Source organism: Ursus maritimus, unplaced genomic scaffold (genome assembly GCF_017311325.1).
Source record: "Ursus maritimus isolate PB19 unplaced genomic scaffold, ASM1731132v1 scaffold_18, whole genome shotgun sequence".
Taxonomy (NCBI): Eukaryota; Metazoa; Chordata; class Mammalia; order Carnivora; family Ursidae; genus Ursus; species Ursus maritimus.
The window spans coordinates 25,611,487-25,682,270 of NW_024424230.1; the positions used below are offsets into that span (position 1 = coordinate 25,611,487).

The 70,784-nt window shown below is 50.5% G+C and overlaps 1 protein-coding gene and 1 long non-coding RNA gene across 2 annotated transcripts; one reads left to right on the forward strand and one right to left on the reverse strand.

Annotated features, from left to right (window-relative positions):
- Nucleotides 1-11,815: 11,815 nt before the first annotated feature.
- Nucleotides 11,816-47,591, reverse strand: LOC103665195. The gene is made up of 7 exons (XM_040632375.1): nt 47,581-47,591; nt 43,244-43,336; nt 38,238-38,395; nt 29,857-29,908; nt 25,736-25,882; nt 18,704-18,871; nt 11,816-12,366 (listed from the first exon to the last, which is right to left on the reverse strand). The coding sequence occupies exons 1-7, from the start codon at nt 47,589-47,591 to the stop codon at nt 11,961-11,963; spliced, it is 1,035 nt and encodes a 344-aa protein (XP_040488309.1). The 3' UTR covers nt 11,816-11,960.
- Nucleotides 18,888-25,129, forward strand: LOC103663927. The gene is made up of 3 exons (XR_568881.2): nt 18,888-20,616; nt 23,462-23,567; nt 24,198-25,129. It is a non-coding gene; the product is annotated as an uncharacterized LOC103663927 (long non-coding RNA).
- Nucleotides 47,592-70,784: the final 23,193 nt, after the last annotated feature.

The following is a 70,784-nucleotide window of genomic DNA, read 5'->3' on the forward strand; positions in this document are numbered from 1 at the left end:
AGAGATATATTTGATATCCTTGGAATTAGGTGAAAGCCTGTCCCGGAAAAAACACTCCTGTCTCCCTGCCAAGTGACTGTTATTCCCATAATTAGTCATTCTTGTTAGTGGCTCCCGAAGTCTCTGGTACACATGCAAATATTTATGGGCCAGGGTAGGATTCATCCACTGACTTCTCAGTTTAATATTAGAGTAAGAATGAATAGAATCGGGAGCATCAAACTAGCATGGGGTCTAGAGACCTGGGTCCCATTCTAGGAGTCTGAGAGGACAGTGGTGGTAGAGGAGGGGGTGCCCTAGCACCTGTGCTCAGTGGATCGGAAAGGAGCAGCTTGAAAAGCCTGCTCCTTACGCTTCTCACCCAGGGCAGTGACGAAACAAACACCCCACTACCAAGGCAAGGTGGCGTTGTTATTAATTAGATCAGTTAGCAAAAAGGACTCACAGTAATGGGAACATAGGAAGGGCAATTTTTGAGCCTGATGGGTGGAAAAGGGTGTAGGGGAGTGTATGAGAGAGAGGCTAGGGGTCTAACGGGTCACCCTGGAAGGTCCTATGGGTGGAGACACTGTGGTTGTGGTCCTTGAGAGAGCTTAGTGCTGTGTGTGAGTGCAGGTGTGTGTGTGTGTGTGTGTGCACATATGTGTAGGGGGCTCTCAGAGAAGGAAGGGTGGGATCATTGAATTTCACAGCAGGGGTGGGAAGCAGGCAAGAAGGAAGGCTAAAGAGAGAAAAGACCCTGGAGGTCATGAAACCTATGCTTCCACCCCCTGTGGATTAACAGTGGGGCCGGTGGAAAGGTGAAGTCCTGGAGAGTGGGAAAGGAGGCAGGCGTGATTTGGTTTCAAGACTATACTAACTAGAAATGATTTGGCACTGGGTTGGAACCCAGGATACCTAAGGTCTCATACCCACTTGTCACCAATAGCTATTTGGGCTTGGCAAGACCCTTCTCTTCTCTGGGCCCAACAAAGCCATTTTTACTGGGCTGGTTTCTTCTTCAGACACGTTCTTGAGAGAAAGTAGCACACAGAGGTTCTGGAGCAAAGGGGTTCAAATGGCCATGGAGGACACACTACTTTTCATATTGCCACCCAGGCTCGGCCACCACCAGCTCTCTGCCAAAATACATAACCTGAATCTAATCATGACAAACAGTTGTAAAACCTCAAATTTGGAAACATCTTAGGAACTACTTATCAGCAAGAAGGTAGAAGAGTAAGATAAACACAGAGAGGTAACAATGAGCCTTGTAGACAATCCTAAGGTCTTTGTGGGGTTGTTTTTAAGGTAAATAAGCCTGAGAGCCATTAATGGGTTTCGAGCTGAGAGTGGCATATCTGTATGGAAGCAAGGATAGAAGCCATACAAAATCATCCAGGGAGGGGGTGGTGAGGACTTAGACCAGGGTGGTAATGAGAGAGGTAGTGAGAGGCGGTTTGATTATATATATGATATTTTGAACCTTTATACAATAGAATAGAATAACAAGTAACCATATACCCATCAACCAGCTGTAACAATTACCATCTCGTGGCTGATTCTGTTTCATTTATATTCCCACCCCCTTTCCCTTTCCCTTTTATTTTTATGCAAATCTCAGATGTTTTATTTCATTCTGGATATGCATTTAAAAATTTGTTGATGGTTTGGCTGTGGAATGTGAGGAAAAAAGAGGAGCATGGATGTCTCCAAAGTTTGCTGTGAAGGATGGAGTTACCATTTACTGAGATGGGGAAGACTGTAGATGGAGTCATTTTGTGAGGGAAATGATCAAGGATTACTTATGTTCATGTATAGTTTGAAATTCCTATTTGACATTATAGAAGCTGTTGAATATACAAGTCTGGATATCAAGGGTATAGATATAAATTTGAGAGTTGTCAGATAATAGCTGGTATCTAAAGCCAAGAGATGGAACCTCCAGCCTCTGGTAATCACAGAGTCGCTTGTAGCAGACTAACTCTTGTGCTGATGATAATGATCACTCTGGAGGCATGGGAGAGTGACCTAACGCAAACAGCTACTGGAGGAGATTCAATCCTTGAGAGAAGGGAAACACGTTGAATGAGGCCCACATTTATACAAGTGTTTTGCTGAAGGTACTGACTGGCCCACACAATGCACAGTGAAAGAACAGAAGCAGAGATAAGGATTTACTGAGCTAAGTCTTTTAGAGAAGCTGGAAATTGAGGAGGAAAGGGGGAGTCATAGGGCAGGGAGCCCTATAATCCATATATAAACTCTTCTCAAATCCTTGCCTGACTCCTTAACTGTGTTTGTGGGTCTCAAAACTCCAAGGTGACTCAGGGAAATCAACAACTGGAAGGCTGAAAGGACTGAGGAGAAATGTCAGCTTCCCGTTCACTCAAGTTAGTGGGGCTTTGGTTTCAGACTTTCCGTGGAAACTCCAGAAAGTCCACACTTCAGAAGTAAAGCTATATCCCAGGACTAAGGGATCCACTCTACAACTAAGGACAAAACTGAAATAAACCCACCATAAGAGATCCTAAAATTAAGCCATCTCAGAATTAAGATGATCTGCCAGTAATTTAACAGCTTGTTAGAATAGCACAGAACACTCTTCAGAGGAAGATAACTGAATCTAGAGCCTTACAATAAATCATTCATAATGTCCAACATCCAATCCAGAATTACAAGGAATTTTTAAAAGTAGAAAGATGTAACCCATAGTCAAAGAAAAATCAGTCAACAGAAGCAGACACAGATATAACACAGATGCTGGAATCAGCAGGCGAGGACTCTAAAATAAATGTGGTTTTTGAAGAACCAACAGGAATAATGGATTAATTGGTAAAGAGAAGGGAAATTTCAGGAGAAATACGAAAACTCTTAAAAAGAACCAAATGGAAATCCTGGAACTGTATTATACAACATATGCAATCAAAATTTAGAAGATTGGATTCAACCATGTACTTGAAGACCAGTCAATATACAAAGGAGGCCCCCAGAGAAAAAGATATTGAAAAAAATGAATAGAGCCTCAATGACCTGTATCAAAAAGTGTGCCTTTCAAGTAGCTAGAATTCCAGAAGGAGAAGAGAGATTAGGGCAGAAAGATATTTGAAGAAATAGTAGCCAACATTTTCCAAGTTTCCTCAAAAGAAGCAACCCACAAATCTATGAATATCAATGAATCCTAAACCAGATAAATATTTTTAAAACACACTAGATACACATGTTAAACTGCTAAGCGAGCATACGAAAGATGAGGGGCAAAAATCTTAAAAGCAGCAAGAGAAAAAAAGACACATCACAGTAGGAATGATGACTGACTCCTCATCAGAAAAATAAGTTATTAGACAATGAATAAATCTTGACAGTCCTGAAAGAAAAAACCCTGTCAACCTAGAAGTCTATATCCTGCAAAAATATATCTTGAAAATGAATATGAAATAAAGGCATTTTCCAATAAACAAAAGCTGAGAGAATTTGTTGCCAGCAAGACCCACACAAGGAAAGATAGTCAAGGAAGTACCTCAGGCTGAGAGGAAATGATACCAGAATGGAAATGATACCATGTAGAAAGAGAGGAAGAACACCAGATGGGTAAGTATGCAGGTGTCTTCATGGGGCTGCCATAACAAAATACTTTATAGTTTGGGTGGCTTAAACAACAGAAATTTATTTCTCACAGTTCTGGAGGCTGTGAAGTCCAAAAATCAAGGTGTCCACAGGGTTAGGTTCTGGTAAGAGCTCTCATCCTGGCTTGCAGATGGCCACCTTCTTGTCATATACTCACGTGGCAGAAAGAGAGAGGGCCATGGTCTCTTCCTCTTCTTATAGAGGCATTAATCCCATCATGAAGGCACCACACTCATTAGCTAATCACCTCCCAAAGGCCCCCCTCTCCAGATAGCACCACACTGGGGATGCAAGCTTCAGCATATGGACTTGGGTGGTGGGGAGGGACACACACATTGTCTATAATAGAAGATAAATATGAAGTCATAGAATGGATGAGATCTTCAAGGAAGTGGTATGAATACTGAGAGAGGAGATACAAGACTGAGCTTCTGGGTACTCCTCTTTCCAAAGGTTGGGAAAATGAGGAGGAACCAGCAAAGGACACTGGTAGGGCACTGCCCAAAAGGAAACAGGAAGAGCAGATGAATGTGGTGTTGGGGGAAGCGAATGGTCAACCTGTCAAATACTGCTGATGCTATGAGGTCAAGTTAGATGAGGACTGAGAAGGCATCACTGGGTTTAGCATCCTGGAGGCCACTGAAAAATGCAACAGAAGTTTATTTGGTGGAGTGATGGGGGTAAAGGCCTGATCAGAGTGAGTTTAAGAGAATTTTAACAAGAGAGAAAAGAAGGATAGTGTCAGGAGATAACCCATACTCTATGCCCCCTTCCAGGTGAAGATCAAATAGTAAAATGCATATAGGATGCTTGGCCCATAGGGATGGCCTACTACTACCTGGTTCTTTCTCCATCTCTCTCCAGAAGAAGAGTGACACTGATCTGTCCTTGCAGTAGAATGGACCAGGGCTGAGGGGGCTGCTCTGTGGGGGAAGAACCAGAGTTCTAGTGTGAACTTTTCTCTCTCCAAGCTCCTTACCCATGACTCTGGATGACTGTGGGGTTTTGTGGTGCCCTGTTAGCATAGTGCTGGAATTGGAGGCATGGTCCCACCATATTAGATGTGAAGCTGGGGGAGAGGCCCCTAAAACCATATCCGAAGTGGCAGCTCCCTGACCCCACGCTGCCATGGATGGCCTTCCACTCGGCTTGGCTGCTGGCAGGATTCTCCTGCCTGGGTCCTGTGAACTCTTGCTCCCTGTGCAGTGGCCTATATGGCAGTGATTCAGTGAGGATGCTAGTGGCTGAAGAGAACGGAAACCCCACTCAGAATGGCCTAAGTAGTAAAGAAGCTTAATGTCTTACAAAATAGAAGTCTCAAAATAGCCTAGGCCCTGAGTGGCAAGGGAGGGAGTTACTTCCTGTCTCTGTGCTCTGCCATCTTCCCCACGGATTCATTCACACATTCATTTATTCAACAAATATTTATTGGGGGCCCACTCCATGCCAAGCACTGCTCTAGGGGCTGGAACTACATCAATGAACAGAACAAATAAAATCTCTTCTTTTGGCATTTACATTCTATTTTGGGGAGAGAGATGAGAGACCCCCCCAAAAAAAGAAAAAGCACATGTGATAAATGATATGAAAATAAATCAAGCCGGGCAGGGGACTATAAAGTGACAGAAGTTGTGAGGAGCCTATTTTATATGGGGTGATCAGGGGAGACCTCTGTGATAGAGAGGCATCTGAGTAGGGACGCGTGGGAGCAAGCCAAGGGGGTATCTGGGGGAGGAACATTCTAGGCTGAGAGAAAAGCAGGTGCAGAGGCCTCATGTGGGAGTTGCTTAGCGAGTTTGGGGACTAGGGGATGGCTGAGGTGCAGGCCTGGAGGTACAGAGAGGTCGGAGCAATGGGCCAGATCACACAGGCCTTTGTTATTCATGATGGGTGCACTGGGTTTTACTCTGCGGTGATAGCCTTGGGGGATTTTAAGAAGAGGACGATTTGCTTTAACTTAGACTTAAAGAATCACTCCCTCCTGGAGGAGGACGAGGACAGCAGCAGGGAGCACAGTAACAGGATGTGGAGTCAAGGAATGCTTGTCGTTTTTGACCCAAATAACTTGAAGAATGGAGCTGCCAAGAACTGAGACAACCGTCAAGTCAACAACAGTCAATTGGGAACAGCGGGTTTAGGGTTCAAATCAAGAGTTTGGTTTTGGACATGTCTACTTGTGTCCAAATGGAGCTGTTGATCAGGTAGTTACACTGATGAATCTGTTCAGGGCCGATGATGGGGCCGGGAGGCAGTGTAGACCTGATCAGGGTGCAGGTGGTGATCTATGCCGTGTGTGTGAGCCCAACGAGGAAGCGGGTGTGGATGGAGAGGAGGTATGAGGATTAAGCCCTGGATTCTCTGAAGTTTAAGGGTCAGAAGGATGAATTGCAGCTAGGAAGGAGGTCAAGTGAAGTGACCAGTGGAATTGGACAACAAAGGGATAGCATTGTCCCTGAGAGCAAGGTCCAGGGAGGACAGAAGGACCGTCTGTGTCAAATTCTGCTGGTGGCTGAGAAAAGGGAGGACAAACTGGCCATCGGATTAACCATATGGAGTGGGCTGGCGGCCCAGGAAGACCCGTTTCTGTGGGTGGTGGCGCGGGCCCAGAGAGAAGGGCCGCTGAGCAACTGGAGACAGAGCAGAGCAACATTTTGTAGGAAGTTTGCCAGAAAAAGAAGCAGATGCGAGGTGGGAGCTGGAGAGGGAGGTGGGGTCAAGAGAGTGTTTTTAGATGGAGGTGAAGCAGCATGTTTGAGTCTAAGAAGAATGATGCAGCAGAGAAGGGACCATGGCGGGTGTCAGGGAGACAGGGGTGTTCAGGAGGAGCTGAGGGGGATGGAGTCTCGTACTCAGGTAGAAGAGGATCTGGATAGGAGCACAGAGAGGTCAGGACGACAGGGGAGAGGAGGCGGGAGTGCACGCTTGGGCTTTAAGTTGGTTGCTTTGGTGCTGAAAGCATTGAAAGGTTTCTTCTGGTTGCCTCTGTCTCTTCTGTGATTTAAGGACAGTCATCAGCTAGAGTGGAATTGGTGGGGGGGCTTGAGCATGTGAGAAGGCTGCGGAAGACGTCAAATAGAGACTTAGGGGTGTAGGGGACGAATGGACAGGGCCGATGGAGGCCCGTTGGAGGCACCAGAGCCCCTTCGAGGTGAGTGGCATGCCTTGCAAGTGAGACCGTACTCCCACCGTTGGCTAGACTGTACTATTCTGCAAAAGTAGTCACAAGCCCTCTCTGGGGGAGAACGCTATTTTCCTGCCCTAATGACATCAGGCTTGGCCAGGGGACTTGGACTCATCAGGGAACTATGAGGGGAAGCGCTGCGTGTCCCTCGGAAGCAGAAGCTCTGCGACATCAGGTGTGGTCACCATGTTCTCTTTTCTCTCTAACTCAAGCCTGCCCCTATCCCAGACAGAGGCCGCCCAACGACCCAGATGCCAGAGCGAGGATGTCGGGGAGGAGTCGCCCCCGGTGCACCTGTTCTCTCTGAGTGAAGAATGAGCCTTTGCAGTGGCAAGGCCCTGAGGTCTGGGGGTTGTTTGTTACCGCAGCGTGACCGACACTGAAGGATACAGCCTGCTTGCGTGCTTCTCTCCAGCTCTGTTCCCTAAGTGCAGGAGCGGAGAGGATGGATGCCGGACTTACCCAGCCCTGGGACTTTGCTAGAGAGGCATGACAGAGGGGGCAGGAGACAAGGACAACACACACCGGGTGTGTTTCATGAGGCTGGGGCTGGGTGAGGAGGGAAGGAAGGGGGATGCCAGGATCATCCTGAGGTTCCTCACCATACTTATAGTTGCCGGAGGGCTGCCAGAGACAATCGGGAGGAAATCTGTCCTTCTCGTGTCCCTGAGATGTGTCCCCGTGCCCAGCTGTCACTTCTGGCAACCCTGAGAGTCCTCAAGCTTTCTCTTCGCATTTTAATTTTCTCTCCAGCAGAGCCTCTGCTGCAGCCATTTCTGCTACTCACTTTTGTCCTTTCAGCTTGCAGATTGGACAGACAGGGGGAGAGAGAGAGAGAGGGAAGCGAGCACATGCTTCCTCCCCATTTCCCCCACATGTTTGCTCCTGCTAAGCCCTGCGGCTTTGCACTTGGGTGAGGGTGGTCCTGCGTGCTCGGCTCGTCCCTCCACGTCCTGGTCGCTGGCGGTCCAAGCACACGTTTTGGAAGCTGGGCAGGCAGGAACCCAGTCTGGCCGACTCCAAGCCCATTTTTTTTTTTCCTGTGCATAGTAGCAGCAAGGGGTTAGAAGGCTCCACATCCTCGTGACCCCCTTGCCCTGATTTGAGAAGTCGGTTGAGCCTGCAGCCATGGGCCCTGCCGGCAGACACATCTGCACGTTCTGGCGCCAGCCTTCGGGCCCTCTGCCCAGCCAGCCCCGGGGAGCAGCGGCCGTCCTGCCTGGCTCCCTCCCCCAGCCACCCACCCTTCTGGCCAAGGACACTGGACAAGAGCCCGCATGTTCCACGCTCCTCCTCGGCCTCCGCTTGGGCACCAGCCCTTAAAAGAGGCTACAGGACGAAGGATAGGAGTGTGCAGACAGGCCCCATTTCCCAGGATCGCAGGGTGCATGCCTCGGCGAGGCCAAGCCACCCCCTTGGCCAGGCATTTCTTCTGCAGGAATCTGGTCTCACTCCAGACAGACTCTGTGGGCCTGCCTGGCACCCTTAGCCGCCCTTGGCCAAGCTCCCACTGAAGGCAAGGGCCTGGAGGCGATGACCCCGCAGCTGGGCGGTGGGGAAGGGCAGGCATGAAGAGCAAGGATGTGTGTTCCAGCGGGAAAGCTGGCCCTCGGGCAGGGAACACAAGCCCAAGGTCACCTGGCTGGTTGGTGGCAAACCAGCCCATGGCCTCATGACTCCGGGACCAGTGCTCCTTTCACTATCTCTCAGTCCCAGGGAGAGGGTCACCGTGTACCCAGCATGGTGCTGGCTAGCCGCCTCGGCCAGGCCGCCCTGGATCTTCAGGCCCTTCCCTGTGACACCTGCCTCAGTGGGCTTGTGCAGGGCGCCCCAGGCTCCAGACTCTTGGAAAGGAGGGAGCCTTCTTTTGTATTTTATAAAAGGCAAGTGTGTTATTGGCTCGAGGACCCCAAATTTCACCTCAGGTCCCTTTGAACAAACTGTGTTCGTGGGTGAATCACTTCTCTTGTGTGTCCTTATGGCTTTTGCCTTTGGGGGTCAGCCACCGTGATTCCGCGTGGACAGGCCCCCCTGGTTCACAGGGAACCCATGCTGCCACGGGGAGGAGTGCCAGCGGGCCGACTGGCTGGGTGGAGAGTGTCGGTGGTTGGAGCTGACAGCAGAGCCTACCAGAGGCACTGACTCACAGCCCTGGGGCTCCGGGCCAGGCGGGCAAGCCAGCCTCAGTTTTCCCAGGTATAAAATGGGTGTCAGGCCATTTTCTTCTGTGGGAGGGCCTGCAGGGCTATAATTATGGTAGGGTGTGAAAAGCCCTGGGAGCCCAGGACGGGCATCCTGAGGAAGCTGGCAGGATGGCCACGGGTTTTAACTGGCTGGGGGAATTGAGAAATTCCTTTAGAAGCGAGGCCTATGGGTGTGGGGGGAGGGTGGGGGAGGGAGGGTGAATGGCAACCCAGGGAGACGAGTCTGGTGCCCTTGGGAAGCCATCTTAGCACACACCAAAACCCTCTCTCAGAATGCAATCAAGTTGTTGCTTCTGTTCATACCAAAAGGGCCTTTTTAAAATACAATTAGGCTCTGTTTTATTATGTGTGACAGACGAGGCCATTAACCATTCCGACTATTAAATCAGACTTCATTAAAAAAAATGGAAGTAACTGTAAATTGCCTTGGGTCACGATCGTTTAGAGCCGAGACATTGCGAAGAAAAACATTAGGGAGCTCTCTACCATCAAGAAGTTCATCAATCTGACACCCCTCGGTGGGGCGTGCGCACCCGAGGAAGAGCTGCTCGCTCGCCTCTCCCCGGAGCCAGGCTCCTGGGGCTGGGAGCGGGGGCCCGACCCCTCGACTCGCCAGAGGAGAGCCAGGAAGGCGCCGAGAATAACCTGGCAATTTGGGGGAGAAGGGAATTTCTCCTTCCCAGAGAGGTGTTGTTGGTTTTCTTTTCTGAAAAATTATCTAAATATATCAAATGTGATATCAAGTCATACATAATACATTTTTTATGTTTTTGCACCAAAAAGTGACTTTAGAGCTATAAGGAGCAGTGCTATATATAAGATTATGTGTCTCCCCTACTCCCCAAAGTTGGGTGGGGTGACGTCTGAGGACTTGCTCATTGTCAGCGTTTGTGTCGCGCTGCAAGGCCTCCAGAGCCTGATGTTGGCTGTGGGTGGGTCTTGCGGGGGAGGCGCCTGTGTTGGGGTGCATCTTGCCCCCCTCTCCTGTGTGGGGGTGGGAAGGAGGGGATGGAGAAAGCAGTATGGCCAAGGGGCTACAAAAGACATGAGGAGACCCAGCCCCCGTGCCTCCTCTCCCCCCAGCCTCTGCTTAGCCTGGAGAGACCCAAAACCCAGCACCGTCCTCATGGCGGGGGGAGCAGGGCCTGGCCTGGCACAGAGCCAAGGAGGGCCCTGGGAGCCGGGTGGATGGCTGAGTTGTGTCTGGGGCGAGTCTCCGGCCTTGAGATGGCACCAGGCAAGGGGGGCGGTGGGCAGAGGAGACTCAAGGCCAGCCCAGGCAGAAGGGAGGGGGAGGCTTGCTGGGGGTGTGGGCCTGTCGACACAGGGGTTTCCTGGCAAGAATGAGCCCTCTTGGCGGTGCGGGGCGAGTGTGCCCATCTAGGAGGCCGTCAGCTGCTGAGAGCTTGCCCTGGTGCCTTCCTTCCAGCCCTTTCGTCCTTCCTCTTACCCTGCCGATCGAGTGGCAGCGGGATCCACCAGATCCAGAGCTCACCTGCCTTCTGGTGTGGTCTGGGGGCCTCCAGAGGCCTGCATAGAGCGTGTCTCCTCCACGAAGCCTCCCAGGCTCTGCGTGGGCTACATCCGTGTGCTGGGGACCCTCTGGCCCCCTGAATTTCCTCCCGCTCTGCTGGCATTGCCCGACAGCTGCTAAATCAACAAGCCCCCTCCCGGGTTGCATCTCTCCGTTCCAGCCCACCCCGCCCTTCCTTGTCTTCTGCTTAGCCACTCTAGACAATTCCCTCTAGCCCGAGGACACGGCGCTGACCCTCAGGACTCTTCAGGAGCTGGGCCATCCATGTCTGTGGCCTCCTCTCCTGTAGCTCTGCTCCAAGCTCTTACCACTTGGGCTATGGCTCCTTCCAGTCTACTTAACTCTGTAGGAGCCCTTCCCTTTGCCTGATGACCTGTCCTCTCTTCTCCACCCGGGAAAATCCTACTGCTCTAAGACCTGGCCCTAGGCCACCTCGTCCTGGAAGCCCTTCTCAGATCTGAAGAGTCACGGCACCTGCCCGCCTTCCCTGCCCCCCTCCTCCTTTCTAACAAGTAGGCACTGTCCAGCTCCAAGGTGAGCAGTACATGTCTCTTCCTTCATGGAACTGGTGTTCTCTGGGCAAGATGATCAATCAGTGTGAGCCCAGGAGGTGGTAATATGTGCCTTGAAGAAACATAAAGCAGGCTCAGGGGACAGGACTGGGGCGATAGGGCATGGTCAGGGAAGGTCTCCAGCACAGAGGATTGGAGCAGCCCCTGAAGGAAGTGGGGGAGCAGGTACCCCAGCAGCATGGGAAACGTGGGGTGTTCCCATAGCACAACCCAGGGACTGGGACAGCACTGGGGCCTGTTTTGCATCGTGTCACAGAGCGATAGTTGTTCAAGGCTTCCTCTGGCCTCAGGAACCACTCACGGGCAAGGACCGTCTCCTTGCTCTCTGGATCTATGCCGGAGCCCACCCCGGCATCGGGCACCAGAGGGCACCCTGCATCTGCCCGCGGGGGCAGAAGGAATGGCTGCGCGAACGCAGGAAGAGGGGAGCGCCTTTCTGGACTTGTGCCAGGCACCGCGGCATCTGTCTCCCTGCGTCCACTCATGTTCTCGTGCCCCAGGAAAGGTGACGGAGTACTCCCTCCCAGGAGCTCCATCCTGGAACTTTCCTGTCTCGGCTGAGAAGCTGCCCACCCAGAGCATCTCGGGAGCCCCACACAGCTGGCCTTGCCCTCCTCTCTCCTGCCCTGCCAACACTGAGAGCCGACACAGATGTGTCTCCGAGGGTCTGGGACGGGGGTGCCAAGGCTCTGGCAATAAGGGAGCGTGACTTTGAAGGTCTGCATGGTTTCCTTGTTTTATTTTTACTTCATGTGTTATTCTTTGCAAAGATGCGGTTTGAGACATAGAAGAATCAGGACTCAGGCTTTTCTTTTGGGAAGAAATCCAAAATGAAAGTCCTTAGAAATGTTAGCAAGTGAAATCTAAATGATTCTGTCCACAGGTGGTGACACAGATGGGATCAGCAAATCACCCCTGACCAGGCGATCCCACGATCTTGTGTCTGCAGAAGCACACAGGACCCTTTGGGTCTGTCCTTGCCCCGCCACCAAGCTAGAGGAGGTGTCCCGGCATGGCCAGGAAAGCTGGCTCCCTGTGCAGCCGAGGCCCTCACCGCCCTTCCCTCGGCCACTCACCAGGCACCCGCACACCCTGGAGATAGCACTCTTGCCAGCTATGGTGATCTCAGTCCTTCTGTTTTTCCTTCCTGGAGACCAGGACCTTCCTGAGGTCTGTCCATACGGAGTTCCTCCCATGCACTCCTCAGGCCGTTTCCTCCACAGACTGCTCCCTGGGGAGGAGTGAGTCACTGGATCCGTCACTGTCTCTCTGCAGAGGGGTAGGCTGTGGTAAGAGGCTGGGGGCAGGGGCTGGGCTTCCAGAGCTGGGGGTCCCTCTAGTGTTTTCTTTGGCCCTTTCCTCATGGCTCAAGAAAAGCAGAGTTCTGTTCTAACTTGGAGCATGTCTAAGCGATGGCCCAAGCCTGGCAGGCCTCTGGTTTTCTCTGGCAGGGAAGGAGCTGTTCACAGCTTTTGGCCCTGGGAGGGCCCCATCTTTGAGGACAGGAAGTCTTCCTGCTCAAACCCCTGTGATGGGTTAACCATGGGACACCAGGAGAGGGCGCCCGAGCACCGACCAGAGCTCTCATCCTGGGGTCCCTCCTGCCACCCAGCCCCCGGCCCCCCAGCCTCTCCAGCCCTCGGACCCCAACCCTTGACTCCTGGAGCCCTGACCAGGGAGCCGGATGATAGGCTCGACGGTAAACTGCCTTTACCAAGCCAGGTAGTCATCGCAAATCATGTCTCCGCCCGGATCCCCACGTTCTTCACCTGGCAAGTGGAGATTAAACAGAAAAGTGAAAAGAGCCACCCTCCTGTCTTGCCAACCGCATGGAGCATGAGCCTGGTTGAAGCTCCGGCCAGCCGAGGCTGACGACATAGCCTAGAAAGTGCAGGGCCTTACGTGCCTACGGGCTTGTGGCTACTTTCATTGTTTAATACACGCACTGCCGGCTGGGGGGAGACAGCCAGTTGGGGGGGGGTGTATCAGCCTTTAAAAGGGGGAGGTAATGAAAAATAGTTAAGATCAATTTTCTAAAGCAATAAAGAAAAACCAAGAGAGAAGTGCTAGTCGTTAGCCAGAAACTCTCACCCATCTCTGTTCCTTCTGCCCGATTATAAATACACAGTTTATGGAAAAAGAGAAAAGGTAAAAATGTTTTATTGTGAAATATGGAATCAAGCCAATCATTGCGGCTACTTTGCTCTTTGATATCCCCAGTTCGGAGTTACGGTGTTTTCACACATCATTGCCAAGCGTGGGGACAGCCGTCGCTCCTGGGACCTTGTCTTGAGTCAGACCTGACCCTGTCTCTTGTTCACAGGTGGCCTCTAGCTCCGAGGGCACGGGTCCACTCTCTTCGGTGTCACAATGACTTCCAACCCGAGTGCGGTGATGTGTTCCTTCCCGGCTCCCTCGTCCCGGTCCTCCGGCAGCATCGGTGAGCAGTTTGTAACAAGAATTAGAATCCACATTCACAAAGCGGTGACTGGGGAGGGGACAGTCTGACGGGGTTCCTGTGACAGGCCCACGGCTCATTCTCCACGACCGTCTCAAGCAGACCGCACTCTCCCCGACTGTCCTATGTGCGCTTCCATCCTGCGCATCGGGGGACCCAATGTCCTGCTCCAGGAAGACGGAAGAGCAGCCACCAGCTGGGCACTGGCCTGCGAGCCTTCCTGCCGGGCTCTTTCAGAACGGGCTTCTCCCCTTCCCTCCCGTAACAAGAGGCTAGGGCTCCCTTGGAGCCCCGTGCCTTGATTTCTCCTTCTCTCTTGGATCAAAATGTCTGTCTCCCCCGTTGCAAAAGAAGACCTTACTCCCAGCTGCCTGCCTTCTGCTCGCGTCCCCAGTCAGGCTTGTCAAAGAGCTTTCCACACATGTTCCTGCCCTCTCTCACGTCTCCTGACCTTAGCTCACTCCAGGTGGACGCCTGACCCTAAACCTGCTTTCTCGGCACTGCCTTTGCTGGGGTCACCAGTGGCCTCCATATTGTTAAACCCAGCAGCCACAACTAAACATCTGTCCGACTTGCCCCCTGAGTCCCTAATAGGCCGGTTGCCATCTTGTTCCTTCTTTGGTCCCTCCTTCTTGTTAACTTCAGGGACCCCATTCTACTGGTTGGCTTTCTTCCTCTGTTTCCTTTGCGGGCTTTTCCACGTTCCCTCATCGGACTGCCAAATGCCGGAGGTCTTCGCGGCTCTATGTTACATCCTTGTTTTTCTTTCAATCTTTTCAGTATAGAAAATTTCCCACATAGATAAAAATAGAAAGAATTGTATAATGAACCCTTTATGTACTCATCACCCATCTTCAACAATTACCAGCTTAAGGCCTACATGTTCATAATGGTCATTCTTCCCCTGGTTTACTTCGAGGTAAATCCCATACTACCCATTATTTCGCATGTAAACATTTGGTATATTTGTCTAAAAGATAAGGACTCTTAAAAACAGCCTTCATATCATTAACACACTTCGAGGTTATTTAACAGGTCCTTGGGTTTTCTCCTTAGGAATCTCATTGACGTCCACGGTCTTAAGCAGCTTTCATAAGCCAGTGACTCCAGGCTTACATCTTCAATCCAGATCTTTCTTTCAGCTCCAAAACTCTATTTCCAGTTCTCTATGTGACATTTCCACATGCTGGGCTTGGAGGCACCTCGGATGTAACATGTCCCAGTCAGAGCTCCTGATTTTCACCCTCACTCTGCTCCTCGTCTGGGCACCAACCCCGTCTTGGCCAATGTACCAGAACCCTAGGCGTTGTCCTTCACGACCTCCTTCATTCACCTTTACCCCCGCCTCCAATCCATCACCAGGTCCTGTAAATTCTTCCACCAAAATATATCCTGACAAGCCATTCATTTCTCTGTCTGTCTCTCCACAGTCACACCAAGCCACCGCCCTCCCTCCCCTGCACAGCAGAAGCCTCTAAGTGGCTTCATTTCTCTCACACCCTCTGCCGAGCCTCGGCTGCACACATAGCAAGTCCATGCTGGGTAGTAACATGTCAGAAGAGCCAACCGTCCTGCCAGTTAGTAAATGATCACTGCCCCGAGCCACTCCCCAGCCCAGGGCTCCACCCCTGTCCCCACCACCAACCTCCCTCCCTCTGGGAGGCCGCAGCATGGGACCTCAGCCACCTTGCTATGCTTGGAGGCTATATGCTCAAATAGTTCAACATTCCTATGGTTTATGATGACCTAAGACTTCAGGTAACTTCCCTAGTGAGGTTTAAGGGAAGATCCAGAGAACATAGTTCTCCTACCCTCCAATAGCCAGAATAATCTATTACAAAGTGTAAAGGTAGCCCTACCTTGGAGGGGAGAGGGAATAGTGAGGGAGCTTGTAGGGGAGACGAGAGGAAATTTCGGGGTGCTGGTGATATTCTTTTCTAGAGCAGGGTGGTGATTACACAAATACATTCACTCTATGAAAATTGATTGGGCTGAGCACTTAAAACTGTGTACTTTTCGATCGGTCTGTTACATTTCCCTAGAGTTTACTTAGAGCATATCACCCAGAATTTCCCTGTGGTTTCTGCTCAAGAGGGGAGCAGTCTCTTGATCTTACTGTTTCTCTTGTTTATATTCTCTCCAGAAGGTTCCTGTGCTGTCATGGGCTCCTGCGCCATCCCCGAGGAGCTCCACAGTGGTCTGCCCTCCCACGCCGTGGGTCAACACCCGGAGTGCTGCTCTGAGTCCCAGCCTCCGTGAATGGATGGGGTGGAACAGGCCTCTTCTCCTCTCTCACTTCCCCTTCAGCCTCCGCAAGATCAACGACTCCAGGCTGTTCAGGCAACGGGGAATATCTTACCTCGGGGCTAGGAGAGTGTCTGGAGTTATGAGAGCCCTGACAAAGACTTAAATTCAGGCTATTCTGCACTTCCCCCTGAATCTCACGGGGTGGGGGGGACACCTAAAGATTCGGGGCCTTACAGTAAAACCACGAAAAGCCACTCAATCTCACTGCTAATAAAGGGAAATGCAAATTGAAATCCCGGTGAGTCACCATTTCATGTCCATGAGCTTGGTAAAAATGTAAAAGTCTGATAATACTAAGTGTAGGCAAGGATGGGGTGAGTTCAAACGTTTACAAGTGGGAGTATAAATTGGCGAAATACTTTTCCGAGCAGTTTGGCAATAGTTAGAAGGGCTGAAGCTGCCCCTGCCTCATTGCCCCAGGCGTCCCCACTTCTTGGTCTATGCCACAGCGGAGCACGGGAGCCTTGGCAGTAGAGGAATCTTCTTCTAAGATCATTTGTGACATTAAAAAAAAAAATGGGAAACAACCCGAAAATAAAATTTTGACATTGTGGCCTGTTTATTTAACAGTGACAATGAAGGAACCACAGCCACGTGTATCAACATGGTTACAAAGCCATAAGACTGAGTGGAAAAAACAAGCCATGCAAGGAACGGCTGGTATGATGCCACGGGGGCCAAGCTTGAGAACCTACAGATCAGCACTACAAAATGCACGCGGATACGTAAGTGTGCACTGGAATTATGCAAATGTTCATGCGGATGGTGAACCCTGCATGATAGCCGCTTCTTCTGGGAGGAGAAGGATGGCGGAGTAGTCCACAGGACACCTGAGCTCAGCTTTTGTTCCGTTTCTTAGAAGTGAAAATCTGAAGTAAATATGGTTTAGTGTTCCATTTGATAAAGCCAGATAGTGGCAGGATTTTTATGGTTTGTGCTTGTCTATATGCTTGATGTTTCCCGTAAAATCAATCAATTCATGCAAAAAGCTACTTAGACCTCTCCAAGAGGAGGGGGCTCCCCCCCGCCGCCCCACTCCAAATGGCTCACCTGTCCCAGGTTCGGTCTTTCCTCCCCAGGACTTGCCCCCTCTTCTTCAAGGCACTTAGTTGGAAAAATCTAAAGCACGAAGTGGGAATGTCCACACTTCTCCCAGGCTAAGCCTCTCCGTGGAGTCCTTTCCTTAACACCACCTCGTACCCCGAGGACCTTTGGTCTGCGTGGGGGGCTCCGTGTCAGCGTGAGGCAAGTGTGCTGTTTGGGATCCACACTGGCTGGGTCTGAATGCTGGCTCTGCCACTTGTCTGCGGGACCCGGGACAAGTTGCTCCAACCTCCTGTGTCCCAGGAGGGAGGGAGCGCAGGCAGAGAGGGTGGCCCAGGCGGCTGGAGAGGGGAGCCGGGGCAGCTCCGGGGGCAGGTGACCCTCAACCTCTGCTGAACTGGGCTACTTGGCACAGACAGACCACATCCTATTTCTGTGTGGCGGCAGGAAAGGGCAACCCTCTGGCCACACAGGGGATTGAGTTATTTTAGCAGCAGTCCTTTCTGTTTCAGTCCTAACGCGTGTGCATGCTCACTGGAGGCACAGAGAGTCCGTTTAAAGCAAATTTGCTGTAGGTCGCAGCAGACCCTTGGCTGAGGCAGGAAAGAAAGCAAAGGCTCCCCAGCCAGTTGCAGACCAACCGACAGGCCCTGCCTCTGAAAACACTTTTTACACCAAGACTTTCAGGGGATCATGGGCACGCTGTCCCCAAACCCCTACCAGGGCTCTCTGCCGAGGGCTCCAGAATAACCATGAACCCCTGGCACCCCAAGGCTCCGGCCTCTTGGAGGTGCTATGATCACATCCCTGGGGCCCCCATGGCCTGAAGAGACCCCATGGTCTCATCCATCCTGTCTGCTTTATCTACCCCTGCATACTTTCATGTGCATGGCCTTCTGTGATGCTTGTAGGCCTTGCAGAGATGGGGGGGGGAGGGGAATAGTTATGGGTTGAATTGGGTCCCCCCCAATTCGTATGTTAAAGTCCTAACCCCCAGAACCTCAGAACGTGACCCGATTTGGGAATGGAATCATTGCTGATGGAACAGTTAAGACGGGTGGGCCCTTCTCCAAGATGATCGAGTCCTTATAAGAAGGGGAGACATGGAGACAGGTGCACACACAGAAAGGGCCCTGTGAAGATGAAGTTGGAGGTCGGAGTGATGTGTTTACAAGCCAAGGAAGGCCCAAGACCACGCTGGACACTACGGCAGGGTCATGGACAGATGCCCCCACCGTCCCCGGGGGAACCAGCCCTGTGGACACCCGGCTCTTGGACTTCCGGTACCCAGCACTGGGAGACAGTATGCTTCTGCTGCTGAACTCCCCGGTCTGCGGGACTTCTTTCTGACAGCCGCAGCAAACTAATCCGGGGACTAATATTACCCCTCTATGATGGAGGAGCTGGGGACCCCGAGAGCTGTGGCTTGCTCAAGGTCACACAGCTGCTAAGAAAACCGAGCTCACGCTTGATTTCCCCAACACTGTCACGGGATGTTTGACGCTTTACATGAAGGAATCAGGGATTTCTTCAGGGGCCGGGAGGAAAAACATATTGCAATTTATTCTTCTATTAAGCATGACCGGCGACAACTGCTTTCTGGGTGGTCTGCTCTGAGCTGGATCTAGATGGTATTTGGGGAAAAAAATACTTTCACTTATCACCTGTACAAGATCATATAACAAGCCAAATTAATGTCATGGGACTCGTCATAAAGACCGCAGCCTTCAGACATGCTGTCAGCATGCTGGGTAATTAGAACAAGTCTGGCACGTTTGGCGGCTTAATTTACGGCACCTTCGGCATTTTGGCGCGGCCTTGGCCTTCTGATCCAGGCGTCCTTTCTGCTTTATATCCTTGGGTGGGGATGAGTCTTGACTTCTTGCCTTGGGAGCAACCCCCCTGCTCCTGCGACTCTGCCGGCATTGGTTCCCACGCTGTGCTGTCGGACTGTCGGCTGGACACCTGGAGCGTGTAGGGGTGGGAAGGACGGGGCCACCAGTTAGGTCCGCAACCACATATTCCAACGCCAGCTGTCCAGCCAGAGCTGTGCGGCCTTGGCCAAGCCATTTCCCCGTCTGGGTCCTGGTTTTCCCACCAGTAAATCGAGGGGCTTGGACAGGAAGATTATTAGCTCTTTCCCAACTGGGAGGGGGGTGGGAGATCTGCAAAGAAGGTAAAAGAGGCCAAGAGCTGCGCTGGCCGACCAGCTGTTTTTTGGTGTTTAAAACTCTCATATGAAGTGGTGGGTTTTTCTCCATGATGAGCCTGAGCAGGACACCCACCTGTCAGGCACCCGTCAGCCCACCTTGGTCCCGTGATTTTGTCCGTGCTCACCTGACCCTCTTAGGTGAAAAGGGCAGGAAACATGAATTAATTCTGATTTGTACGATTTAATTGGCAAGCAACTCTTCAAATAGAAGTCTTTTGGGGTGGTCTTATTAAAAGGCATCTTTGATTCTCAAGAGATGGAGAACAACTGGGCTGAGGCCCCCAGATTGCTGACTGCTCTAAAAGCCCGTGACCCCAGCTATGCTGGATTGGTGTCCTTTGGCTCAGTGATCCATTTGCGCGGGTGATGGGGAGCCCAGCATCTGTGACCCGTCTTCATCAACCACTGCGTCCCCTAACTTCCCTCCCTCCCCGAGTCATGCCATATCCTCCCTCCTCTGGTTACAACTGAAGGTCATCTGCTATGAAAGGGTTTCCATCTCTAATTAGTTGCCAGTTGCTAAGATCATCCTTGGCAATTTCTGTATATATCTTCACTTTGAGAATGACTTTTGAATACCTCTTTGTGTTGCACATGGGGTACCTTCCCCCTAAGAAGTGCGACTCCTTGAACATCGGGACAGAATTATTTACAGCCTATAACTGGATCTGTGGCCATGGATTCTTCCAGCGCGTGGCTAGGACCTCTGCCTCTGGCACTGCGGTGTCAGGATCAGGGAGGAAGAGTCTCCGAGGGTGACTCAGTGGTGGCCGGCACAGCAGGAGAGGGGCACGGTCGGAAAGCAAAGCCCAGTCTGACTGATTCTGTAAGCCGTGCTCCCTTCTCAGTGACGGCACCATGCCACGCCTGTAGGAAGTGGACTCAGGGCAGGGCTGGCTTGAAGGGGCCTAGTAACACAATATAACCTTCGTGGGGAAAGAGAAGTGCCTTCCCCAGCTCGGGAGGTGTTCAGAGGAGCAGCCGGGGGGGCCAGCTTCAGAGGCAGGCAGAGCGGTCTGCTTAAGGTCTGGGCTTGGGCTGACTCGGGCGGTCCACGTCAGGTGGTCCTGGAGGCACACTGGTGCAGCATGGTGAGCCACGAAATCGCAGACATGGCTGTCGTCCATCCATTTCCCTCTTTTTTCCTAATGATAGAATTCCCTCCCTTTTGTTAAAGTTAGGCACTTAGCTGCCCCACACAAAGGCTACTTTTCTCTGGCTCCCTGGCTATGTGACTAAGTCCTAGCCAACGGGATGCGAGCAACAGTGAGGACGTTTTCTTAAAGAGAGGGAGTGTTTCTTTTTCTTCCCCTTTCCTTCTAGCTGCTCTCTGGAAGGCAGACGTGATGGCTGGTGTTGGAGCAGCAATCTTGGCCTTGAAGTGACCTTGTAAGCCACACCTAATGGGACCACAAAATAGAAAGTCTCTCTTCACGACACTGTGGGGTGTCACACCTGTCCCAATCCAACTACCTCTGGACTTCTCTGTGAGACAGAAGTAAGTTTCCATTTTGCTTAAGCCATTGTTCCTTTGGGGTTTCTGTCATCTTATCCCAAATTACAGAGAAAACTTTTTTCTTTTCTATTTGTTTTTCAGTTTTTTTTTTTTTTTTTTGGTAATACTTCTGATCTACTTTTGGTGCCGGTCTGTCCTGACGCCTCTCTAACACTTGCTGGATCTCCTCTGTTTCATCCAAGAGAACATCGCGCATTGAGGCTCAGAGCCTTTGGCAGATGCTAGCATCTAACTGTAATTTATTGACATTGTTTTGTTTCTATGGTCTTTATTTTTAGGTTACCATTTACCTAAGGTAAATGATACTCTTTTCCATTTACAATAGTGACATGAGGTCACTTTCCTTTTAAAATAATTTACTTAAGCAAAACAATTGAATTGATTTGAAAGATATTAAGTGACTAAGAGTACAGGTTACGGCAGTGAGGGCGGAATCCAGGAGGCGGCTGGAGGCTGACTACAGCTGGGGAAATAAGGGTATAGATTGTGCCACTTTGGAAAGAATTATCTAAGTATTTCTTCCTTTAGTATTTTGTGGTTCTTGTTTTTGATGAGTCAAAGTATTCTTGTAGCGGAGCTCAGCTACCTAATTCCCGAAGGCAGTAATTTGATAAATACTCCCGCAGACCAAGCATGATAGATAAATAGTGTGAGCGTGGAAGCCAAACTTCCTGTGTTCAATTCTTGGCTTCTGTAATGACTAGCTGTGTGACCTTGGGCAATTACTGTGCATCTCTGTGCTCAATATCTCACCTCTATTATGGAGTTGATGATGTTGTGGAGAGGAATAAATGACCAATCGTACGTCAGGCACCAAACTGAATATCTGACATACATTCAGGATGCAGTAAATGGCAGCTGTTATGACTATGGTTATGTCTGACTTGAACACATCCAGAAGTCAGTGTTGAAAGCTTTACACTAAGCCCTTGGGTGTAGAAGAACTCTGTCCCAATGCTGAAGAAGTTTTACACCTTAAAGGTAGATTTTTCTCAGCTTTTCTACCAATATTCTTTTTCTGTTCCAGCTCTAATCCAGGATACCACATTGCATTAATCTTCACATTGACCTTAGTTACCTCTAGTCTGTGACAGTTCCCCATTCTGTCCTTCTCTTTCATGACCTTGCCACTTTTTAGGACTATTGGTCTCGTATTTCGTAGAATTTTCCGAACTTGGTTCAGTAAAATGTTTTCTCACAAGTTTTCTCACAAGCAGGCTGATATTATAGATTTAGGGGAAGAATACTCAGAGGTGGCATGTCCTTCTCACTGCATCATGTCACAGGTTATATGATGTCAATATGTCTTATTACTGGCGATATTAATCTCAAGTGCTTGGTTAAGGTGGTGTCTGCCAGATTTCTCCACTATAGAGTTAGCATTTTTCTCTTTTTATAGTCTATTCATTGGAGGAGAGCCTAAAGTCAGCCCACAGTCATGGGGGGAGAAATTAAGGTCCACCTCGTGAAGGGAGGAGTATCAAAGAATTCGTGAATATATTCCACCACAGTAATTAAGAAATATTTCGAGGAAGATATTTTGAAGTTATATCCTTTTTTTTCCTTAAACTTTCACCCACTAATTTGAGTATTCATTGGTGGATCTTGCCTGTAGCCATTGTTACTGGGATTTCCTAATGGTGATTTTCTATTCCACCACTTCATTCTACGTTTACTAGTTCTCATGAAGGAGGAGGCATCTCATTCACCCCCACCCCATTCATTTATTTATTCAAGTATTTGTTCATACCAGGATGGGCCAAAAGATATTTATTTTGTTATTTGGAGATATAATATATTGGGAGACTTTTCAGAATGGCCTGTGTCCTTTGACATGCTCCCATAATTTTTTTGAGCACTTCCTTACTTTCAGGTACTGCAGAATGCTCGAAGTTTGTCTTGTATTTTTCCTGCCCCAGCCCTGGAACAGACCAACATTTCTCCGAGGAACCCTGGTTCCTTTTCTTGGAGAGTGGTATTTAGAAACCAAGATCTGAGCACTAGGTGTTCTCATTGCTATTGGGGTGTTATTGTTTCTAAATCATTTCGGTGAATAGATTTAGGAATGTATGTATATATACTAAGTCACATGAACCCATCTCTCTCTGTCTCTCATCATCATTATAAATGAGTTTCTACTGATATCTCCAACACGAATCTAATACAACTGAATTTATTCCAGCCTTCCTTTCTCTCTCCTGTTTATTTGTAATTTCTTTCACCAATAGTGAAAATCCTTACTTTCAGGACTAATAGCAGAATAGAGATGACAGAAAAAAGAATCAGTGACTGTAAAGGTACATCAATAGAAATTATCCAATCTGAAGAAGAAAGAGAAAGAAAGATTGAAAAAAAATGAACAAAACCTCCAGGATTTGGAGGATACTATCACAGGTCTCACATCTATGTTATTAAAGTCTCATATGGAAAGGAGAGAAAGAATGGGGCAGAAAAAATATTTGAAGAAGTAATGGCTGAAAACTGCCCAAATCTGGTAAAGGCATAAATTCATAGGTTCAAGAAATCCAGTGAACCCCAAGAAAGATAAATGTAAGGAAAACCACATCTGGATACATTATATTCAGAATACTGAAAACTAGAGAGAAAGAGAATATTTGAAAGCAGCTAGAGAAAAATAACACATGACAGAGTGGGCAACAGTAATTTTGATACCCACTGACTTCTTATGAGACAATATGGAAGCCAGAAAATAGTGGAATGACATCTTTAAAATGCCAAAGGGAAAAATTGTCAACCTAGAATTCTATACCCAGCCAGTATATCCCTCAAAAAAGAAAGTGAAGTAAACATTCTTTTACATTGCCAGCAGATCTTCACTGGAAGAAAGGCAAAAACAAACTCTTCAAGCTGAAGGGAAATTATACCAGAGGGAAGCTTGAACCTCCAGGAAGGAATAAAGAACATCAGTAATGGTAAATATCTGGGTAAATATATAAAACTATTTTTTCCTTTTGATTTCTTTAAAAAACATATGATTATTTTAAAAAGAAATTAGAATAGTGTATACAGAGATGTAATACATGTGACAAGTACAGCATAAACAATGCTGGGGGTGGGCTAGTTTAAGGGATAAATGATGGCACTGTACAGTTGTAAAGTTTCTACATCTTATGAGAAATAGTGTAATAGTCACTGAAAAATCAAGGGTGTATGCTATAATCCCTAGTGCGACCTCTAAAAAACAATGTAAATATTTATATTTAACAGGCCACTAGATATATTAAAACGGAATTCTAAAATATATTTAAATGGCCCAAAGTAGGAAGGAAAGGGGGAATAAAAAAACAAAAACAGAGGAGACAGATAACAAATAAGAAAATGGCAGGCCTAATTCCAATCATGTCAATAATTAAATATTAAGGGACTAAGCACTCCAATTAATGCACAGTAATTCGCATTATGATTACCATCATTATCACTGTGGATTGCAGAAGAGTGAGGACTGGTTAATCTTTTAGAATATCATACAACCCTGAGCATTGAGGGTTTGGCTTTGGGTTATTCTGCTGCTTCTGGAAAAGCCTTCCTTGTCTCCCTACCAGGCAGGGTGCTCCTGAAGGGACCATCTGTCTGCTCCTTAAGCCCCTGCTGAGTTCCCAAGCCCGAGGATGGAATCGGTCCTGACCACATGCAGGGCATCCCAGAATCAGCACGCAGGAGGACACAACAATCATGGAAACCAACCTGGCAAATATCTCAGTTTCCCTTAATAGAAATCTCTCATCTAGATTAGTTTTTAAACAGTTATTTTTAAAGGTAATTAACAAGCACATTTGATGTTTAAAAACTGTGCAAAAAGTTTTGCAGTTAAAAGTCAGCCTCCCTCCTATCCTGGAACTAAAAATCAACAAACACAGAGTTTTGTTCTGTGTTCAGCCTGAAGCCCCTCCCGAGGGACTGTTGGCAGGGGGTGGGGTGGGGCTGGTCACACCAGCAACGGGAGCAGTTGGGTTTTACATTCTTCTCGACTCAAGCAGATGTCTGCCTCATGTTCTTTTTTTAGCCTTTGAAACCAACTTCCTGGAATCTATGTCCTCACCGTGGGTAAGCAATAATAGTATTTCAGAAAGCTTGTTTTTATGGAGGAAAATCCAGCTAAGCATAGTGGGCCTGTTCTGCCAGCTTTATAAAATACAGAATTTGCGTTAAGAGGAAAGTCCTTCATAACTGAGAGTTGAAGGAGTATGGGTGGGGAGTGTAGCTAGAAATAATCTCTGCTGGTTAAATTTAGGGATTAAAAAAAAAGCCATGGGTAAAACGTTATTCGATATTCAAATGGTTTGGAATTGTTTCTCTTCAGAGGACAGGAAAGAGAGGGAAAGTGAAAAGGTCATGGGCTATGGCTATGAACAAGTTTTCATTCCCATTCTGCCATGAATAGCGGTGGCAAATTACTAAACTCTAAGCCTCAGTTTTCCCATCTGTAAAATGATCCTGGCACATAGTAAATATCCAACAAATACAGTTTTCCTACCCAGCTCTTCCGTCTCCCTGTGTTTTGGTGTTTTCCGGTTACCTAAAATCAAACCATCCCCAACCCTAGTGGACTAAATTGACATGACATTGATTTTGCTAAGGGCTAAAGCAGCTTCTGATTATGGCTCCTGGCAGTCTCACCCTTGTCTGATCCTCTGCCCTTACGTGTGCTGGACATAGCGACTTTCTCCCAATGAATGGATATGGTGAAAATGAGGGGATGTCACTTCTGTGATCAGGTTAGAAGCCTGTGGCTTCCATCTTGCTACCATTTTTGGCTGTATTGCCATGGCTTGCATGAAGTAAGCCGCCATGTGATATGAGGCCCACATGACAGAACGGAAGGCGATCTTGCCAGCAACCACAGGAGGGAGCAGGGCCTTTCCCAGTGGCACCTGGAGATGATTAAAGCCCCGGCCAACACCTCGATTACAGCCTTTGCAACACCCTGATGCAGAGGACCCAGCTAAGCTATGTCCAGATGCCTGGTCTACAGAGGCTGTGGGAACATAAATGTTGTTTCAAGCCACAAAGTTATGGGGTAATTTGTTAGTAGTAATAGGTAACTAATATCTCAGGAATCTGCAATTTGGAGCGGACTCACCAGGGATAGCGTGTCTTTTCCTTGTCAGCTGGGTGCGTGTGGAAGCTGGGAACTGAGATCGTGTGAAAGCTTCCTCCTTCCTTTCTTCCTTCTTTCCTTCTGTCTTTTCCTCCCTTCTTCCCTCCTGCACTTGTCTGGAGGCTAATTCTGGCTGTGGGCTAAGACCTTAGGTCATTGTTGGCCGGAACACACAAGTGTAGTTTGTCCATGAGGCTTGGCTTTCCTCCTAACAAGGAGGGAGAGAGGGAGGGAGAGAGATCACCAGATCAGACATAAGAAAGGAAGAGAGGGACAGAGAGATCGAGAGCCGGAGGGAGAGAGAGAAAGGGAGAGAGAATGGGCGAGGGAGAAGGGGAGAGCACCAGGTGGAAGCCATATCAGCTTTTCTAACTGAGCATCGGGAAGTACAATAATCCCTTCCGCTGCGTTCTCTTCTTTAGAAGAGAGACCCCAAGGGTGAGCAGTATTCAAAGGGAGGGGAATTAGATTCTACTTTTTAAAGAGGATTGTCCAAGAGTTTGGAAGAGCATGTGGGATCAGAAATAGTGCTGTCACCCCCTTTGGGAAACGCGACCTGCCACATTTGGGCCACTCAGTCTTCCTGCTTTCATCCAGTGTCCCCTGCGTCATCATTGCCTTACTCGAGTTGGCCTCCTTTAGAAAACAGTGTACCCGGGTAAGAGAAGATCTCAGAAAAGTCTTTTTCCTAAGTGGTTCCATCTGCCGAGGAATCAACTTGACCATACGCTTTCTCTGCCTTAGGAGGTCTCCCCACTTGTTCTTCTTTGAAGACACAATCGATGTGATGTGCCAAACATACTTGGGTAACCCATAACTGTGACAAGGGGGAAGCCCTGAAGGTCACTGACTCACTGAAAAGCCGCTTGCTTGATGACTTACCAGCTTTCTATGTGAGCAAATCTGCAAAGGCAGCACTTCTTGGTGAGAGAAAGAAATGAAGTAGGGGAGGGATAAGAGACAAAAAAGAGAAAGGAAAAGAGAAAGAGAGAGAGAGAGGGAGAGAGATCACCAGACCAGACATAAGAAACAAATCCAGATAGACGCGCGGGATTACAAATAGGGAAAGAGGAAAAGAATGGAAAACGTGAAATGTAAGAAAGCAATGACCCAATCCTACCCAGAATAAGGAAGTGGGTATGACACTGTTTTCAAGAAACAGCTTTATTGAAATATAACTCACATACTACACAATTCACTCCCTTAAATTGTGCAATTCAATGGTTTTTAGTATGTTCACAGAGTTGTGCAACTATCATCACAATCAATTTCAGAACATTTTATCACCCCGAAAGAAATCTTGTACCTTCTTGCACTCACTTCCCATCTCCCTCCATCCTCCCAGCCCCAGGCAACTACTAATCTACTTTCTGTAGATTTGCCTGTTGTAGACATTTCATATAAATATAATGATATAATACGCGGTCTTCTGTGATTGGCTTCTTTTGATTAGCAGAATGATTTCAAGATTTATTCATGTTGTAGCATGTATCAATACTTCACTCCTTTTTATCACTGAATAGTATTGCATTGTGTTCAGACACCACATTTTATCTATCCATTCATCAATTGGTGGGCGTTTGGGTTGTTCCCATTGTCTGGCCATTATGACCAATAGTGATGCGAATACTTCCTGTACAGGTTGTGGGCACGTGTCTTCTTCTCTCTTGGCTATATTCCTTGGATGGAGTGGAACTGCGGCATCACACAGCAACTCTATGTTTAACATTTTGAGGAGCTGATAATTTGTTTTCCGAAGTGACCGCAGCACCGTATAAAAGTTCCAACTTCTGCGCATCTTTGCCACCCCCTCTGTCTTTTGGGAGATGGCCATTCTAGTCGGTGTGATGGTTTTGATTTGCATTTCCCTGATGTTCTGAATCTTTTCATGGGCTTACTGACTATTGATAAATTTTCTTTCAAGAAATGTCTATTTAGATGCTTTGCCCATTTTAAAAATTGGGTTATTTGTCCTTTTATTGTTGAGTTGTAAGAGTTCTTTAGCAGTCTAGATCCAAGTCCCTTACCAAATACATCATTTGCAAATACAGTGTCCCATTCTTTAGGTTGTTTTCCCTGTTTTCTTAATAATATTGTTTGCATCACAGAAGCTTGTAATTGTGATGAAGTCCATTTATTTTGTTTTTTCCTTTGGTTACATATGCTTTGGTAGCCTGTCTACGAAAACTTTGCTTAACCCCGACCCCTGCAGTAGCCTTGAGGGTACCTCTGAAACCGAGCAGACTCCTGACAATGTTCTTGGGGCTGCTGCTCCAGCCCCACTGGCTTCCGCCAGCCGCACTCCTTCACCTTTGCCCAAATGCTGTCCTTCCCTTCTCCACCTGACTTCCTCCTATCCACCCCCAATCTCAGCTTACACGTCACTTCCTCAGAGAAGCCTTTCTTCCTTCCTCTCCTCTCCTTCAGATCCCCCTTATATATTCCTATAGCATGGTATTTTTGATCCCTGTGTCCCAACTGTGATTAATTATGAGAGTAATTATTTTCTAGAGTGTCTTTCTCACTAGGTTGCAAGACAGGGACTATGTCGTCTTGAGGGCCACTGTTGTATCCCCAGTGCGTAGAACAGTGCCTGACATATACATAGCTGTCACCCAGTAAACAACTGCAGGATAAATAACCTGTAAAGTGACCTTGAAATGTGGAGAAATGTCTTATCTCTGCTCAGTGCCCTCTCTTTAAAAGACGGAATGGCCCCCAGGGTACCAACAAGGGGAAAGTCTTCCTTATGTCCTAAGTTGAGTATATGGGCTGGGGCATTTTTCTGGGGAGAAGGTCAATAGTTTTCACCCGATTCTTCAAGAGGTCTGTGGTTTCCAAAAACTTAAGGAGGCTGGCCTGGATTTTCTCTATTGAGGTCCCTCTGCTTCAGGATTCTGTACTTTTAAAATAATGTGTTGTCTCAGGAGCCCCTGGAGTGGAGATCCAAGCAGTGGCTGGTTCCTTGGGGCCACCTGGTGGTGCTGGGGTGCATAGCATCCTTTGGGCAAAAGGAGAAACCCCCGGGGGCCAAGTTCCTGTCTGGACAAGTTATAGGAAAGGGTCTGATGCCCTCCTCTCCACCCATTCTGCACTCAGCTTCCTCTAGGCCCCCTGGGAGGCTGCATGGGAGTGCAGAGTCGGGAACCGAGTGAGCCTGGGTCTGGTCTGGGTGGAGGGTGTGCCAAGAGTGGCCTTGGTTGGAGAGGGAGGAGTCTCTGGCCTATGGAGTCTCAAGTCCCTGGCCAGACTTGAGAACAAAGCCTGAGCTTTGTGTCTCTCAGTGGGCTTCCTTGAATCAGCTCCTTAACCCTGTTTCTATCATGAGAGGCTGGCATAGTTTATGCCCAATTCACAGAGGAGGAAACTGAGGCCAGAGATGCGATGTGACTTGCCCAAACCACACAGCTAGACAGCTGTAGAACCGGTCTCCCCACTACAGATGAACACCTCCAGCTTTCCCAGCCTCCTCATCTCCTCTCCCGGCGCCCCCAGGTTGAGCTTCCCCAGGCTCGAGAGTTTGGACTGGTCTTGCTTGCTTCTGGTGGAGGGAGTTCAGGGTGGGAAGCCAAGAGTCCAGTCCTCCAGTTCTGCTTGTCATGCAGGAGACCAACACACCAGACCCCCTGCCAAGGGCCTGGGGCAGGACATAGTGGGCGTCAGAGGACTAGACAGTAGGAGCCAGGAATGGTTTGATCCTTGGGGCATAGATCCATGAACTGTTGTTTCTGAATCTAGGTTCGGTAGACCCTGGGAGGATGGCATTGTAGGTCCCCTGCCTTCTCAGCTTGGATGCCACTTTGTTCAGCCATGCTCCCTATCTCCGCTCTGAGTTTGGAAATCCTCCCCATCTTTTCCCCTCGTGCACAGAGTTCAGGCCCTTACTGCATTGAACATTCCTTATTGCATTTGCCCGTTTACTTGTTTGCAGCACTCCCGGGCTCTGAGCATCTGGGGGTGGGAAGTGTTTGCCATATTTCATTTTGGTCCTCCTGGCAGTCAGCCTATGGTCTGGCACATGGCAGGTGTCACCAAAAATGGTATGAAATGAGAAACTGACCCAAGCACATAGTATCACATAGCGTGGTGGGGAAGTTTCTCACCTGAACAGAAATCCTGAGATGTCCAGAGTGGAGTGGACGTCCATCAGGTTCACTGGAATGACAAAAAGGAACAAGGATCCCTTGATCTAGCCTCAAATCCCTGGCAGGAGAGTGTCTTCTGGCTGCAACGGCCATGAACACTTCTGTGTCTTTTTTGGGCTATGTGGGTAGAGACTTGACCTTGTAGGATGCTGCAAGTTGGTGTTTGTGAAGTTCGCAGCAATCCCAGGGGAAGGCCTCTCTTCCAATGGTGACATTGCTGTACTTTTCCTCTGGGTCAAGAACACAGTAAACTATCAGGATTTCAAAAGTTTTAAAATATTTACTGAATTTTAAACACATCGGAAAGAATATTATACACAGGAACTTATAAAAGATATTAAAAATACAAATAAGATGAATATGCGTCTACTGTACATTAAATGTAAGAAATTGTTTTCATGTACTTACTGTTTTATATTATCATTCAATTAAAAATATTACCAAGTTTCCATTGTAATCACTTTGTAACCTCTTTGTACCCATTCCAAATCCCTTCCCCATCTCTGGAGAAATTCTGTTTATTTCTTTTTTCTTCATAACTTATTACATAGGTGTGTATTACAAACAACATATTACTTAGTTCTGAATGCTTTTGAAATTTATTTGAGTGGAATCATATTGCATGCCTTCTTTTATGACTAGCTTATTTATTTTTATTTATTTATTTTTTACTTATTTGCTTTTTTTAAAAAAAAATCAACAGTCCATGTTGGTCAATATTGCTGCGATTTACTCGTTGTCACTGCTGGAAGATATTCCACTTGATGACCAAATCATAATGTATTTATCCAGTCTCCTTTCTTTTGATTACTGTTTTGATGGTATATTTACTTTTTCTATCCTTTCACTTTTTGCATCTTTGTGTTTTAAAAATGTCTCTTGCAAATAGCTTGTAGCTCGATGATTTAAGAATTCAGTAATACGAACTTTATCTTTTCACTGGCAAGCTAATCCACTTACACTTGTGACTACTGATAACATGCAGATTTATTGATATTATTTTGCATTTTCTACTTGCTCGATTTTCTTTGTTTCTTTTATCCCCCCCACCCCCTGCTTTTTTGTTTTCTTTTGTACTGAGGACTCTCACCCACTCCCCCTCCATTAGTTTGGAGTTATATACGTTGGTTCTATCCTCTAAGTGGTTACCCTAGAAACTTTAATAAGCACGCTTAATCTAATCAAATCAAAAGCTAATCAGTGTCTTGACTCTCCTGTTCAAGGCTCATTGATTTAAGCGCAATCACCGTCTGACTTACTGTGGCAGACGCACGCAGTGATCCATGTTCCCATACAGTCCTCTCTCCTGGAGTGGGGGGGGGGAACCTGTGACTTTCTTCTAATCCATAGAATTTGGCAGAGATGATGGGAAGTCACTGCCATGATCATGTTTCTTTATGGAGGACTCCGTGCTACCAGAAGAGAAAGGCTGCTCTGCTAGTCTTGAAGAAGCAAAAAAGGCATGTGTGAACTGTCCATGGAGAAGGCCATGTGGCAGGGAGGTGTGAGAAACTACTAAATGCCCGGAGGTCTGGGTGGTGCGGTCGGTTGAGTGGCTGACTCTTGGTTTCAGCTCAGATCTTGGGATTGAGTCCTGTGTCGGGCTCCGCACTCAGTGGGGAGTCTGTTTCAGGATTCTCTCTCTTCTTCTGCCCCTCCCCCTGCTTGCTGTCTCTCAATCTCTCAAAGAAATAAATCTCTAAAAAAAAGAAAAGAAAAGAAACCTCTAAATGCTGAGAGACCACAGGAACAAAGGGCCCTCAGTCATAAGTTGTGCGAAGATGAATTCTTTGATGAACTGAGGGAGCCCCAGAAGGATATGTTTCCCCAGGTAAGTATCTGATGAGACTGCAGCCCCGCCGACCCCTGGATCACCCTTTCTGGGGGGGGGGTGCGGGTGACATCCTGGGAATTCTCCCTGCTGAGGATGCAGTTGTAACAAATGGCTCTGACGTTTGTCTTTAGTATTTGGTGTAGGGATTGGGGTGGGGAAGGCCCACCACCTCTTCTCTCTGTGACCTGAGCCAGACTGCGATTGTGATTTTGAGGTCGGCGACTATGTTTCTTGGTCTCTGAAGCCCCAAAGCCTGGCACATGGTAGGTGTGTTACATGTTAATCACCGAAAGATGTTACCCTAAGGCTGATCCGCTTGGGCTCTCTACCTTCAAGTACTTTGTCTTGTCCTCATTTAAAGACAAGGCCTGAAGAGGCTTACTGGCCCGTGCTGGCATGCTCTGCAGGGCCCTTCTCAGTTCTTTACCTCATCTGTTTAGCTCTCTGTCATGATTCCAGTTCATAAGTGGGTGCACCTGCCCCTGAATTCTTACAACATTAACCTGAATTGATCATTTTATCATCTCAATAAGAATAGCATCCATTTAAAAACTCATTTTCTATCTGCTGAGCTCTGTGCTAAGTGTTCTAATCCTTCAACTCAGTTCATCTTTACAACATCTTTTTGAGAGAGATACTTTTATTATTACCATGTTACAAAAGATGAAATCGGGGCACAGAGAGGTTAAATAACATGCCCAGGATAACACAGCTAGTAAGTGTTGTAGGCGGGAGTTAAACCCTCCTACGTCTGACTCATGCTCAGGCTCACAGTAATTCTGATGCGGGGAGCCTGTCCCAGGTTTTTTGTTTGTTTGTTAGGCTGCAGTCTGCCACTAGGTGGTGCTACATTCCAGAGAGTGGACGGCAGCGAGAGGCAGGCTTCAGGTAGCTCCAGACCCCCGGAAAGGAGCCTGGTCTATCCAGAAGAGAGAAGGCTGGAGTGCCTGGAGGAGGTAGGGTGGGGGGACTGCACACCTCCCAAGAAGAGAAAGGAGGAGAGAGAATCCAGTACTCCAGCTGGTACCTGGCTGGCACTGCCTCCCAGGAAGCCGGCCCGCAGAAAAATGGGTGGACCAGACGACAAATGGACTGGAGAGTGGGGTCTGCAGGTTTCAGTGAGTGGTAGGAATGGACACACGTCAGGGCCGCAGGCTACCAGAAAAGCAGCTTGTAAGGTCTTACTAGAGAGGGCCTGGCCATCCCGCTCTGCTCAGGACCACGGGATGCAAATTGTCAAATCCACCTTGTAATTCCAGTCCCATCTACATGGATGGCTTCCCCATCTCCCAGTCAGGCCTTTAGCCACTGTTGAGTTTCAGTCCCAGGAGAGAAATGTGTAATGACTGATCCCAGACCCCGGCCTTCTGGCCCCTGCTGCCCGGCCAGCCTCTTCTTCCACACACCTCCACCCACACTCCACTCTGGCATGTTTTGGTGGAGAATCCATGGGGATGGCAGGGCTCAGATGTGGGTGGGTCCCTGCAGGCTGCGGTCATGGGGGAGATTTCCTGAAGGACATGGGTTCCAGTGGGCAGGGGGCCTCCAGTTTCGTGGACTTGAGTGCCAGGCCTTGGCGTTTGGCAGTGGTTCCGCAGAGGAGGAAGAACACAGGACATCGGGGGATCCTGAGCATGACCACCTGTCTTTTTCTGCAGGGGCACATACAGCTCACGGTCTACCTTGTAAGGATGCTCTTGTGAGTGGAAGGGAGGATTATTAATAATTAGCCTGGGACAATAAGTGGAAACTGGGACAGCTATCTGGGCAAACCAGGGCCTATGGCCATCCAGCTTCTCTGCAAAATGAGTTACCTTCTAAGGGCCATCTAATTCTGACATCCTCTGATTTTTGGCCATAAGGGAAGCATGGGGCAGGGACACAGAAATGAGGCCAGAATGTCCTGGTTCTGCCACATTCAGGGATGCAGAGAAGCTTTGTGTGGAGTTCACTCATGGTCCCTGGACCCGATCAATCAATCAATCCATCTCCTGGTTCCCGGATTATACAGATCCAGTAAATAGGTATGAAGGTTCCCAGGCCCTAGAGAGTCACACAGACACAGCCCTGTCCTCAGGAGAGAGGCCAGGTCCTATCTGCCTGGTCTGGGGCCTGGTCCTGCAGTCATTGGGTCCTTCCATCCCTCCCTGATCCCATCCTAGCTCTGCCCTCAGGAGTCCTCAGCCTGTCCATTCTTCTCTTTCTGGGCTCCCAGGGCACAGAGTATGCCTCCCCTGGGAGGATTTCTAGGGAGTGCTGGGAGAGTCCCCTGTTCTCTCTGGCCCTGTCTTGCCCACCCTTCCTCATACCACTCTAGCTTCCCCATCCTAACAACCCCATGACAAATTATCCCACAGCAAAGTTAAATTGGGTGCTACATCAAATACCGTGGATTATAGGGAAAGGAAAGCACATAGCTCATTAACTCAAACCAGCTCCTCCCCCCAGACCTCATTTTTCCTCCCTCCCCCTCCATTGATTTCTGGAGAAGAGACTTGGCCGGAGGACTGCTGCCTTGAAGGGCTTTTTGGGTGAGGAGGGAACTTGAGAGCCGGGGACTGTGGTTTGGACGCTAGAGTCAGGACAGGGCATGAAATCTGCAGTCCTCACAGGGCATGGGATCCACCAGAAGAGGGCGCTGTGGCAGAGTGTGGCCCCCTTCCCTTCCAGACATAGGCCCAGTTCTGCTTCTGGACTCCTGGTGGGGAAGCAGCTGGAGGAGGGTGTTTCCTCCTTAGGCCTGTCCATGTGGAAGGAGGGGCAGATCTCTCCCTGGAGACCCTTTTTGGAGCAGGGTAGGGGATAGCTCCACCAAGAACCAGGGTCTCACCTGCTGATCTCTGAAGCTTCACTCAGCTGCAGGGACTGTGGTGTGGAAGGAAGGGGAGTTTCTCTGGATGCTGGGATGAACTTGCTGTGACCTTGAGGTGGGGATTCTGGTTTCAGCTAAACTGCATGGTTGGCACCTCCCAGGGGAGGAGGCTGTGGGAAGGAGGTTGAGGGAGCCCTGTTCAAAGACTCAAGAAAGGAAACAGGTTGGTGGAGAAGGTATGTCCTACTCCTCTATTCAAGGGCCCACCTGTGACCAATGATTGAGGATGTGGAGGAACCACCCTTTCAGAGGGTAATGAAGAATTCATCAGGCTTTTGTATCTGCCCTCCCATGACCTCCCGAGCAGAGACAATGGCAGGGCTGGGGGCCTTTGTCTCCCTCCCTACAGAGGCAGTGTCAAATGTTGGCCACGTGTGGGTGGGGAGCCTGCCTCCCTTGGAAAAGGGGTAGTCCCGTAACTTGACAAGGGGCACCAAAACCAGGGCTAATTAGCTGGAAATTAAATTTTCCATTTGGCTGGGCCGGAAACAATTGGGGGTGGGGACCTGGAGTCAGGAGAGACCTCTGGGGAGAGACATGGTGTCTACCGTGTGTGCTTTGGTAAACCTCACCTCATGGAGAAGACTGGGAGTGCCCCACAGGTACTCAGCCCCAGAAAACCAGTCAAACAGACAACCAAACTGACCACCCAACACCAACAAAATGGTGATTATACTTTGACAGCTTTTCTAATGAAGGAGGACACCAACTGCGTGCCTTAAAAATGGAAGATGAAGGATTCATACAGAGACATCAAGAAGTCACTTCATTCTACAAATCTTTTCTGGCACCCACTCTGCCCCATTCAATAGCAATGCATAGAATTCCACCATTAGAAATTCGTTTCTTTATGACTTCACAACTATGCAATTAATTTAACATTTATTAAACATTTACTGAACTCACACCGTGCGGCAAATACTATTTCAGATATGGGGATACATGAGTGAACAAAAGGCAAAATGACTTATAGGCTTTCAGTCTAGTGGAGTCGATAAAAATAATGACATATATGTGTGTGTATACACACACACACACACACACACACACACACACACACACACATATAGTCAAGTGAGGAAGTTCTGTGAAACCAAGCTAGGTAGGGGGATAAGGCATGATTGGGTGTTCTTTCAAATATGGTGGCCAGGACAGGCTTCTCTGAGGAGGGGCATCTGAACAGCGATCAGAAGGCTGAGAGGGAGTTAGCCATGTGGCCATCTCGGGGAAAGGCATTGCAGGCGGTTGGAAGGGCCTGGGTAGGACTATCCTTCGTGTCTGAAAATATCAAATAGGCCAATGTGGTTGGAACGAAGTGTGGGGGGCTTGGGGGAGGATGAACTTGGGGTCTGAGCTTGCAGGACCTTGGGAGCCGCTGGAAGGACTTGGCTTTAACTCTGAGATGGGCCATTGACGTCTTGCAAGGGGAGTGACTTGATTTAAGTGACTTGATCTTAGCAGGTCATTGGCTGCTACGCGGAGGATGGGGCTGGAGGCGGGGGCACCCATTGAAGCAGGGGAAACGATTCGAAGCTTCTGCAATGGCCCAGATGTGAGATGATACAAATCCCCTCGGAAATGGTACTGCCTCTGTGCGCATGCGTGTGCGTGAGTGCGCGCGTTTGCGTGCGCGCGCACGGGGGGGTCCCTCATCTTACGCCGACGTCTGCGTTCGTGGCGGGGAGAAGTCTGCTGCCTGGCTGTGCCCAAGCCTGCCCGGGAATTGAGCAGGTGAGACCCCCTTGAGAGGAGAAGCCGCAGAGCCAGCCCGGGAGCCAGGGCCCTGGCTTCTCCCCCTGGCTCTAACTGACCGGGTGTTTCCAGGAATTTGTTCCATGGCTCTGTGCCTCAGTTTCCTTATCTGTAACATTAACCTAGCGTCAATGGAACGATCTATTGTAGGCCAGGTGTGGGGAAGGCGAGCGACCCCCTGAGCTCTCCAGGTTCCGGGGGCTCCTGTAGGAGAGATGAGGAACAGATGAGGGGGACAGAGGATAATGGGGAGGGGGGAGTGCCAGGAGCCTGGGGGAGGAGGGGCAGACCACCTCTGCCTGGCCAGGAGGAGGAAGCTGCCCAGGGAAGGGCTTTTACAGGGAGACGCGAGGCAGGTAGGAGGCGTGTGTGGGGCAGAGAACAGCAGGAGCAAAGGCTCAGAGGTGGGAAAGTGAGTAAAGGAAAAGAAATCGTTTTAAAATCATAAAATTTTAAAGCTGGAAGAGACCTTGGAGATCATTAAATTTAGGTTTTCAGACATGTCGTTGTTTAAGCATGGTATGTCCGGTTCTATTACACAGATCAGACAATATTAATAGCTAACCTGTATTGAGTGGGTGATGTACTCCAGATCCTTTCCGTGTGCTGATTGAATTAGTTTTCCCAAAAATCCCATGAGTTAGGTTACTACGATTAGTATCCTCATTGAACTAAGGAGGGAAATGAGGCACAGAGGAGTTAAGAAACTTGCCCATGGTCACACAGTGAGTCAGTGGAAGAGACAGCATTCGAACCCAGGCAGTCTGGTCCCCAGACTATGCATACTACCCCCCTTGGCTTGGGAGTGAAGAGGCGGGTGGCCGGCGCTGGTGTCAGGAAGGGGGTACGGTCATGTGAGGGCTGGGGACAGGGAGCAGTATTTGGGTTTTCTTTGGCATACATCCCTCCCTGTTCCCTCTGCTGAGGGGTAAGCTGTACCAGAATCCATCCAAGCTCCCTGGATCCTTATTGTAAGACTCTAGCATTAGCTCCCCTGGGGCTGGCTGAGACCGTGCCTCCTCCAGAGGGCTTCCCTGACCACCCAGCCAGCAGGGTCCTGTGTCCGTGCACATCAGAGGACGCTCCTCTGCTTCTTGCTGGCACCTTTGGTTTCAGCCCTGCTTTCTGACCCAGAGGGTACACCTTTGTCCCCCATGTTGGCACCCAGCATGTGCTAGGCATTCATCCACCAAGCATTTACTGGGAGTGACTGCAGGCTCCTAGCACCGTGTACGCGGAGGGGAGCCTACTCTCAAGCTGCCAGTGCGTGCGCGGGATCACAACGAAGCCTAAAGACAAATGGCCAGGACAGTGCCTGGGGCTTCGTCTGGGGCGGGCTAGCAAAGAGACGCACAGGCTGAGGGGCCCAGCTCACTCTGAAAAGCAAGGCTGACCGCAGGAGCGCTGGAGGCAGGGATGAGCATGTGCTGAGACATCCGGTGAGAGCTCCCTGTACATCAGGAAGACACTGCACCCTTGTTCACTTCAGGCCAGGTCAAAAGCCGTCCCGTCCCTACAGGGGACTCCAATGCTCCCGCCAGGCTGGGCTCTGAGAAGCTCTTCCCAGAACATCCCGTCTCTCTTGTAATATTGAGCTCCCACGTTTGAGGAAGGCCCCCAATCTTTGAGATTGTCTGTTTCAACCCCATTCCCAAAGCAATCCCCCAAATCCACACTATCCCGAATACTGAGGACTCTTTAGAGGTCCACTCGTTCCATTATGATTTTGCCCCCGCTCTCTGTTCCTTGAGTCCAGCCAGTGTGACGTTGGTTCCTTGTCAGCAGTCCCCGGAGAGGAAGGCTGAGGGCAGAGGACAAAGTGCAAGTATCAGTGCCCCGGACCTCCAGCCTGTCCTCAGGTCAGTGCGCGGGCGCGGCCACCAAGGGGCGCCCGAGCGTCGGGGTTCGCGCGGCGGCTCTTGGCAGCCAGGCGGGCGCCGCACGCGGCGGCCGCCAGGGGGCAGCAGAGCGCGGGGCCGCGGGCTTGGGGCTCCGGGCTGGGCGGCGGCAGCTGCGTTCCCGGCTCCGAGCGCCGTTCTCTGTTAGGAGGGTAATTTAGAGCAATTACACCGATTATTATTGCTTTTCTAATTAGTGCTTTTCCTACAGAATTAGCCGAGTGTTTATTAGGAGCTGCTTGTTGCCAGCAGTTTAACTGCTTCGCTGCCGGGCGCGGGGCGCCGCGAGCGGGGAGGGGCCGCGCGGTCCTCGCCGCTGCGTGGGGCCGGTTGGTTATGTGGTTTCGCATAAAAGCACGGATTAAATATTCATTCTGCTTTGTTACATATAGCATTAAATTTTTATCAGCTGTATGTTTTCCTTGAAGTTTTCCCTGCGTGTTAACATTCAGAAGGGCTGCAGGAAAACTCCGGGGCCTTGGCGGGTGGGGAGGACAGATGGGGCTGGGGGGGGGCAGTGTTGGGGCCAGAGGGACTGGGAGAAAGGGGGATGGTCACCTCGCTGACATCTGTAATTCCTCTAGACTTTTCCCAAGCCCCGCGTCCCCACATCCTTCGAACACTCCTGGGAGGTAGATAGGAAAGGAATTCTTGACCCCATGGGATGGGTGAGAAAACTGAGACCCCCACGGTGAGGGGTCGTGGGTGGCTTCTCCAGCTCACTGTCATTTTGGGAAGCTTCCAAACTCTCCATCCCTCTTAGGTGCCCCACCCAGGCCTCCCTTCCTAATTTTTCCCAGCTGGATCCCACCCAGCTAGATCCTGGGACCTGCCAGGAGGCAAACTGATGCCTCCATTGTGCTCCTGAATTCCCCACCTCCTGCATAGGTGCTCCTTCTGGAGCCCTTGACCAGAGCAGCAGCGGAAGGGTGGTGGGAGGCAGAGGAGAGCGATCTGGGGTTTAGTCAATGCAAGGCCCTCATGTTGGGAAGTTGGTAGTTACTTCTTGGAGAAGGGAGAGGCTGTCCTCACCTCATCAGTCATGGGAACCCCAAGTGAGAGAAACTAAGCTCCACACACACACACACACACACACCCATAGCAGAACCAGAGGGGGCAGTTTGTGCTGCCCAACTTTGGTTCACTCTTCAAAGGCTTCTGGAAAACCACCCCCTAGCGCATCCAAGGGTTTGTTTACAGCTCATTAACTACTTGATGGAAAGGCTGGGGTGGGGGCGAGGCAGGGAAATATTGACAGAAAATCAATCAGAAATGAAGATGAACGATCTCCAAAATGTTCCAGTGGGTCAATAGGGAAATGGGATTTGAGTTTGAAAAACAGGGACTGATGAGCTGAGATTTCATTCCTCCATTTGTCGCCGCACAGAGTGGGGCCCAGCAGGATTCAGACTGGCTGTGGGGAGGTGTGGCAGGCTCCCAGGGGTTCTGGGATGGGGCTCAGCCCCGGGACTGTGTTAGCCCCGGTGTCCCCTCCTCCTGGCCTTGGTTCCTCATCAGCAGGTGGAGAATGGAGGGGCACGTGGGAGGGTTGCTTCACCTCACCACTGCTGGGCGGCTGATCTCACTGGGCCCAGACATGTTCCAGGGCAGGGGAGCTTCCCTGCTTTTCACTCCTCTGTGTTTCATTCATTTTGGTGGGGTTGGCAGGGGAGGCAGGCAGGCTGTTTGAGAGAAATCCATGGGTGCCAGAGGGCCCAGAACGGCTAGGAGGGGCCTCAGCACCTTCCCGGGGCTGGTCCCAGATGCGTGGTGGCTCCGGAATCCCGCCGGCCACAATGAGCTGTGACAATAGGGTGCAGGGGAGCCAGGCTCAGACACCCTCTCCCCATTCTGCTTGCAGGCTCCCTTCTTTGCCTTCCCTCTTTCCCAAGGGACCGCCTCATGTGACAGTTTAGACAAGTAGAATACTGCTTGAGCTCTGCCCCTTACCTGAGCACAGCTGGGTAGACCCCCTCCCCGCTCCGCCCCGCTTCCCTCCCTTCGAGGCTCCCTTCCCTTCTAGGCATGCTTTCCTTCGGGGAGGCTGGCTTCCCAGCCTGGGGACGGCCTCTGCAGCTGCTCCCGAAGCCGGCTGCCCCCACATCTGGCTGCCGTCCTGGCCACCTGTCTGTGCCTGGGTCTTTTTCTGCTCTCCAGCCTGCAGGACTCCTTGGGGCTGAGAAGCGGAACCTGTCTGAGATGGAGAAAGAAGAAACAAAGGGGAGACTCCCACGTTGATAAGCCACGTGTCCTGTCTCAAAGGGCTTTACGTGGTGAATGTTAACTTGGTCCGAAGAGGCTTGTGTGGAGTCTGGGGTTCGAGGGGCTGACGACTGCTGCGACACTGCGGCTCTCTGGCCTGGGAGGAACGCCCGTCCCTCACCCTTAGAGTCTGTCCTGTCATGACAGTGGCCAGCCTGGGCCCACTCAAGCCTTTCTGGGCTACTCTTCTGCACTTACCCCCAACATTATGGACTAGTCACCAAGGGCTCACAGGGCTGGAAGAGGTTTTAGACACTACACACCACAGTGTCCCCACCTCCGCACTGCTGGTACTTGAAGCTGGGCCATTCTTTATTGTGGGGCCATCCTGTGCATTGTAAGATGGTTAGCAGTTTCTCTGCCCCCCCCCCCAAGATGCCAGGAGCACCTTCCTCTCTCCCCTGTTGTGACAATTAATAATGTCTCCAGATACTGACACATGTCCCCTAGGGAACAAGTCATTCCTGGCTGGGAACCACTGCTCTCCACTAACAAATGCACCAACCAATATCTAGAGATGGGCTGTGTCATATGCAACATCATTCGGGGCGAAATAATGGAGTGGCCATGTGCTCGGATTCTGGAATCAGCCATACTTTCATTCAGATGTCATCTGTACTACTAACTAGCTCTACTGTGATCGGCAGCGAGTAAACTCTACTCTGCTTTAGCTGGCCCATCTATTAAATGGGGATATGAATATTACCATCCTTATGGTAATGTTAAATAAATAGCATTAAATAAGGTCATGCACATTAAGTGCTCAGCAGGCAAGGGGTGCAATTAGTAGCCGCGAATGTCAGAATCAGAGACAAGTTCTGGACTCTTCTCCTGCTTGGAAATAAGGGGACCTGAAGAAGATATCAGATGATGGTGTTCTGAGGACACAATACAACTTTTTTCCAACCACAAGGTATCTTCTAAAAGATATGGGGCTTTTGGGTCCCTATAATCAGAACCAACTAGTGATGATGGAAATTAAAATTTTGTTAGTTGACATTAAAAAATAAATCTCAAAATTGAGGCACTGAATTGCAAAATGAGCACGTATGAAGGGAGAGTGCTGAAAAATCAAGACAAGAATTTCTCCAGGAATGCAATGCCAAAGGGAAGGAGATGGAAAATAGGAGAGAAAAGCGAATCAACACCAAGCATTTATGAATTAAGAGTACCAAAAGGAGAAAATAGAAATGATGGAGGAGAGGCAATACTTTAAGAATTCATAGAAGGGAATTTTCTAGAACCAAAGAAAGATAAAACTCTTCAGACTTAAAAGGTCCGGGCATGGCCAGCAAAATTTTAAAATCCATCGACATGGACGTGTCACAATGAGATTCTAGAACATCAGAGATACGGGGAGACCCCTGAAAACCTTCAAAGAGGAAAATAATTACAGGCATGTCTGTCAGTTTCCTATAACAAAGTATCACAAACTGGGTGGCTTCAAACAGAAATGTAGTTATCACTGTTTTGGAGGCCAGAAGTCCGAAATCAAAAAGTTGTTAGCGTTGGTCCCTCTTGGAGGCTCAGAGGGAGTGTCACTTGGGCGCCTGTCCCCTGGCTCTGGTGGCTTTCGCCAGTCCCGGCCCCTCATTGGCTTGCCATCTCGGTCTCCGCCTTCCCATGGCCTTCTTCTCCAGCTCTCCCTGTGTCCTCTCTTGGTATAAGGACACTAGTGTTCAGAGTTAGGGCCCACCCTACAGGATCTCATCTTTCCAAAGAAGGTCACACTCAAAACTGTTGCTAGGAGTTTGGACGTGGACACATCTTTTGGGGGGGACACGATTCAACCTGCTACGCATGGGCACCAGGACTGGATTGACATCCTATTCCTCATCAGCAAAACTGGATACAAAAAAATAATGAAGCATATTTTCAAAGCTCCAAGGGCAAATGGCTTTGAACATAAATTATCATTCAAGTGTGAGGGCAAAATGAAGCCCTATCAGATGAGTACGGACTCAGAACATTTACCAGCCTTCCAATTCGCCTCGGAAGAATTAATGTATTTGGCTAGTGTGGAAGATGCCTTCTTTCCCCATCACCTCCCCTGCCAACAAAGAAGAAGGAGCCCCAAATTGCCCGGCATTAATCTATTTCTTTAAGTATATTTGATTTATATTATTCAGCAAACTGTGCCATTTATACAGAGAAAAAAGTATTACTAGGGCTGTAATGTGAAAGAGCAGCGTGCTACCCCGTCTGTCTCTGCAACCTAAATTCGTACTCCCCGGAGCAACCACTGTCCTTTCTTGTAGCCAGTTCTCCTGCTGTTTACTTCTGTATTTCTCCATTTCTGGTATATGTAGCTATTTCTGATTTCTCCATTTTAAGAACTATCTGTTGACTCGCAGCTATGGAAAATTAGATTTTAGTTTGCTCACATGCTTACATGCCCATTTCCTCCCCACCAAACACACTTATCTGTCCTGCCCCCGTCTGTGGAGCTCCCGCAGAAGTTTCGGTGACAGTCACTGCTGGGTGCTTATATTTGTGTGACCTTAGAGATACTAGTCAGGCTAAGCTGTGCAGTGTGTTAAGATTATAATTCTTTTTTTTCCCCTTTGAATTAAGACTTGTTTTCATTTTTATTTGTTTAGTTTATATACCTGTTAGTACATGATTGCGAATCTGTTCCCAAATTCTCCCAAGACCTGAAGATCTCTTCTCATTATGTTCAGATGTGTCAACTGTTCTGTCAGCCATTTTCCTGGGATTTTTCCTCACCTCTTTTCTTGGGTTCCTGTTTCTCGGATCCCACGTTTTTCTTTTTCTTGGCTCACTTTCTCATTTTCGTGAACTGCATCATTCAGTACCTCCCTGTGAAAGATGAAAACTCTCACACTGCAGGGTTTGGTTGGAGATAGAATTCCAAGATGGAGAACCTTTTCCCACAGAATTTTGAAGGTATTGGGCTGTTGCTTTTTAGCTTCTAGTGTTGCTGTAGATATTCTGATTCTGAATCATTGGAATGTGGTCTTTTTTTTTTTTTTTTGAAGATTTTATTTATTTGAGGAAGAGAGAGAGAGAGAGCATGAGCAGGGGTAGGGGCAGAGGGAAAAGGAGAAGCAGTGAGCAGGGGTCCTGACACGGAGCTCGATCCCAGCACCCTGAGATCATGACCTGAACCAAAGTCAGACGCTCAGCTGAGCCACCCAGGCGCCCTGTGACCTTTTATTTTTAATGTGACTTTTTCTATTCTTTAGAAGCTTTTAGAATCTTCTATTGATTCTTGCTATTCTTAAAATTCACTGTAATGTGCCCTAATGTAGGCACATCTCCATCCAATTAAAGAAAAAAACCTCATTTCTTAGCCTCTGTTACAGCTAGGTATAGCATATAAACATAAGTAGAATTATTGTGTTCTGGGAAGTCTCCTTAAAAGGATAGGGTGTCCTTCTTTTTCTGCCTTCTTCCTTCCTGCTATTTTTGATGTAATGGCTGGAGTCCTAGCAGCCATATTGAACCATGAAGTGGCTTTGGGCCATGTTCTATGAGACAACAGACAGAAGCCCGAGTTCCTGACACCATGCAGTGACTACACTAGACCTGCACTGATTCCCTCTGGGCTTCCTTTAACTTGAGAGCAAAATACACTTCAAGGTTTTTTAAGCTGTTATTTCGTAGGCTTTCTGTTAACTTATTCCTGAAATTAATATGAACAAAATAATATATTCCCTTCACAGAAAAAAAATACACCTCTTAAAACACTTTCAAATAACTTTCAGTGCCTGTAGGATAAAGGCGTGTGATTCTTTCCCCCCAAAATATATCTGAATAAAGTTGAGATAGATTTTATACAACTGAATATCTCACATGTACCAAATACCAAATAATGAATCTACAAGGAAGACACAATAAAGGGAAGAGAAATTAGTAAAACCTGTTGTTTGTTGTAAAAATATTTAAAAAGCAAAAGCTAGAATGAATATTTCAGGTATGATCACCATGGGAGATAACAGGTGGAAGTGGGGAGGGAGGGAGGGAGTGGTAGGCAGTCAGTTTGTTTTCAGTTTGAGCTACACTGACCAGTGTAGATATTGTTATAGAAATGCAAGGGATTACTCACAAAATGTTAAGGGTAAACACTAGAAAAGTAGAAATCTAGGGTATAGTTTCTAGATACTAAAAATGGAATCAAGTGAAAACAATTCAAATTAGCAAAAGGCAGAAAAATGGGTAAAAACCAAACCAGGAAGATGATAAATAGGATACAAATGGCATTGTTAGAATAGCTAAATGTATCAGCAACAACAATTCTTGTGAATGAGTTAAATTCTTCTCAAACTGGATTTTTCAAAAACCAGTTTCATGAAGATTCCAGCAAGCTATACTTATACAGCTAATAGAGAAGTTGAAAACCAGGGGAAAAATATAAAGATATATGTCAGGGAAAACTAATAAAACACAGGAATAGCAATATTCATAGCAAATCAAATAAAGAGGAATAGTTTGTGTCGATGAAAAGGACTTCCTCTTAAGATGACATGTAACAATCATAAACCATTATGCACATACTAAAAAACTTGAAAATATATAAAGCAAAAATTGATAGCATTCCTGGGAGAAACAGATAAAGACAGCATCAGATTAGAGGCTTTAACTTAGTTCTTAGCAGATTAACAAGACAACCAGGTAAGGATAAAAAGGAAACAAATAACATGATTAACAAGGGTGATGACATCAGAATGGGTGAGATATGCTAAACAAATTAAGAACACAAATCCCTGTCAAACATATTTGGAACATTCACATAATGTGTTAGGTCACAAATAAAATATCAATACCTTTCTAAAGATCACTATCATACGTAAATGTCACATTCAGTAACCGTAATGCGACAAAATGAGGAATCATCAACAAATTGATCACACACATGAAATCTGCGCACCTGTCATTTAAGTAACTTGTTCCTCTAAATAATTACTGGAGTAAAGGGTCAATCACAAAGGAAGTTACATTATTAGGATAAGTACAAGAATGCAATGTCTTATTCAGAAGATAATTTAAAGCCTTAGATCCACTAATGACAAGACACTGAGTCTAAAAACAAATGACCTAAGATTTCAATTCAAGAAATTAGATAAAGAGCAACAATACAAAACCAAAGACAATAAACAGAATTAATAAAGGTAAAAGCTCAAATGAATTTCACAGAAAACAAAAAGCAGAGTTAATTCATAGAGCCAAAAGCTTTTTTATTTCTTTTTTTAAAGGCCGCTGTAACAGGCAATCGTTTGCCAACATTGATAAAAAACAGCAAAGATGGGTATAAATAAGCGACAGCAGGAACTGAAAATGGACCCCAGCTACAACAAGGGGGAAATGGAAGAACAAACGGTGACTTTGGGAAAAACATGCACATCAAAATTTCCACTCATGCCTTCAGCTTTTCGTGTCGACAAGTATACCGTAAACACGTTGATAAAGTGGCTACTTCGTTACTACATTTTAATTGTCCACTTTAATGTCTCTACTTTGTGCATCTTTAGGTTTATAAAGGACGCCATTGTATTTTGTACATATTTCAAAGTTTTCATTCTTTTTCTCAAAGTCCCTCCCCCTCTCTAAGTTTCCACCTTTCCTGGAAAAATGTCCCACGTCACCTCACACCGGTCCGGTTGGCCCTCTCCTGCTCTGGGCCACTGCTCGAGGGGCTCACACCATGGGTGTTCATTTGGTGGTGGATTCAGGCTGCACTCTTGGCCACCAGGGACGGAGAGCCGACTCAGGAACGAAAGGCCTTTGTCCAACCATTTTTGGATTGGATTGGGAATGGCATTTTTCTGCATGCTGGCGGAAGCAATGCCCTCTCTCCCAGCATCTGCGTCTCTCTGCAGACCCTCTCTAGTCTTCTCCCTCTGCCAGCGGCCTTCCTCGTCCTGGGCGGCCCCTTATCACCCTGGCTTAGCGTGGCTCCAACGCGCTCCACCTTCCACCCCCAGGCCTTCGACCCCACCCCACCCTCCGCCTCACTAGCCTCTGGTTGAGAGTCGTGAGAGAGGGATCAGCTCATCTCTTCACACCAGGCCTCTACAGGTCCCTGTCCTTCCCACGGTGTGGCTGCCCTTGGACTGGGTGCCCACATCTGGTCCAGACACACCGAGTGGGCAGCAGGTGTGCTGTGCTGGCCGCTTCCCCTCGGAAGGGGCGTGGACGCGTCTGGACATGACCGACAGCTCTAGGATTTCACCTCTAGGATACGCTGAGGCACTTGCCTTGGAGTGTGATCACAGGGGTTGTCTGAGGTTCTGTGACTCCTCCTCTCTTGATTCCAGCCATGACTGCCCCCTGCTGGCCCCTGTGACAGTGAGGGTGAGCTCTGAACCTCTCAGAATGGGAGTACCATGTCAGGAGGCAGTGAGGGTGCCCCGAGTCCTGCCACGTGCCCCGAGACTGGGCATCCTTGGGCTGGGCTGAAGCCAGTGACTCCAGCATCTCCCCGGCCTTTGGGCAGAGTCGCCAGGAGCCCTGGATACAGCTGCTGCTTCTTCCATCCTTGGAAATGTGGAAAATGTGCAGGCTTCCACACGGCCGCTGGGGACACCTCCCTGTGGTTAGGACCCCAGGACAGGCAGCTGTCACCGAAGACCTCACTTCTCTGGAATCAGTCCACCCCCCACACTCACTTAGCCGAACGCTTTGTCCCTGACCGATCACTGAGGCCTACGGTGGCCTGCTGGCACGGTGTTTGGAGTTGTCTGTACTGCGGTTCCATGTTTGCTACCCCTCCCGACCAAGCTGTCCAGTGGGAGGAGGACATGTCTGGGCATCCTGACAGCAGGCGGGGCCATGCAGTGTACTTTGGACAATGACATGTGGGTGGAAGTGACGTGCTTCTTTGGAGCAGATGCTTCCAGACCCTTCATGTTGCTCTATTATTTCTCTTTTCCCCGACCCCTGCCACAGGACCTGCATGCTTGGAATGGTGGCTGCCCCTTCCACCTTGATGCTGAAATGAAGAGGGAGTGGAGCAGAGGGTCAGAGCCAGCTGTGGTGCTCGCGGATGTGGGTAAGAAGCAAATGTCTGCTGTTGGCAGCTGCTGCGGTCTGGGCTCACATACCGGTGCAGCATCGTTAGTCTGAGCTGACTGATGGGGCACAGCCCCCCCCTGCCACGCCGCAGCCTCAGTTAAGTCCTGCCTCCTGCAGTAGACAGACGTCAGGGCAGGGACGGGGCCTTTCGTTTGTCCAGCAACCACTTGTTCAGTGCTCTCTATGTGACAAGCACCGTGCTAGACCCTGGGGATGCAGAGACAAAAGGATTAGTCCTTGACCTCGCATTGTCCGGTCTGTTATGGACTGAATGCTTGTGTCCCCCTCGGCCCCATCTCCAAATTTGTATGTTGGAATCCACCCTCACCCCCAGTGAGATGGTGTGAGGAGGTGGGGCCTTGGGTAGGTGATCGGGTCATGAGGGTGGAGCCCTCAGGAATGGGATCAGTGGCCTTCCGAGGAGAGACACGAGAGCGTGCTCTCCATCTCTCCGCTCTCACCATGCGAGGACACAATGTGAAGACAGCTGTCCGTGAAGCAGGAAGCAGGCCTTCACCAGACTGCGGGTCTGCTGGCACTTTGATCTTGACTTCCCGGCCTCTAGCCCTGGGAGAAATAAGTGTCTGTTGTCCAAGTCTCCCACCCAGTCCAGAGTATTCTGTGACAGCCACCCAGACTGATTGGACACCCGCATCAATGATGATGCCCAGGGTTCTAAAGGAAGGGAAGCCAGAGGAAGGACACCCCATCGCTGGGGCGGGGAGGGCCGGGGCAGGCGACACATAAGCCTTGTTTACAAAGGTGAATAGGTTTGTCTGCGTTTGTTAATTTTGTTGATTTGTGCCTCACCTCACTCCAGAAGGGTCTTGACGGTGAGGAAGCCCTTGCTTTGGTGCCAAGCAGAGAGCCTGGCACATTGAGTCCCTCCGCAGATATGGCCGAATGGGGTCTGAACGCCCCTGACCCGTTCTCTTCCTTGGGTGTCACCAACCCGTCCTCCCGCCCTCTCCCCTCCCGCGGCCCGTGGATTTAGCCTCTTCCCTTCAGGCGGCTGGCTCTCCTGATGCGTGCTAACAGCTAGCCGCGGAGCCGCTGGCCTCGCATGTAAAGCAGGGGCTGTTTGATGGGAACGGTATTCCGGAGCACAGACTGAGGATCTGCAGAAATCCTTGCCCACCTCTCAGCCTCGCTACCTTCGGTTGAACACACGACAGAAGCAATGTGTGAATGGCATTCAGAGTAAATTATTAACGCTAAGAACCTCTTTATTAGCCAGTCGCACACAAAGGAATTTTACTTCAGATCCTCTGACACATGACAAATGGCTGCTTCAGATGAGAAGTGAACGGCGTCCTCGGGCAGGCGGCACCGGGGGCTGTATCAGCTGGGGGAAGCAAATCCAATTTGCTTTTAAATGCCATTTACAGACTGTTTCTCTTTCATACTAACAACCCAAGTTACTGAAGTTGAGAACGTAGAAGTTTCTCCGTGAAGAAACTTTCCGCGGGCTCCGTCTAGGCAGGGAGGGGCCTCCCTCAGCCCGGGCTGCCGCACGTCGGCTGTGGGCCTAGAGCGGCCCCGTGTTTCCTGCATCTTCTTTCTCTCCGATATGCCAGGGGTTTGCGGAATAAACGACTTTTCCAGCCAGTGAGCGGAACATAAAATCCACCGAATTACATCCTACTTAGGAGTTTCCAAAAGGCGGCTTTGAAACAAATTCCTGGGGATAAGTGGGCTAGGCAGTGGTGTGGCTAATATGTGTACGCACACAGAGTGATCAAAGCCTGTCTTCTAACTGTTTAAATAGCCAGAGGTGGGAAGAGGAATGGAATTCATAGTAGCCCATTGTTCTGTTGCCTCTCTTTCCTCCCACCCCGCCACCCTTGCTGAGCAGTGGTGGATGCCAATTGCCAGTTCCCAGGTTAGGTGAGGAGTGGGGTGGTCAAGGGGCGCCATGTTGGATGGGGGGCTTTCGTGGGCACACCGGATGGGGAGTCAGAGCCGGTGGAGCTGAGGCAAGGCTGGGAGCAACACCAGAGGGACAAGGGCCTGGGAAACAGCAGTCACAACACAAGCAGGTGCTCTGAAGCCCAGAAGGGCTGGTGGGGTCAGTGAACACACAGCAAGGGGAGGGCACAGGGTTCCTCGGGGGTGGTGTGGTAGTGACGGGCATTCAGTGGTGTGGTGGTGGTGGGTGCCGGTAGAGGTGAGCGTCAGGGAGAGGTGAAGAGAACAGAGATTTAAGGACAATGTGAGGCCATGTTAACAAGCCAGGAGGCACGTAGATTCATGAAGTCAGGGCATGGCTCCAGGACAAGGCAGGCAGTCCCAACAAGTCCTATTTAAGCCCTAAGATAGCAGTGACAGGAGGACTAGACAATGGGCTCTTGTCCCTCTCAGCCCCCAAAGCTCTGCCTGAATTCTTTCGCTGGCAAGAGTCACTTTGAAGATGTGGTTAGCCTGGGCTCTGCAGGTGGCAGCAGGTTTAACAGCGAAGAGTTAACCGCTTGTGAGTGGGGACTGTGGGGTTGCCCATCATGGAGGAGGGAATGGAAATGGCCAGAAAGCCAGCGCCCCAGCGTCGGGGAGAACGGAGGGTTCAAGACTGAGTGCTGGAAGCGTGCGTCTTGCCGCCCGAATATAATCAAGGAATTAGAAGGAGTTATCATTATGCTTGCTGTAAAAGTCCCCACTCCTCACCCAAACTCCTTCAAAGTCAAAGGATCCAGTTTCTTCGAGGCTATCTAGTAAATATTGTGGGATTGGTGGATTGGCCAAGACCCTGCTGTCCGCCTCGGAAGAGAAGTGAGCAGATGGGAGAGGTGGCAGAGTCTTCGTAGCACGGGCGCAGGAGTGGCCCGCAGCCCTACTTCCTGAGCCTTCTGTCTCTCGTGGTTTCTCTGGTTAAAAAGAGTCAACTTGGATGAGGGTCTGCCTCTCCCCCTGTGGCCAACCAACTGCCCGTCACTTTCCAGAGCTGCTCTCACAAGGGATGTGGACTTTAGTTCTCTGTCCGCCATCCTCAAGGCAAAGGGCTGGCTCCCGGTTCCCAGCACCCCAGCCTGTGCTGGAGACCCTTTCCTCACTTGTTGGGGTGAGAGATTAGTTGGCTGGAGACTTGGGAAGCGGGGACAGAGGTGGGGCATCCCACAGATGGAAGGCCAGGAGAGAGGGCATTTGGGGTTCTCTGTTGCCGATACGCCCAAATCCTAGTCCCAGCTCTTCTAATTCTTCCATTCTGTTCCATTCCATTCCATCCACTGGATTCCATTCTGTTTGATGGGCACCTGCCGTGTGCCAGGCAGTGTTGTAGGTGCCAGCGAGACAAAACTGACACAGTGCCCGCTCTTATGTGGCTCATACTTCTGCGGAGGGGACAGAGGGTAAACAGTATCATGCCGCTGGACAAGAGGAGTGGACAGACACCGTCCTGGGGATTAAGAGGCCTTGGTTTGAATCCTGGATCTATTACTGACCTTGGGGAAATCCCACAGCTTCAGGGGCCTGATGTCCTTGTCTGTTGACTTAGAGGTTCAACCAGAATAATCCTTAATATTCTTTCCCAGCTCTGACATTTCCATCTTCTCAAATTTACTCTTTATTTCATCTACTTATTAACTTACTTATTTCTGCCTCCACTTGTTTCCAAAGTAATTCGAGGCTATTGTTCATCTCTGACCTTCTTTCCTTCCATGGCACACAATGTCTGCTAGTTTTCAGTGGGACTGGCATTTGGCATCAGCGGAAGTGAGAGCTCTCTGTCCTCAGCGTCCCCCCGTCCAGGCCTCTGCTCTTGCCCTTTCGCCAGCCCTCGCTGTGCGTTTCTGCTCAGCAGGTAATCACTGAACACCTGGACTTGTCCAGCTGTTTTCTGCCTGCCGCAGTTCACCTCTCAGGTCCTCATTCAACTCTGGCCTTCCTTGACCTTTGACCTTGCCCATCCAAATGGACTTGGCACTTAGGCATGAACGTGGCCTTAGCCCACCTCTGTGGCCCAAACACCCCCAGATATCTACTTTTATAATGACAAGTAACCCGCTCATTAGAGATAATAACAATAATATTGGAGATAATAGTGATTTTGGAGACTATAATAACGATGATATTGGAGAATATAATACAATATAACATATATTAATATAAAACAGTCCACACAGATGCAACAGGGAGCAGCGATTCATGGGAAGCCTTGGGGTGTGCCGACATAGAGTGAGCATGGGGTGGGCAGTGGTGGGATATGGGGAGCTGGCCAGGCACAGAAGTGATTTTGGGAGCTGTGTCGTGGGAGCTGGGGTTAAGGATTATGAGGAACTGGATAGGACCTCAGGGCTTTGAGCCGTAGGCCCAGCACAGCCTCTCCCAGCATCTCTGCCCAAGGGCTCAGCCATGAAGCCCTCCAGACCCCCGTCCCAGCCCTGGTGGCCATGCTCCCTGCCCCCCCCATTCCATTCCATAAGCACGGATTGCTCTCTATGTGGCATTCATGTGATGAAGATATTGCAGTTCCTGTGGCCACCATCTCCTCCAGACCCTCAGCCCCCAGTTCTCTGGAAATCCTGATGCGTGGCGGCACAATGTGGACATGTTTTGGAGAAATGCACTGAGCGACCAGAGCTCAGCAGGGAGCATTTGAGCCTCATTCCCTAACTTCGAGGCTCCCAGAGCCATTCGGGAGGCCGTGGTTGTGGCCTGTTGGGCTTCCTCACCCTCCGCACCTGTGCTTGCTGCCTCCTGTCCTGGGGTGGGTCGGACCTGGTCATGCAGGCTCTGGTTCTTTGATGATTTCGGGTGGTGCTCTGATCTTCCACAAAGGATAAAAGACACTGGGGACACACCAGTCCCTTCCGCAGACCTGGCCTGGCCGGCAGGGGAGTTGAAGGAGGCTGAGTGACTTGTTCTAGTTCCAGCCCTTCTTCCTTCTGGAAGTCATCTGTGCTCACAGGCCGGTCCTTTATTTCAAGCCTACCCAGCATTCCCTTTGCCTTCTAATTAAGAGAGATTTGCATTATGGCTTCAAGTGGCACCTTCATCTGGTTGATGAGTTCTCAGAGGGGTCATCCCACATCCTGTTTTCCTTCCCAATCCTTACCAGTTACCCCAACACTATTCATAATCATGCCAGAATATTATGATTATCCAAACACTGTTATTATAATAAAGGACTTTTCAAAGGGGAAAACATCAACATCCCACCTGCCACATGGTTATTACAAAGTGCTTTGATTTTTCTAGATTGCCATTTCACTTTTGTCCCTATTCATGCTTACCTCATAGAGTTACGGTAGTGGGATCGTGTTTTATGTCCTTATGTTCTTCTCTTTAAACTTGAAAGTACCTTCAAATGTTATGTCAGAAGTTATGTTAAAACCATTTTTTCATGTCACTGCCCACTGGTCGGCCCAGGACTGCCCTCCATGCTACCCTCTGCCCACAGTGCCCAGCGGGCACCCCTGGCCCAAGGGAGCCAAGGCAGCTCTGGGGCTGACGCTGGAAGCTTCTACCGGGAGGCAGAGGTAGAAATCATTGAGTGACTTCTTGGAAGAAGCAGGCACAAGGGCTGCTCTGGGCCTCGCCTCTCTGTCCTTCCCTCCCTCCCTTTTTCCCTTCCTTCCTTCCTTCCCCATCTCCCCCCACCCCCAAGCTGCTGTTTGGTTAAACACGTTTCTGCTTCGGTTGTTTTTTCCTGTGTGCTAAGGCTTGGGGAATAACTACATTGCAAACTATCGAGCAGAGGCTGAAATCCATGCATTACATCCTGCTTAGGAGTTTCCAAAGGCGGCTTTGAGATAGATTCCCAGGGATAAGTAAGATAAAAAATATACCGGGTAATGTTTGTACACACACAGAGTGAGCAAAGCCTTCCAGACTTGTTAACAGGGGAAGGTGGGAGGGCAATGCGTTTTATGGGCTGGGGTGCCAATAACCCATGCACCCGAGCCCAGAGTGGCGGTGGGGGTGGGGGAAGCTTCTCTGGGACAGAGCTGCTGGCCCTGGGCCGCCTTTGGGATGCATCGTTTCCTGACCTGGTTTGGGCATTGGGTGGTATTGTTTCTTAGAAGCCCTTGGCCACGTTACCAAAAGGGCTGTCTGGGGTGCTGCGGGATACGGGACCTGATCAGTAAGGGGACCTCAGTGGTGCGAGGCCTGAGATTAAGATCTAATTAAGGTGCTGCCTTGACAGCTGGTGAAATTAGGAGGACGCCAATGACCTAAACTAATGTTCTTTCCCCACTCTGCTTCTGCACGTAAGACGTCCCAACCAGACCAGACTCCGGATTGAGGGGACCAGGTACTGTTTGTGCTTATCCCCGCATTATTTGAACAATCCGACCACACCTTCCCTTGGGAACCAGGGGGCACCTCGCCCTCTTTCTCCTACAAAGCCTGCCTCCCACGGCCCCCTGTCATTTCCTCTGTTCCCAAGTGCCTCCCTGTGTGGCTCTGCGCGGCGTGTGGCATCCTCCTCCCCCGGGCTTCCAGCCTATGTGACTGAGGAGCCGCTGCCCGTCTCACCCGCCTGGTGTGGGCTTATGTGTTCGGTTGTCCATATACCTCTAGGGCGGGAATCCCTCCCTCATCCGTACAGGGAACAGGAGGGCATGAAAGCAGCCTCAGAGACCCAGCGTGGGAGAGGTTCGGAGTCCGCTGTGTGACCTCGGGACGCTCTGTGTCTCCTCACCTGCCCGCTGGGGACTCTGATCTCTGCCCTCCCATGTGGGATTGCCAATGCACGGGGAGACAGCATCACCACTGTGCTGGCAGGGGCCGGGGCGGGGGCCAGGACGCCGGGGAGCGCTGGGAGGTGGCGGGCGCGCGTCTGCATCAAGGACCGTGGCCGTCATTACCGTCCCACGATTGGATTCCCCTCTCTTGAAGCACACTCGCTTTATTTTCATTGTTTATCTTTTTCCACTGGAAGCAGCTAGAGACATTTCGTTTGTAGGTTTCTCTGTCAAGCCTCCCAGCTTCTCCATCCAGGAGTCGATGATCTGTAAACAAACGCCTCCGTGCACAGGGGAGCTCCCCCATTTAAAGGCACCTTAGGGGGATCCCTTTTACAATGAGAATTATTGCCCTGTAATGTCTCTATCTGTGAAATCGGAGTTTTGCTTAGCAAGTTACTGGAAGATGAGGACCGTATACCCTGTGAGACAGACCGGGAGCAGATGGATGAGACTTCTCCAAGTCCCGTGAGGGGGCCCCTGGCCCCGGACGCAGCCAGGCAGGGCGTCCTTCTGTTAGGAAGGTTGCTTTTAAGAACTCAGGGGCTAAGGAAAGGTGATGCTGGGGAGGAGGTGTGATGTGTTGGAAAGGGCCCCAGGCTCTGTCTCTTTTAAATATGTGATCTTGGGCAGGAGTCCTCAGTCTTCCCTCCTGTACAATGGAGATAGAATTTGCTGCCTTCCTGTCGCCCTGCAGATGAAGTGAGGAGTGGCATGTGGCACCTGTGAGATCTGCAAACTCGGATTACCACTGGGCTCTGAGCTCATTGTCTTTTCATTGTCTCATTGTCTTCCCCGCACCCCCCCCGCCGGTTGGTGTTGTTGCCACTGTCCCGCTTCTCCAGCCTCATCTGGGGACTTCTTCATGAACCTGTCATCATCCCTGAGGCTGGGGGCTGCGGTGGGAGTGCCCCGTTCTTGTACATGCCCTTCCTGGAGTGAGTGCACAGCAGTCATGAAGAGCCCCGCTTCCAGGAAGTCTTCCCTGATTAATCCCATCTTTGGCCTGATGGCTCCGTTGCCTTTTCTTTTTAATCCCTACCCTGCTCTCCCTCATTTCTTTCCTCATTTTCAGTTCAGGGACCCCCTTACTCCCTTGCCTGCCCCTCTCTGCTGCTGCTTCTTTCTACAGCACCACCTTCTCTTGGGGCCCTCCAGTCTCCCCCTCTCCACCCTTCATGCCTGTTTCTCCCACGCCACCTGCTGTTTCCTCTCCCCATCCCCACCCCCATTCTACCCTGAACCCCTCAAACTGTGTCACAGAATTGGGAAGGCAGGCTTGGTGGCCTCTCCCGCCGCGGCCTCCCTCAAGCGCCACCACACAGAATCGCCTGCGGTCCTGTCCCATTTTGCCCTTCCGTGGTCAGGATTTGCACAAATGAACCCGGGGGCCCAGCTTGGGGGCCCGGGGCACCGAGGTCTGGAGTGTCATCTTCCAGCCCAGCCGCCCCCTGGAAACAAGCTGCTGTCTTGCCCAAATGACAAAAATAAAAGAAGTGATGGGGCAAGGGCCCGCACAGGCAGGCCCGGTGGTACCAAGCGTCACTTCCCACCAGCCTGCTCGCCAGCTCCTGTGAGCTGGGCTAATTAGAGGGGCCTTGCAGTCCCCGTGGTAATTTGCTTAAATGGAAGAAGTTGATTTCCTCTCCTCTTTCTGTTCTCAGGAATTCCAGTTTTAGGCTCTGGCAGTCTCTAACCACCACTCCCTTTGGCCCTCTGGGGACGTGTTTGCTATGGAAATATGCAATTAATATTGCAGCGATCATAATTGCTAATTATTAAAACAATGCTACCCCCTTTTCCTGGCCTAGTTTCATGTTTAAAACCATTTAAATAACAGGGAGGAAGAAAAAAAATGGGAAAAAAGTTAAACACCAGTGCTGAACTTATGCAAAAACCGAATGAGGGGGTCCCTGGGCAGCCCGAGACTTGTCCTGGCATCTGGAAGGACAGGGCTCTCTCCAGAGCCCAGCACGTAACCCCCNCCCCCACCCGCCCCAAGGTGTGTGGTAGATAAGGTGAGGTGAACATTGCGCTTTGGGCACTGGAATCCCACTTCACAGTGACACAGAGCTCTTTTCTCTTTGTTCTGATTGAACTCCAATAGGGGCCCAGACTGTAGTGACCCTCCTGCCCCACCTTTCCCCACGGCCAGGGCAAGACTCATCTGGGAAGAAACCATTCAGTGGACTTGGTGCCTGGTCATTCCAATGGTAGAGCAGAGAAGTGGGTCTCTAATCCCTCAGTATAGACCCACGATTCCTACTGGTTCTTTCAACAAGACTTTAAAATAGCTTTAACAACTGTGGGTTGGTCAACCCCCCAAGGTGTGACAGTAGGACATCAGCCCGCAACAGAAGCCTTTTGGCACCCTTCTCCCCCCACCCCAGTTATCTTGGGGGGGGGGGGCGGGGAGGGCAGCCCTAGTCTTTGGCTTGGCATTTCAGTGCTCTGTGTTCCAGGCTCCGTGCATTTGTCCAGCCCCCTCCAACACGGCTGCCCACCTCAGCCAGGCTGGCCACTCCCCAGATGTTCCCCAAATGGAATACTTGTGCGTTTACGTGGGATGTCCTTCTTGGCTTTACTCAGCCCAAACTCAATGCCATCCTTAGAGTTGTGCCTTAAATCTCCCTCTTTTCCAGGACAGTGCCTTCTTTGCAGAGACCTCCCTGTCCTCTGAATTCCCCTGGGTACCACTGGGAAATATTTCATCCCTCGGAGGGCCTCACTGCACACTGCTTGTTACCTGGGCCATTTTCAGATGTGTCTTCTGGTTCTGACTAAATCCTAAGCTTTTGGGCGGTGTTGAGTTGTACTCCCTGACTTTAGTCAGCTCTGTATCTCCAGAGCCTAACCCGATGCTTTGCATACAGTAGGGGTTCGATAATGATAACGGGGGAAAAGGGATAAGACTCAAGAACACTGCGAAGAAAACAATGGTCATGGTCACCGTGTTGCTTTCTGAGGGCTGCTGGAACAAAGTGCCATTAACTGAGTGACTCGAAGCAATACAGATTTATTTCGTCACTGTCCTGGAGGCTGCATGTCCAAAATCAAGGTGTCAGTAGGGCCGTGTGCCCTCTGAAGTCTCAATCTTCCCTTGCTTTTTCTAGCTTCTGGTGGCTCCTGGCGATCCCTGGTGCTCCTAGACTTGTAGACGGTCACTCCGATCTCTGTTTTCTATCACCTGGCCTTCTCCCTGTGTGTCTCTGTGTCCAAATTTTCCCTCTTCTTGTGAGGACACAAATGACCTCATCTTAATCTGATTACATCTGCAAGGACCCTAATTCCAAGGAAGGTCACATTCTCAGGTTCCGGTGCACACGGTTTTTGGGGACTCACTCTCTCACCAACAGGATAGTGGGGAATGGATACGAAGTCTTCACATTCTTAAAGCCCGAGTATTTTGGAAAACAGTGGGGTCGTAGGCAGCGAATGGAAAGATTGCAGGCGCTTTTCATCATGTGGCAGGTGGAACGGTCATCCAGAAGCAGGAGGCATCGTGGGCTAGGGCTTCTGGGGTATAACTCGACCATTATCAGTTGGTTATCGATCAGTTAGAGTGAAGAGTTGAGCTGAATCCAAGTTTTGGACTTCATTTAATAAAGCATTTTTTCAATAAAACACTGTTCTCTCTTCTGATAGTATTTACTGTCATGGTAGTAGAGAAATAAAAAATAGGTGACGTCACAAGTTCAAAGTAAACAGGAGAGCAGACAATGGTGCACAGAGTGTTTTGATAACATTTTTGGGAGCGGAAGGCAGATCGAGGCACGTGCTGCAGATCTCAGAGAAGAGGGCACCACCATCTAAGAGTCTACACAAGAGAAGGGCCAAGAGAAGTGAGGGGTTTTTCCCGCAGGACCTCTGAGGGGCCCAGCTTGGAGGCTCAGGTTACCCCAAAAGGAGAGAAGGAGGTGTGAGGTTGCAGGCAGGATTGGTTGCAAGTCTGTTTACAAATAGTTGGACCCTAGGGCTCCTCCCCAGTCGGTGCAAGCAGACATCCCTCTCTTTCCCACTCACCTCCCTTTTGTGGAGGTATTTTATTTTCTGGGCAAGAGAGTCTCTATCCTGAACACCAGGCCAGTGTGGTGAAACACTCAGCTGAACACAGGGGGATTCTGTGAAAGACCTTGTACTGAACCCTCAGTTTCCCCCCACCCTTACTTTTACCCTCATCGTTCACATGGTGGGAGCTGGGGGGCAAACATAATGTCCGACATGTGGGGAGAAGCCCTAGGCTTACTTTTGACTTTGGCACTTAGCACCACGTGACACCATTTTCTCATCTGAGAAATGGGACTGTTTGGTGCTAGGATTGGAGTGTGTTGTATGGAGAGTGCTTTGTCAGGTGTCAGCTGTACGCTGTAGACACAGAGTGTGTGTGTAGGCGCACAGAGTGGTATCAGGCCACTGAGGCAAGTGCGGGGTTGGACTAGATCGGAGGATCTGAGCATGGGGCTCGTGCTTCCAAAGCCCTCCAGTTTGCCGGGCAGCACCTGGCCCACCGCGTCATCTCTCCGGTCCTGAACCTTCGCTTGTTAATGAAGCACTCTTGGATTCATTCACTTGGGCAGCAGACAGATCTGTCCTGTGCCAGGCGTTGTGCTAGCTGCTGAGAGCATTCGGAGTGAGCCCCGCAGTGCTCGCCTTGGTGGGACTGACGGTCCAGAGGAAGGCAGATTTAACCCAGTAGTCCGACAACTGAAGGAAGATCCCAGTGGTTTCAGGGTTACGAGAGAAGCGGGAGGTGCAGGGAGAGTCGTCTGTTCCAGAGCTCAGACAAGGCTCCCCCAGGGACACAGCACAGGGCTGAGGTGTGAGCAGAGGGCAGGCCGCGGCTGGGGGCAGCAGGGCTGGGGCGGGGCGGGGCAGGGCTGCACTGCGTGAGGGGGCCGTGGTGCGTGAGGAGGCGGGGGGTGGGCAGGACCAGGCCCTCCAGGGATTGTGGTCTTTCTCCTGAGAGCCCTGGCGAACCACTGAGGGTCTTCAGCAGGCAGATGACGGGAGCTCGCGTGGCTGCGGTGAGGGCTACGGGGTTCGCTGCTCCATGCGACTTCTCCCCGCCTGGACACGGAGCCGGTGGGGCGGCTGTTTGATCTGGGTCCGGTTCTACACTTGCCCTTGCCCCCTTTCTCCAGATCGCTTTAGCCGCGGTTATTTTTGGAGGCTCTAGCAGACAAGCCCAGTTCTTCATTTACCCTTGATGGAAACACGACCCCGTCCGACTGGCAAGGTCACTGCTCCGTCTACTCTCGTTGCTTCTGGAGGCTCCAACATGCAGCGGCGAGGCCAGGAGGCCACCATGGAGATCCGCGGGGCCAACACAGTCCGTTCAGGTCCCCTGGGCTTCGGACATGGGGGGGGTCAGATCCCCCTCGGCCACATGGTGCTGTGTGGTTGGGACAGGTGACATGCTGAGCAGGAGACTTGAGGGGGAGTTTCCGAGGCTCTTGGGACTGATCACAGGTGTGGCTCACACACCCAGGGTGTCATAAAGCTTACAGGGCTTCACTGTCACCAACACGTGGAGACTTACCTGAGGGCTTGTCATCACTGGTCCTGGCACAGGGGGTGGAGGCTGCAGGCCCTGGCCGGCTACAGAGAGCCACCAGCCGGCATCCCAGTGTCCTAGAGGTTCTTTTCTGATGGGTCCAGTGCCACAGAGTCTTGGGTGTGGGCGAAGGGTCATGTCTGAGGTGAGCAAGTGTCCACGTCATGTTTTGGGAAGAACAGTCTATTTGTGGCAGGAACTGGGGTGGTGGTTGTGACCAGCGGTGTGTTTCCATGAGGCCAGACTGCCATGGCCCTGGGGCACCATGCACCATGCTGGATTCTAGTCCAGCAGGGATGGGAGGACAGGGCAGGAAGTTGGGGCACAAGCCTTTCAGGGTGCTCTGAGAAAATCAGGCCGTACGTGGCTCCCGTGGGGGCCGAGGCCACTGAGAGCCCCCGTAAATTCCCCGGTGTCAGCGGGATGATGGACTCCAGGCTGCTGCAGGCTATGGCTAGAGGCGGTCTCAGGGTCCAGGCTGGGAGAAACTGGGACCCACAGGACTGCCACAAGAGTCCTGTTTGTGACTCAGTTGGCTGATTCTTTTCAACTCTGCTGAGATATTAGCCACAGCTCCTAGCTTTGGATATGTTGGGGTGCTGCTTTGCTCTTGGGGTGAGTGGGAACTCAAAGCTGGGAAACAGGGCTGTGCACTGTTCAGTCCATATACCGTCTGGCCCCGGCCTACAGGCAGTTGGGATCTTCATGCTTCTGGATGCCACTGTAGGGTAGAAAGTGACCTTTGTCTTCTCCACTTTTGCTGAAACTGAAGCCACAAATCTGAGACAGGCAGTTTGCTTTCTACAGAGCTGCCCTTTGACAAGTAAAAGTGTGCTGTGAGCATCCCCTCCTAGAACCAAGGGTCCATTTTCCTCCCCACATAAAAGGAAGTGAAATGTGCAGAGCTCTAATAAAACATGAAAGGCTTAGGTGTAAGCCAGGAAGCAGGGCTTTGAATGGGATCTGGCGGTCTCAGCTGGTTGGAGGTGTATCTATTATATGTTGAGCAATTAGAAATAGGTTTCTATTAACTGGCTGACTTTGTTCACGGCTACCAGTGAAATGGACCACTTTCCCCGTGGCACCCGCCAACCTGTGCACGCCCTGGAATCAGTTACCGGGGTTCAGAGGTGCCATGTTGAACGCGTACTCAGCTTTTGCAGGGGTCCTGGGGCCTGAGTTGTAATGCTGACGTCAGATGGTTTCGTTCATCCATCCATCATGCTTACAAATGCTGTACCAGCACGTGTGTCCAGATGAAAACAAGTAAGTAAGTAACATGAGGAGCTAGATGGTAATTGTTACCCACGTGGCACTGATAAGCCTCATGGGGTTTGAAACAGGGAGGTTGTTTCTGGGAGGCTCCATGGAGGAGGAGGCACGTGAGCCAGACGTGAGATGGAGTGAGGCATGCGGGGTCAGGAAATGGCACAAGCCATGGGATGAGCGCAGCCTCGGGAACAGTGAAGAAACAGATCTGGCTGAAGGGACAAGTTGGGGAGGGAAGGGAAGACACGTTCGGTGAGAGGGCTGTGGAGGAAGAGCACATCCAAAGATCCGAATCCCTGCTCTCTTGTGTTGATTTTGCTGCCTCCCCCTTCTTGAACATGCCCCACTTGAGCAAGGCCAGGTGATGTGTCCTGGCTGGGGCTGCCTGAGGTCACATGTGGTAGCACAGAGCCCCCGAGCTAACCCTCTGAAGCAGGCTGCAGGGCTCTTGGAACCTGTGCCTTTGATCCTGTTTGGAACGCAGCCCTCTGTCTGCAGGTGGTCAGGAGCTCGGGCACCCTGGGTTGTGCCCCTGCAGAGCCAGAGCAGGGTGCTTGGGAACTGCAGGAATCTGATGTTAGCTCAACACAAGAAGAACATCTCCAAGCAGAGTGGATGGGTCCAGGCAGGAGGTAGGAGAGCCTTTCTTGGGTGGAGGCACTTGTCACATTGGCTTGACACTGGGCAGAAGAATGCCTTGACTCACTTGCCTTTGTCCTATAAAAGAGTGACCAGCAAAGGGAGAGGAATTTCTGCAGGGAATGAGAGCAAGGTTGCCCCATACAGCTGCACAGGTTATCTACTGAACAAATCCAGGGATGTCTTTCATATAGAACAGCACTCCTGGAGCCATATGGGGTATAATCCCAGCATGCTGGCGTGGAAGCTCTGGCCTGGGAAAGGAGGATTCGTATAGCCTCAGAGGAAAAACCTCTTTTAGGTCACACAGCTCTGAGGTCCAACCTCCCTGCTGCCCAAACATGCATCCTCCCTCCTCACGTTCCCCTTGTTGGCATTTGGTACCGGGTCGGGCATGGCCAACCTGTTTCCAAATTTTTCTTCTCCTCTGGGACAAGACCTGTGGCTTTGACCTGGGATTACCTTCTGGACCCCTTCTTCTGCCTGCAGAGGGGTAGCCAGGTGAGATAGCCGGCCCAGCCAGGGGAAGAGGCAGTGATGGGATTTGGGGAGAACAGCAGATGGCCCAGCAAACTAGACAGTTAATCCAACCAAATTACGGCAACAGATGTTTGAGGATGTTTGCATTCAAATTCAAACTGTTAGGTCTCTTGGAAGAGCCAACCAGAATGGGGAAGTTCAGTCTCCCTCTTAATTAAAACAAGACAAAACTAAACAATCATTTTTAAAAATCAAGCCCTGGTACCGAGATGTCAGGGATCACCCACCAGCCCCGGCGGAAACTCTGGCTGCCCATCCGGACCGGGGTTGGGGCCCAGCCCTCCGCGGAGGGGCTCGCTGCGGGAGCGGGGCGTCAGGGGAGGGTGGTCAGCCGCCCAGCAGGTGGGGGAAGGACCGGGTCCGGGCGGTAATGATGTGCGGCGGGAATGCCCACCAGCGATGGCCAGGCCTGCACGCAGCGTGCAGCGTGGGGGAGGCGCGGCATCTCGGAGAGGGAGCATTATTGATGCCCTCGCCTCGGGGAGGGAGAACCGATAATGGATGGCGGACAGGGGATGAGCTTTGTCATCAAACAAGGGGGCTGAAAGATGGTCCGCTGGAATGTTATCAGTCATGCCTTGATCAAGATGTAAGACTCTCAAGGTCTTCCGTCTTCCCTCTCCAGCTCTTCCTCCTGCTGCCTCCGAGGCCCCTCACCCTCCCGGCTCTCCTTCCTCCCTCGCTGATCCCACCCTCCTCCTCCTCTCCCTTTGCTGCCTCTCCTGCCTCTTCTCCTCCCCTTCTCCCCATGGCTTCCTTTGTCCTTCACCTTTTCCTCTTTCCCCTTCCTCCTTCCTCCCTCCCTCCTCTTCCTTCCTTCTGTCTAGCCTTTTCTCGTACTCAGGGGCCCCTCTCCTGTCAGTCCCTGGCCACACTGGCCCATACATTATGTGGGTAAGGTTTTTATTTCAAAACCAAACTCCTAAGTGATGGCTTCTTTCTGTCATTATATTCCCCTGCCTTTCCTCCTCTCCCCTGCCCACAGATGTCACTAAAAGGATCTTGGAAGTGATGGAGTGGGTTTAAGGAACTCAAACTAACCTGTGTTCTTGGCAAATTCTCAGCCTCTCTAGACCCCGGGGATCGCATGAGCCTGGATCCCTGCATGGCCCATGCTGCCCGTGCGCTGGCTCCCAGCTGTGTGGCTCTCTGTCTTCTGAGCCCCTGTTCTCTACTGCCCCAGACTGAATATTCTCCCAAATAACAAAGGTGCTGAGGGCCGCTGCCATCCCCTTCCTTCTGGACCGGGGCTTATCTGAGCAAAACAGGAACACTGTCATATTGGTCTAGAGGCTCGTCCCCTCCCCGGTCTCACCTTCTCCGCATACTGTCCCCTACACCCATAGCCCTGCCTTGGCCGGCAAACCTCAGGTGACTTCAGTCTCTTCCATCTGACGCCTTCACCTTGATGCTCACCGCCCCCTAGGAATTAGTACACCATAGCAGCTCAGGGTAAGAACGCAGCCATCATGGTGGAATTTCAGCGTCACTGAGCAGGTGTGAAAGGTATTATTTGGGACAGGAGAGCTTCTTGATGACCTTGAAATCACAAAATGTAGGAGACTCATTTTATATGTACAGCCGATCTTTTTCCTTTATGAATTAGATATAGCAATAACATCTTTCCGATCTTTAGGCAAAGAACCAATCCCAGCTGAGTTCCCAAAAGGTCTGTACAGGCTCGGACAGTACGCCAGAGACCGTGCTGGGTGCTGGGTCTCCTTCAGCATTTGCTGGTCGACTCCTCGAACAGCAGCAGGCTGCGTGGGCCTCACTCCCCACTACTGGCTCCATGTATTGAGTTCTTCCTATGCACGCCCTGTGCTAAGTGACTTCTGTTCGGGTGCTCGTAATCCTCCCATGTCTGGGACGGGAGGTATATTCATCTTATTTTACTGATAAGGAAAGGTTAAGCAACTTGCCCAAAGCCATCCATCTCATTAAATGGCAGAGTTGGGATTTCATTCTAGATCAGACTCAAAAGGCCATCCCCGTAACGCCTCACCGTGGTGGGGAGAGGCCCCTGCCTTCCTGCACAGCAGTGGCCGCGGGAGAGGGCTGTGCCGGCTGGAGGAGGGGGGCTGGCAGGTGACTTCAGCATTGCCTGGGTGGGCGTGTGCTGGAACTGGTTCCTACGGCACCTCTTCCCAAGTCTGTGTCCAGTGCAGTCACTTGACATGGGCCACGGTGGGGGTATTTACACCATAGAAATTGGCCAGTACTACACGTCAGGACTTTTCCTCCCCAGGAGCTGGTTGTTACACAGTTAACACACCGCTGGTTCTGGTCCACCCGTGGGTAAGGGTAGGGCAGCTTCATGGACCCATGTCCTAGCCTTTGCAAGGTAGGGATTAGGAAAGATGGAGTGGTCGTCATTTCAGGAAACTCGGTCTCTGGCAGAGGTCAGCGAGGGCCTAGTGTGGGGGTGGAGGCAAGGAGGTGGTAGCGGGGAGGGCCAGGGGGAACTGACTTCCAGAAAGAAGAGGTGCATTAGCATTCCCCAAAGAGCCACAGGGCTGGCTAATGCCTGACCCTAATGCCTGATGGAGCAGCCGCCCAGGCCTCCTGGCTTACATCGGTGGGATGAGGAGCCAGGGGCATTGGTGATTACAAAATCAATGAGGGTGGGAGGGGGAGGGGGTCAGTTTTAGCCGGGGCAGGGAAGGGGGTAGCGAAGGGAGGGGCCTGACTGACTCTTTGCCCACTGCCTCTCCACCTTTCTGCATTCATCCTTCCAGACCTTTCTGGCTCTGAGCAGGCAGGTGCTCTGTCTTGGCCTGCGTGATAGAAGGCATACCCGGGAGCCGTCCTTCAAGATGCCCAGCTATGCGGACTGTTCAGAGCAAGCCAGGACGCAGGTGGTGTGCTGAGCAGGGAGGGTCAGTGAGGGCTGGAGGCAGAGGCTTGCCAGATTCATCTGCTACGTTCTTCTCCTGAAATGCACCCCCCCCCAAATACCTGTTCCAGCTGTGTGCCCTTCCTCTGACTTCCCATAGCCCCCACCCCCATGCTTCCCTGGAAAATGCCTGATACCTACCTGTTCCTCCCACCTGTGAGGAAGGGGCCTCAGGGTCCCTGCATCCTGCCACTGCACATCGTCCCTGAGTAAGTCAAAGGTGAGGAAGGGTGCCCACAGGAGGTGTGACCGCAGTGAGGAGTGACTGTGATGTGGCTCAGTGGGGCCCTGAGGTGAGGTGCTGTTGGCAGGCTGTGGTTGGGGCCAGACCCCTAAGTCAGGGCCAGACGTGTTTCCTGGGGAGTCAGGAAGGGGGAATCTCCTACAGGCCCGGGTCAGGACACAAAGGGGTCAGACAGCCTGAGGGGCCTTCCTCCCCTGAAAGCTGCTGCTGCTGGTGCCCTAGGGTCAGAGGCCCAGAGGGAAGAGGTGCCTGAGCCTTGAGGGGCGGTGGAAGGTGGGGGTGGGGCTGGGGAGGCATGTCCAGGCAGGAGAATTCTTTGCTCCACAGCAGAGCAGGGAAGTGACATCAGGGTGGAAAGGACACTCCCCGGTCAGAGAGAGGTAGCTCTGGCTTGGGGCACAGAGCTGTCACTTTACCCTAGGGTGCCCTGGAAACTGCCCTTCTCAGCCCCTGCCAGCCACCCAGGGACTGCAAGACACCACTGTGGTAGAAAGGCTCAGGGCCCCCGAAGATGCCCGTGAACCTGTGCACATATTACCTTACGTGGCGCCCTGGACTCAGGTGACTGAGCTGAGGTTCTCCAGATGGGATATTATTCTGGATGGCATGAGGCCCATCCAAGGGTCCTTATCAGAGGACGCAGAAGGGCCAGTGCCAGAGAGTGCAGTGCCAATGGGAGCAGGGATTGGAGGAGCAGAGGAATGCCCCAGCATCTGCACCCGGGGGACATCTCCCCTGGCACTTCCGGAGAGAGCCGGCCCTGTCAGCACTTGCATTCCAACCCCTTCAGACTCATTTTGGATCTCTGACCTCCAGAACTGTAAGGGAATAAGTCTGTGTTGCTTTCAACCACTAAGTTTGTGGTTGTGGTTGTGGTCCCTGCAGCAACAGGAAGCTAGTACCACACAGAGATCTGGCGAGACCTAGGGCTGTTTGGGCACGGACGGACACAGCCTTGGCACCCACATCTCATGCCACCCCAGACATCCGGGGCCCTCTGCAGCATCTCTGTCCCTCTCCCCACTGCAGGGTTCCCCTTGCCTGGACCATCTCTCCATTACTCCTTCTCCATCTTCAGTCCTTGGCCTAAATGTCACTTCCATCTAAGTGACATGCCCATTATTCTCTGTCAGGGCCCCCTATTTATACACATACATACACATGCACACACATGCCCACACGCACACATACACATGCGTATTTGATCTGCTCATGGCTCGTTGCCCATTTCCTGTCACTAGCAGGCAAGTCCCTTGAGCCAGGGACTCCTCTCTGCTGTATCTTTCTGCCCAGCACTTACTCCCGCCCGACCTTACATATGGACTACCTCTTCCACCCCCGCACAGTGCCTGGCACACAGAGGGTGCCCAGTGTATATTGCTGAATGGGTGGATGGATGGAAGGAAGGACAGATGGGTCGGTGAATGGATGGGTGGGTGGATGGTTGGGTAGGGGGGTGGATGGATGGGTGCCCTTGGGAAATGTCCCAAGGACTATCGGTGACATTGAGTGTAGATGTGAGGGCTTGAGCTCTCTCTCTCAGGGAAGTCGTGCCTCTACCGTCCAAACAGATTCTGAGTCTTGAGCATTTTCTGGGTGCCAGCACCTCTTAAACAAGCTAGCCACGTGGGCGTCATTACCTTTGTTTCAAAAGGAGAAAACTGAGTTGTAGTGAGATGGGAGGTTGGCTCAAGTTTGCAGAGCAGTGGGTGGTGGGAGTAAGTTTCAGACCAAAAGGCAGCTACTGCCCTAGGCCACAGGCCTTTGGGTGGTCAGAGAGCTGGGCATGTGGGAAGGGGATTTTAAACATCCCAGGGCAGGATGACGGGTGCTATAGGGCAGGAGAAGTGGGGGATTCCCAAGGGCTCTTGTAATCACACCCAGAGGTCTCTGTCTGTTGGCAGGGACCCCTCAAATCTTGGGCCCAGCTGCCAGCATGCTCAGGAGGCTTCGTTCCTACAACTGCCCCTCCTGCTGTAATTGGTCGATCCCCGTCCTCACTTGGAAGCCTTCCTGGACAGAGGGCTGATGAATCCTCTCCATGGCCCCTTTCTCGCACCTTGGTCACATGGCCGTGGGGTTTTATGGCTTGATGAGCCATAAAACACCCTTGGTGCAGCATACCTTTTATTGACTTCAAATTGCCTCTTGTCATCAGAGGTAGGGGGGTCATAAAATGCTGGCCTTATTAGTTTTCCCGCAGTGGGAGCTGCTCAGAGGGAAGCTGGAAGCAAGGTGCTAGCAAGCTGCCTCCCCCCTCGCCCAAGACTCAAGGACATCTTCTGAAGTAGGGCTGGAGAGCGCTGGGTGTGTCCTGGTTGCACCAGTTCCATTGCTTAGTGAGGACAGGCGGCCAGCTCCTCTAGTAATCTGTCGAAAATGCTCATCATCAGGACCCCTCCCTCCACTGGCAGCTCGAAAATTTTGCCCCCTGACACACTACATATTTGCGTGTGTGTGTGTGTGTGTGTGTGTGTTTTCATGGACTTTCTCCATCCTCTAGAAAGAGGTTCCAGGAGGGCGGGAACCAACTCTTTGGAGCACTACTGTATCTTTGGTACCTAGAGCGAGGCCTGGCTCAGATTTGTAGAGCTGACAGGTTGAGTGAGGAGAGCCTCTGTCTCCATCTCAGCTCTCCTGGCTCTCTGTCCACAAGGCCAAGGTCCAGCCTGTGGGCCCCCAACAGCCTGTGGTGTCTGCCGTCTCCCTGGCCTTCTTCCTGTGCTGTCTCCTCTGCCTGGCAAATCTTCTAGCACTCTCCCTGTGCCCGCCCCATATGCCTGGGGATTGCAGTCCATCCTTTCAGACTCAACTCAGGTGCCCCCCCTAACTCCAGAAAGCCTCCCAAGAACCCCGTCCTAGTGGACTCCCTCCCCGTGTTTCTGCTGCCCCTGGAGTCCCCTCTCAGAAGGCTCCATACATTCAGCACCCCCACCAGCCTGTGTGTTCCTTAAGGGAAGGCCTTTTGTCTTATTTATCTTTGTATCATTGGAGGTGCTTCTTGAATGAAAGATGCAGTAAGAGTCTGGAGATGGGATGCCCTACCAAGAAATTTGTGATCTAAGAAGGGCGAGGGCACCCCCAGAAGCCATGGAAGCAAAATGTAGATGGGAAGCAGACACACTAGAGCTCACAAACATGTCCTGAAGACGGGGGCTGAGCGGGAAGTGCAAGGCGGAAGGATGGGATGAGCAGGTGAACAGATGCGTGGATGGATGAGTGGTGATGGGGGACAGCCCACCAGGTACTGTTTGCTGCAGGAGGAAGTTTTGGTCGGAATGCACGGGAAGAATGAGGCAAGACTTACACAAGGGGCAAGTCAGGCAATGCAGCTAACTCACCATTTCCCCCTCAAGCAACAATGTCGACTTCGAGTTTGCTTCCTGACTGCTTTCTGTCCTTGGCCAGTACCTCAGTTTCCCTGACTTGCAGAGCAGGAGCTCTCAGACCTGGTCCCTGTCCAGTGAGGTGGTCGTGGAGTGAAGCAGGGAGCACGGCTGGTGCTCTGACTCGTGATGTGATGAACGGGGCAGGTGTCTGGAGGTCATCCTTCCAGCACAGTGATGACCCTCAGGCTGCCCAAACTGACAAAGCTCACTCGTGCCCAGAGGCTTCTGTAGGCCTGTCCTCAGCGAGGCTGCCAGGCCAGGGAATCTGTGTAGAGCACCTCCCAGCTGCCCTCCATCCCCTCCACCTCTCCTCCATGGCCCAGCCAGGTCCTCTGAGACTGTAGTCAGGGTGGAGTGAACAGGACCCCAAGGGGTGGACACCTTCCCTTGGCCATGGTCTAGACCTTGCTGGTCCCTACCTCTTAGTGCTCCATGGAGAAGGGATGTTGCCCTAAAAGGAATTTAAGAGCATCTCTGACAATAGAGCATTCCATCTGCAAGGGTATCCAAGGCTCTTTCTTTCCTAAGGCCGCTTCTTGGACTCCTAAGGTGCAAAATCAGACTCTGATTACATGGTCTGCTCCTCAGGGCTGGGGCTTATTGGCTGCGGGAAATCCTTGTATCCTGTTCACATGGCAGAGCTTTACAACTAACCACCCAGGCTGCAAAGGCTTCTTCATCCTTCCAGGGCTCTATCATTAGGGATCTGGGAAGAGACTGCGGATGGGTATTCCCCGTGAACCCATGTACTATATTGTCCGTCTGTGGGCTTCTGTGCACCTGTGTGGTAGCCCATGACTTTGCCCAATACTCAGAGGCTTTCCGTGGCCAAAACAACAACGGAGACATTTGAAGCTATCCTCTCAAGCCTAACAGAGCACCTACCATATGGTCGGGACGGCGACTGGCCAGGAACTCACATTTCAGTGGGGGTGATGCCCAGTAATGCTGCAGAACCATATACGAGGTCATGGAGGAGAGTAGGGGCTCTATGGCCTGGGGAGCAGGGGAAGGCTTGGGCAGAGATGGGAACTCGAAGGATGGACAGCACGTCAGCTGTTCGGAGACAGTTACTCTACCAGGTGAGGTCGTGAGCCAAGGCGAGGAGGAAAAAATGTGTAAGCCACGAGGTTGTAAAGGGTTGGCTAGAGTAAGATTAAGATAGAATCCATTTCGACTGCTGGTCTATGAGGAGCTGCATAAGGCTTTAAGCTTTTCCCCAAACCTCCCGTCCCTGGTCACTTAAAACGAGGCCCCATCGGACACACTGTTTAAGCCAGGCTGCGGGTGGCGGAACCCATGCCCGGGCCATTCATTGTCTTCACTTGTTTAACTGGCCTGAAAGTTCCCCCATGACCTTCTTCCCTTCCCACAGCCCTGCTCTTGCTGTCCCAGAGCATTAAAAGGATTTCAGAATGCCGAATGATTATTGATATACTAATGAGTCTGTCCGATGGCCATTAGCCTGCAGACTACTTGGATATTTTTAAACTACTAAAATCAAATCTTGCAACATCCATTATGCCCTGGACGGCACATTGCTGCCGGGGCCCCAACATGTATAAACACAACTGAGCCTGCATTATCAAACATTTAAGCCCTTAAAAATTGCCCAACCTCTCAAATCTCCTCTTAGGACCCTGCTCTGGCATGGCCCAGGCCAACGCTAATCTCCCCATTAAGACCTCGCCACCTATTCCCTGCTCGGGCCGGGGTCTGCTTTAGACCAGAGCAGCAGCTTTCAGGCGCATTAAAGGATCAGGCTGAAGCAAGGATGATCTTCTCCTAAGTTCGTGGGGAGGCGGGCTAAGCGGGCAAACCAACCAATCACTTCTGCAGACAGAGCACTATTGGAAGTAGTTCCCAGTGTGTCCATGACATTGGGGGTGGGGGCGGGATGGGGGAGCCCTGCAGAGCTAGTGTGGTTCTGACACCCAGGTGGTTGTTCCCATGCCCCGCAGAGAGACTTGGTGGGGCGGGGGTTCATGAATAGCAGACACAGCTGGCTCAGGGCCACCA

Bases quoted from the DNA above. Each gene is read 5' to 3' on its own strand.
- LOC103665195 (XM_040632375.1), bottom strand. The intron at 38,396-43,243 runs GTGAGGAAAAAT...CCCTCCTAACAG, and splicing joins ACAGGAACCCAAGAAAAGAG to AGAACGGCGCTCGGAGCCGG. The intron at 12,367-18,703 runs GTGCCGTAAATT...ACCCCTCTGCAG, and splicing joins GCCGCGCCAAAATGCCGAAG to AGAGACAGTGACGGATCCAG.